Source organism: Ranitomeya variabilis, chromosome 1, assembly GCF_051348905.1.
Source record: "Ranitomeya variabilis isolate aRanVar5 chromosome 1, aRanVar5.hap1, whole genome shotgun sequence".
In the NCBI taxonomy this organism is placed as follows: Eukaryota; Metazoa; Chordata; class Amphibia; order Anura; family Dendrobatidae; genus Ranitomeya; species Ranitomeya variabilis.
Genome location: NC_135232.1, coordinates 205,851,210 through 205,923,298, shown reverse-complemented (window position 1 = coordinate 205,923,298; position 72,089 = coordinate 205,851,210).

Sequence of the window (72,089 nt, the reverse complement as noted above, 5' to 3'; positions counted from 1 at the left end):
CAGCGGTATTATGAGGCTTTGTAAGTTGTCCCGGTAGCGAGGATCTAGGAGGGTGTACACCCAATAATCAGCTGTGTTGAGAATGTGGGCGATGCGGTGGTTTCTCAGGCAGTGCAGCATGTAATCAACCATGTGCTGCAGACTGCCAACTGGCCATGAAACGCTGTCCCCTGCTTGAGGCGTGATCTCTGCCTGCTCTGCATCACCCCACCCTCGCTCTACACACTGACTATTGGAGAATTGTGTTACTCCCTCCTCTGAACCGATGTCTTCCTCCCCCATTGACTCCTCCTCATCCTCCTCACAAAGTGACCCCTGCCTAGGCCTTTGTGAGGAACCATGTAGCACTGACTGTCCAGAAGCTGATGGAATTGGTGACTCCTCATCCTCCACCTCTTCCACAACATCATCCCTTAGCATTTGCAGTGTTTGTTGAAGCAGGCAGATAAGGGGGACAGTCATGCTGACTAGTGCATCATCTGCACTCGCCATCCGCGTGGAATCATCGAAGGGACGCAAAACCTGGCAGACGTCCTTCATAGTGGCCCACTCAGTGGTTGTGAAGTCTGAACGGCGCAAACTGCGACTTCTTTGTGCCTGATGCAGCTGGTACTCCATTACTGCTTGCTGCTGCTCACACAACCGCTCCAACATATGTAACGTGGAATTCCACCTGGTGGGTAGGTCACATATGATGCGATGTTCTGGAAGGCGGAATCAGCGCTGCAGAGCTGCAATGCGCGATCTTGCCATGCTGGAACATGCTGGGCACATTGTATTGTGGGACTGCCAATGCCATCAAGTTACAGAAGCTGTCAGTCTCCACCAGCCTGAATGACAGCTTTTCAAGGGACAGTAGTTTTGCAATGCCAGCATTCAGAGCCTGTGCTCGGGGGTGGTTTGCCGAGAATGGCCACCTTTTCTCCCATGCCTGTGCTACCGATGGCTGTAGACTGGGCTGGGAGTGTGAGGATGACTGGGAACGTGGTGCTGTGGGTGGAATTACAGTGGGTCTCTGGACAACAGTGCCAGAGGTTCTTCCATGGCGATCCTGTGAGGAAGCCGAACCAGCTGTGTGTGAGCTGGAGGAAGAGGCAACAACACAAGCTGAAGAGGTGGTAGGTGCCGCTGTTGGTTGGCCTAGGTCTTCAGTGTGTTTTCGTAACTCCACAGCGTGCTTGGTCCGCACATGTTTCCACATATTTATGGTATTGAGGTTGCTGACATTTTTCCCTCTTTTGACTTTCTGATGACACACCTTGCATTTGACAAAGCAAATGTCATCTGCAATTGTGTCAAAAAAGGACCAGACACTGCAAGTCTTGGGAGCGCCCATTTTGGCTTTTGGAAGAGGCGTGCTCCTAATGGGTGCCGAAGTGGAGGCTACAGGAACCGCAGTCTTCCCCCTCCCTCTCCCTCTTTTGCCCGTTTGGGGAATCTCTTCCTCAAAGCTGCTCCCACCACCTTCCTGTCCCTCACGCCACGATGGGTCAAGGACCTTATCATCTACACTACCCTCTGCCACCAACTGCTTCTCCTGGGTAGTCTCGGCAGCACAGTACGCACCAGAAAGTGGCACCTGAGTCTCATCATCAGATGCATACTGCGGTGTGGTGACCGGAGGCACTGGCCCACCCGTCTCTTCAGAGTCAGAGAGACAAAGCTGTTGGGCATCACTGCATACTGCCTCTTCTTCCATTTCTCCAATGCTGCTTGGCTGGCCCCCTGTTTCCAAGCCAAGAGATTCAGAGAACAGAAGTAGAGATGGCTCCTGTCCTGGGCTCTCTGACTGCCTGGGCAATTTGGCAGGTGGTGAAGAGACAGATGGGTGCTCTCCAGTGCTCTGTGCCTGAGAGGATGTGGCACTAATTGAAGTCGATGCGTTAGCTGCCATCCATCCGACAACAGCTTCAATTTGTTCTTCACACAGCAGCAGTGTACGGCGATCTCCTACCAAGCTGCACATGAAGGACTGTTCCCTGCTGAAACTGGGTGATGATGAGTCACCGGTGCCCGCAGCAGGCACAGAATCCCCACGTCCTCTCCCTGCTCCACGCCCACGTGCCTTACTCCCTGACTTCGTCATCTTGGTTGACTGATAAAAATAAGCAGAAAAGTACTAAGGGCTTAGTGTGCTTATTTCTGAACAGCTCCTAACAGATATAAGAAACACTAATTTTCTAAAGTGTGGACTACACTTTAATATGAGCTAATGTGGCCTACACAACTGTAAAGTGGTGTTTGATGAACTTTATTAATTTTTTTTTTTTTTTGCAGAACTGACTGCAGAGTGAGCTGCACTCACACACAGACCGTGCAGACAGCCGTAAATGGTGCTGCAAGGCCAAAAAACCCTCCTCTATGTAATCCTATGTAGTGTTTTTCCACAATTTAGCTGGATACGGATGAATAACCACTAATAGGAAATATTTGAAAAAATGTGCAGCAGGCTGCACTAATTGCAAGAAAGGACAATGGATTGAACGGTATGAGGCAGTGACGCACCCTGAGCTGACTACAACCGGCTGTGGCTGCGGACAGATTACAGAGCGATGTGCACTCACACAGAGACCGTGCACACAGCCGTAAACGGCGCTGCAAGGCCAAAAAAAACTCCTCTATGTAATCCTATGTAGTGTTTTTCCACAATTTAGCTGGATACGGATGGAAAGCCACGAATGGGAAATATTTGAAAAAATGTGCAGCAGGCTGCACTAATTGCAAAAAAGGACAACGGATAGAACAGTATGAGGCAGTGACGCACTCTGAGCTGACTACAACTGGCTGTGGCTGCGGACAGACTACAGAGCAATTTTCACTCACACAGAGACCATGCAGACAGCCGTAAACGGCGCTGCAAGGCCAAAAAAACCTCCTCTATGTAATCCTATGTAGTGTTTTACCACAATTTAGCTGGATACGGATGGAAAGCCACTAATAGGAAATATTTGAAAAAATGTGCAGCAGGCTGCACTAATTGCAAAAAAGGACAACGGATAGAACAGTATGAGGCAGTGACGCACTCTGAGCTGACTACAACCGGCTGTGGCTGCGGACAGACTACAGAGCGATGTGCACTCACACACACAGACCTTGCAGACAGCTGTGAACAGCGCTGCAAGGCAAAAGCAAGGATCTCACGCAGCGGTTGCTAAATTAGCCTGGGTAAAGCACAATGAAGCAAATCGCTATCTCTAAACTGGCCCTCAGTCAGAACACAGCATCCTGTCCCTAACTGAATTCACAGCAGAGTGAGCCCTAAATGGCGGCAGCGACTTTTATAGTGCATCATGACATCATTTCAGCAGCCAATCACAGCCATGCCAGTAGTTACATGCCCACCATGCAGAACAGGATGTGCCCACACTTCTAATCATTCCCCATTGGCTGAATTCGGGCACTTTGAATTGTGGGAACTTCCGATTCCGGTATCCGATATACTGAAAATATCGGAACTCGGTATTGGAATTCCGATACCGCAAATATCGGCCGATACCCGATACTTGTGGTATCGGAATGCTCAACACTACTCCTGAGTATATAATATATATGAAATTTGATTAGCCAAGAAAGACAAGCAAAAATTCACATAAAACCAAGTAGAAACATACAAAAATTCTCAGACCTGAGATTTCAATATTATACATGATCAGAAACATGCTCTATAACAATGAAAAAAATGTATAAAGTAGAGAATATAAATCAAATATATGAGCTATATCCTTATTTGACTTGGTATCATATCACACATTGCTCCCTTACCACGAGCTGGGACACCTCTGGGCACATGCAATACCTGATCTATTTTCTCTACTTTATACACTTTTTTTGCATTGTTATAGAGCATATTTCTGATCATTTAAAATATTGGAATCTCAGGTCTGGGACTTTTTGTATCTTTTTACTTGGTTTTATGTGAAGTTTTGCTTGTCGTTCTTGCCTAATAAAATGCCATATTTATTACACTGGTCAACAGCATTTTTGGTGCCAAAGATATTTCATCGAATTTAGGGTATTTTTGGGGTGCTGATTCTGAATATGTCATCAGTTTTGCCAGATTGGCTCAAGTTTTTGAGATTTTTGGTATCTTATTTATAGCACTTGTTGGTAAATGCAACGCATCATCTCATTAATTTCTTTGGATTAGTACTTGAACTGAGCAGTTCTCAATATAGTTTTGTGTTAATTAGTGTTCTAAAAGTTTGTTCATAGCTTGATTTTTGCACTAACTTTATGTTGTTGTCTGTTTTCCAGTGAAAAGCATGAACTCATCAAGAAGAAGTTGTCTTAACGATCCAGACTCATTCTGTTACATTTGTGGTGAATACACACTGCCAAAACATAGAAGAAACATAACAGACTTCGTAAAAAAAAGTGTATTTTGCCTATTTTGGGGTTATGCTTGGGGACCAAGACAAGTTTTGGGCACCACACATAGTGTGCAAAGCATGTATCGAATTATTACGAAAATGGAGCAAAGGACAAAGAAAAAGCTTCAAATTTGGTGTTCCAATGGTGTGGAGAGAGCCAAAAAATCATCATGATGACTGTTATTTATGGTAAACACAGGTACAGGCACATCTTCACAATGAGGGACAGGCCTTCTTGCAGATTCCATGTTACTCCCATTTTCGTTTCTTATGCTTATTGAATCCTTGCACTTGCACTGCACAGAAATAACAGTCATCATGATGATTTTTTGGCTCTCTCCACACCATTGGAACACCAAATTTGAAGCTTTTTCTTTGTCCTTTGCTCCATTTTCGTAATAATTCGATACATGCTTTGCACACTATGTGTGGTGCCCAAAACTTGTCTTGGTCCCCAAGCATAACCCCAAAATAGGCAAAATACACTTTTTTTTTTACGAAGTCTGTTATGTTTCTTCTATGTTTTGGCAGTGTGTATTCACCACAAATGTAACAGAATGAGTCTGGATCGTTAAGACAACTTCTTTTTGATGAGTTCATGCTTTTCACTGGAAAACAGACAACAACATAAAGTTAGTGCAAAAATCAAGCTATGAACAAACTTTTAGAACACTAATTAACACAAAACTATATTGAGAACTGCTCAGTTCAAGTACTAATCCAAAGAAATTAATGAGATGATGCGTTGCATTTACCAACAAGTGCTATAAATAAGATACCAAAAATGTCAAAAACTTGAGCCAATCTGGCAAAACTGATAGCATATTCAGAATCAGCACCCCAAAAATACCCCAAATTCATTAAAATATTTTGGACACCAGAAAAAAAATTTTTTTTTGTTGACCTGTGTTATATACTCAGGAGTGTGAATGTCACTAGATAGTCCTTTTCTCCTCTTATTCCTCAATTTTACAATTTTACTACCTGATGTAGCACGTTTTGTATTATCATCTTTTTTCTATTAGTGGTGCTCCCTGCTTACACATTTTTTTTCTAGATATGGATGTTAAATTAATTGGTTGGTGGAGAGGGTGCTAAGTCAGACTTGTGAATCCTCACATAGTGCGCACTGAGCACTGTAAAGATTCTTCAGTGCCAGCGCTGGGGTGCAAGCAAGTGATGTGCATACATGTTCGGCCGGAAGTAGTCTAGTGGGGTTCTGGCCTGGGAGTATGTATATCGCATGCTTCTGGTCACATAACCACCGTTCCTGGTGCTGACAGTGTGTGCTGTGTGAGGATTCACAAATCTGCAGTCACATAGAGTGACTGCCGACTTACCATTTTAGACCAGACAACCTCTTTAAAATTTAAAAAACACTGATTTTTGTACATATATTTTGAAATACAAAGCTGCAAATATAAAGCCAATAAATAAAATAGCACTCTGTAGCGCGATGGCATGCAAACATGAAGTATATGAAATTTGAACTGCATTACTGCTCTAGAAAATTAGAAAAATTTAGAATACCTAGCGCATAAATTGGCCAATTCATGTGTACATGGCAGCTGCGATAAAGCTATTAAGCTCATTGCTCATTAGTAATCACCTGTTCACACCTGATTTCTGTTTGGAAGTGAGGGTCAGCCTTTTTATATTTGTATATATAGGCTGTCTTACCGAGCACTCCACCCCTCAGCCTCAGGCGTTTTTAATTACTGAAGGATCCTACCTTCCCATATAAATGTAGGTTTTAGTCCAAGAGAGGATTCACTTTAGGCAGATTCCCAGCAACAAGAATCACTTTATCCTGGCTGTTGGGTACAAATGAATTGGCCAGTTTATGTGCTAAGTTTTTTAAATTTTTCTAATTTTCTAGAGCAGTAATGCAATTCAAATTTCATATATTTCATGTTTGCATACTATAGCGCTACAGAGTGGTACTTTATTTGTTGGTTATATATGGAGATTTATACTCTTAGTAAGCACCTGTTCATACCTGATTTCTGTCTGGAAATTATGGTCAGCCTTTTGATATTTGCAAATATAAAGCTGCATGGAGTAATCAAAGCTTAAATGTGTAGTCAGTGTGACTAATGTATTCTCTGAGCACATAATAAAGGTATTGTCCTGTCTAAAATGAAAAGTCTGCAGTCACTCTGTAGGTACACTGGGAGGATTCACACGTCTGCAATCACATAGAATGAATGCAGACTTTTCATATTAGACCAGACAACAACTTTAAAGGGCTTGTGCAGCCTCAGACTTGTGAATCCTCACATCACTAGCACTGATCACTGTGAGGATTTTCAGTGGTGGGGGTGTGACTGTAAGTATATGATTTACATATATATAATCACGTTCCGATCAGGTGGGCATTGCCTTGCTGAATGTATGTGTATTGAGCGAGGCCAGAAACAATATAGTTACAATGTGGCTGGAAGTATGCAAATTGCATAATTGTAGTCACATGAATGCCAGCTCCGGATGATGGTGAATCCTCACAGCGTACTGTGTACGCGATGTGAGGATTCACAAGTCTGCAGCTACATAGAGTGAATGCAGACTTGTCGACTAAGGCCGGACAACCCTTTTAATACTGTTGTCATTTGAGACAAACTGTTGGGACAGACAAGTCATTTGAATTTTGTTTTGTTTGGGTTCAAATCTTTTCTCTTTGCAGAATGGATGTGTTTTAATGTGTTGTGCATTAGAGCATTGTTTTCCATCTGTAATCCATGCTCCAGACTCGTCTCTCTGCCAAAATAAAGCATAAGAATAAGAAATTGCTACAATAGCTCTGAGTTGATTTATTGTATTGATTATATGCAAATTGCATCATGTTTTTTCCTCTCTTGTGGACCAAAAGATTAATCCACTCCTCTCCAATAGTGTTGTAAGTTTCTGTAGCATGATAAAGGCCAGTGGTGTCTTTCCCTGTTGAGCCTCTTCAAGATGCAAAGATGTCATTCTGTCACCTACAGTAAAGTGTTTCTCTACTCCCTCCAGATAACGCACAGGCTTTTGCACAAAAACATCCACAGTTAATTAGCTCTTGCAGTCTGAAAAGAGGGATTTTATGTACAGTGCATCTGACAGAAGAGCAGCAGTTATTTGCTTTTACAGATGTAAAAACTTAACACCTTGTGGTCACTGATCGATTTGTAAGGTATTTTGGATTTTACATTACTGAAAACAGTGACGTAAGTCTGGTTTAACATTAGCGTATGTGTGCACAGCATATGATCTGCATAGATCCGCATCCATCATGCGTATATTTTTTACATAGTGTACACAGGGACATGCTTTTGCATGTGTTTGCATGCGGATGCATACGCATGCATCCTTTCACGGTGTGCGGTGGTGTCCGGCAAACGCAACATGTTACATTTTTTGAGGCGTCAAATAATGCGCAATCATGTGCATGCGGATGAGTGTGTCAAAACAACACATTACTGTCTATGGGAATGCATTGTTATGCCAGGACATGTGTAAGCATGAGTTCGATACGCATGCGTACTTCAGACTTAACTTGTCCAGGAACTGGCTTCAGCCACTCCTAAAACAAAGGGATATAAAAGGGGTGAGGACACAGCAATTTCATTACCCTCAATACTCTGGATGCAAGGACAAGACTTTGGATGTAAGCATAGAAGCTTTGAAAATGTCTGCCTGTCTTTTGCAGTCTGTACTTTGTACTAATTTTTTTTCTGTTCCTTGTAGACTGTTTGCTGCTCCGATCCTGGACTGCCGTCCTGGTGCTACCTTCCTGGTGCTGCTGTCCTGGTGCTGCCGTCCTGGTGCTGCCGTCCTGGTGCTGCCATCCTGGTGCTGCCATCCTGGTTCTGCCATCCTGGTGCTGCCATCCTGGTGCTGCCATCCTGGTGCTGCCATCCTGGTGCTGCCTTCTTTGTACTGCCCCCTGGTGCTGCCTCCGTGGTGCTGCCTTCCTGGTGCTGCCATCCTGGTGGTGCCTTCCTGGGGCTGCCGTCCTGGTGCTGTGCTGCAGTCCCTGTTCTGTGCTGCCTGACTGCTGTGCTGCTGGACTACTGCCTGCAATGTAAGTATTGGTGTCCATTGTTGTTGTTTTTTTCTTTTGGCTACATTGTGATTGGCTCTTAACAAGTTTACTTTTTCTTATCTTTTCTGTAGTGTTTCACTTGACTGCTGCCTGCTATTCCAACATGTCCTCCAGTGAAGCTTCTGAGAGGGAACATGACACCGATTATGTAATCACATTTGATATACTGACTCGTATGTATTGACTGGCAATACTATACATGTGGTAAATCATGTATTTTCTTTACAGATACCTTCCAGTGCAGAACAGCATGACGTAAGGGGTACATGTGACTCATGACCGCCTTTACTGACTTAAATTGCCTAACCTTAATTACTTACTGAATCCGATCTATTGTAAACTGCCTTATCATAAGGTCCCCTCCTGAATAATGACATTACACCAGATTTGGATTAAATGGCCACAGCAGCCTTTTATTAAACATACAACATGTAAACAATATCCCCCCCAGGGAGTGGTGGTCCTCGAAGCCTAAAAAATAACCTTGCATAAGCAAGCACCAGCTCGGAGGCAGGTAATGACCAACCCGGCCAAACCAACCGATTACCAAATCCTTTAATCAGCCCCTCCACGGGCTGATCTACCACAAACACTCGCAATCCACTCCGGGGGAGTCCAGGACCACTAGAGGTTCCCCCCCCTACAATCCACCATTCCCCTCTTTCCACCAACTTCGAGGACCTCCCTCCCCCGCCTAACTGCTATGACAAAAATTACTCCTTCCCCTTAAACAAAAACATAACCTTAAAAATAAACGCGATTAAACAAAATCGAAAAAGAGAAGGGAGGGTGGGTGGGGATTTCAGCCACCGCCGGACCAGTAGGTGAGCGTGGCAGTTGCTGAGGTGAAATTGGCAGTTTTTTTCTCCAGATCACCCCCTCAGAAAGCTCCCCCTGCTTGCTCCTCCCTGCCTCATCCAAACCCCGCCCCCCTTGTGTCCAATTCAAAAATACACAGTCCAAGGAAACTATTTAACCCCGACTTGCCCTTGCCTACCCTGAGGCTCTGCCATTCCCCGTGACCCTGTCATGCTGGCCTCCCTTGAGGGCCAGGGGCCCAGTGCGGCCTTTCCTGGAGCAGTCGAGTGGAAATGAATCTTCCCAGGGTCGTCAGCCTCAAGTTTCTGAGGAGGAAACACGAGGTGTGAGTAGTCTTTATCAGAGTTGTAATAGAATTTCTTTTCAGTTTTGCTTATTTTTTTAATTTTACTTCATCTATAGGTTCCACAACGTGAGGAAGGCAAACCAGACATTTGATAATGACCAACTAATTCAATCTGTGCAAGAGGGAGCAGCGTTGTGGGACCCCCGTGATCGTAATTATACCGACTCAGCATTGATTTGACGACTCTGGGAAGAAGTGGCAAGATCGCTGCTGGCTGATTGGGACTGTGCCACGTCACATGCCAGAAAGAAATTTCATAAGTATTGCAGTGTGGTCTGACGCGGCAGTGAGCCTGTTAATGTAGGTGCATTATTTTACAATTAATTTGTTCCTTTTTTTCCCCCTTCACAGTGAAGAGAATAAAAGTCAGTTGGCATTCGATGAAGGATCACTTCAATAAGGACATTAGAGAGGAGATTCGGATTCGGAGTTGTTCTGCTCCAACAATCCGAAAATATAACTACCATCGTATGCTGTTTTTTCTGAGGCCTGCGGTTGCTCAGCTAACCTGAGTATCTTTTGTGTTGTCTTACTATTATACTGTTATTTAAACTTTTAATTTTTTTTTACCAATGTTTTTCATTTATTTTCCACACAGAACCTGGAGCAGCATCACACTACCTGGATCGTTCTCTGTTAGAGCGACCCCTCATCGACCAGCCAACAAACAGGCCTAATCCCAATTATCCACCAGCGATGGATCAACCAGGCAGGCTTCACAGGCTGGGGAACAGGCAGCTGGTCCATCTTGTTTTCCCCTCTCCCAGCCCTCTGCCACTACTTTACTTGGGTCTGCTCGCCAGCGGCAGAGGGCCAGGGAGATGACAGTCATGCCCGAGTTTATTCACTTAAGCTCAGTCTTCCAGGATGGGATGAAGGCAGTTGTAGAAAGACTGGATAGTGTGTTCACTCAGGTGAACACACTTTTCCAGGAAGTCCACAGACGCCTTGACCACCTGGAAGCCGACCTTAATAGACTGGCGCAACATTATTTTTCCGATATAGAACGGGGTGTGATGGGAAACCTTAGTCCTGAACTCCAGCGGTATGTGATGAAGGCCTGTCAGGCAGCTTACACATGAGGCCCTGCAGCGGTCCCGATATCAGCAGCAGGCACAAACTTCTTTCCCTACAGGTCAACAAGCTCCAGCGCAGCATCAGTGGCAGAATCTGCCAGCACATTTCTGTAACAATTATAGTGGTACACTCAGGAATCTCTTGGCTTGAGACAAATAAGGAAGCTGAACCAAAGTGCAGTGTAAAGTCTGTATTATACAAAATAAACACAGGTGCAAGGCATGAGTAAAGGCCCCGTCTCACATAGCGAGATCGCTAGCGAGATCGCTGCTGAGTCACAAGTTTTGTGACGCAACAGCGACCTCCATAGCGATCTCGCTATGTGTGACACGTACCAGCGATCAGGCCCCTGCTGTGAGATCGCTGGTCGTGTCGGAATGGCCTGGACCTTTTTTTGGTCGTTGAGGCCCCGCTGACATCGCTGAATCGGTGTGTGTGACACCGATCCAGCGATGTCTTCACTGGTAACCAGGGTAAACATCGGGTTACTAAGCGCAGGGCCGCGCTTAGTAACCCGATGTTTACCCTGGTTACCAGCGTAAATGTAAAAAAAAACAAACAGTACATACTCGCCTTCTGATGTCCGTCAGGTCCCTTGCCGTCTGCTTCCTGCTCTCACTGAGTGCCGCCGTACAGTGAGAAGTGAGAGCACAGCAGTGACGTCACCGCTGCGCTCTGCTCTCACTGTACGGCGGCTCAGTCAGAGCAGGAAGCAGACGGCAAGGGACCTGACGGACACCGAAAGGCGAGTATGTAGTGTTTGTTTTTTTTGGTAACCAGGGTAAACATCGGGTTACTAAGCGCGGCCCTGCACTACACTACATCGAGGCGGTATCTCAAGAAAGGACAAGAAGCGAGGTCTATTGTGGAGAGTGAGAAACGAGATCAAAGCAAAAAAGGAGATAACACCAATAGGAGTCGTGCTGTAAGATCGAGGCAACATCCTATTGAGGCGCGTAGCCGGTGGCCAGAACGCCGAGGAAGTATTAGGCTCCAAGCAATACTTCAAACAGAGGCAGGACAGTTGATTTTAGGTTGGCTGTCTCACCAAAATCAGCTAAGAAGACATAGGGGGCAACTGTGGGAGAGGGGCGACACTAGGGTCCCGGAAGAACTCCAGGCCTTCCCGTCATACGGGTGCGTCCTATCCATATCATCTGGGGGACGGAGAAGAACATCAGAACAGACATAAGTTGTGGGAAATAACATCAGAAACAGACACAACAGTTGTGAGGACTATCCCGTGGTGCTCAGCAGGGAAGTACTACAACACACAGGCGCTAGAAGGTAGGCACAGATTTCCACCTGCAAAGGGAACTCTGGAGGTGCCATCGGACCGGCCGGTCTCTTACAGCCCTGTTATGGTTCTCAATGGCAAGAGAACATAGCCCAGCATACATATGAACTAGCTCTTGGAAGGATGGAAACTTAAACTGACCATGAACTAAACCTGCCGCACAACTAACAGTAGCCGGGTAGCGTGCCTACGTTTTATCCCTAGACGCTCAGCGCCAGCCGGAGGACTAACTAATCCTGGCAGAGGAAAATACAGTCCTGGCTCACCTCTAGAGAAATTTCCCCGAAAGGCAGACAGAGGCCCCCACATATATTGGCGGTGATCTTAGATGAAAATGACAAACGTAGTATGAAAATAGGTTTAGCAAAATCGAGGTCCGCTTACTAGATAGCAGGAAGACAGAAAGGGCACTTTCATGGTCAGCTGAAAACCCTATCAAAATACCATCCTGAAATTACTTTAAGACTCTAGTATTAACTCATAACATCAGAGTGGCAATTTCAGATCACAAGAGCTTTCCAGACACAGAAACGAAACTGCAGCTGTGAACTGGAACAAAATGCAAAAAACAAACAAGGACAAAAGTCCGACTTAGCTGGGAGTTGTCTAGAAGCAGGAACATGCACAGAAAGGCTTCTGATTACAATGTTGACCGGCATGGAAGTGACAGAGGAGCAAGGTTAAATAGCGACTCCCACATCCTGATGGGAACAGGTGAACAGAGGGGATGATGCACACAAGTTCAATTCCACCAGTGGCCACCGGGGGAGCCCAAAATCCAATTTCACAACACAGCCCTGTTAACCGTACTCTGGATTGAGGACCTTGAAGCCTTCAGTAAAGAGGTAAAGAAACTGCAACCCTGTGTCCTCGTTATTCACCGCAAACTGCACTACGCACCATCACCTACACCTTTCATTGGACGCCCCTTAGCAGGGTCACGGACCGGGTCTAGGCACCGTGACAACCCCAGAACCGAGACAGAGAGGCCCGATGCCGAGTACCCCGCGGCCCTGCGTCTGGGGGCGCTCCAGAAATATAGTCCAGATATAATTATGAATGTATTTACATTATATACATATAAGAGTACAGATATAAAATCTGTCTCTCTAAAAACTACCTTCCTGGTGGCCATAACAAAAGCCGGATGGATAGGTGAAACACAGGCGTTTTCTGTTGTGAATTCCGTTCTCGGACTCCCTCCTGTGGTCATGAATGGTACTTTGGTTAGTTCTGCTCTTGGACTCCCTCTGGTGGCTTTGAGCGGAACTGCTGGTCAGTGAGGTTGGCTTTGTCAGCTGCTCTCGTTTATTGCTGCTGGCTTCCCTATTTAACTCCACTCAGATCGTTACTTCATGCCAGCTCTCAATGGTTCAGTATTGGTTCAGATCTCTCTTGGACTTCTCTGAGGACCTGTCTACTCCAGCAGAAGCTAAGTCTTTGCTAGTTCATTTTTTGTTACTGCTTCCTGAATATATTTCTTCGTACTGCTATTTCTAGTCCAGCTTGCTATCATGATATTCCCTTGCTAGCTGGAAGCTCTGGGGTGCAGAGTGGCACCTCCACACCGTGAGTCGGTGTGGGGAGTCTTTTTGCTTACTCTGCGTGGTTTTTTGTAGTCTTTGTGCTGACCGCAAAGTTCCCTTTCCTATCCTCTGTCTAAATTAGTGAAGTCTGGCCTCCTTTGCTAAAACCTGTTTCATTCCTGTGTTTGTGACTTTCCTCTTAACTCACAGTCAATACATGTGGGGGGCTGCCTTTACCTTTGGGGAATTTCTCTGAGGCAAGGTTAGGCTTCTATTTCTATCTTTAGGGGTAGTTAGCTCTTAGGCTGTGAAGAGGCATCTAGGGAGAGTTAGGTACGCTCCACGGCAATTTCTAGTGTGTGTGACAGGAGTAGTGTTTGCGGTCAGCAGAGTTCCCACTTTCCCAGAGCTTGTTCCGATTTCTGGTTTACTCATCAGGTCATTCCGGGTGCTCCTAACCACCAGGTCCATAACAGTAGAGCTGGCCTACAAAGTGTTAATGCATCTCAAAAGAGGGATAAGAGAAGTTTTGAACCCATTTTTTTTTCTTTGCAGTGTGTTTTGTCTCTCTTTTCCCCTTAATCTCTGGGTGGTTCAGGACTCAGGTGTAGATATGGATATTCAAGGTCTGTCCTCTTGTGTGGATCATCTCACTGCAAGAGTACAAAGCATTCAAGATTATGTAGTTCAGAATTCGATGTTAGAGCCTAGAATTCCAATTCCTGATTTATTTTCTGGGGATAGATCTAAGTTTCTGAATTTCAAAAATAATTGTAAACTGTTTCTTGCTTTGAAACCCCGCTCCTCTGGTGACCCCATTCAGCAAGTAAAGATTATTATTTCTTTGTTGCGTGGTGACCCTCAAGACTGGGCATTCTCCCTTGCGTCAGGAGATCCTGCATTGCTTAATGTAGATGCGTTTTTTCTGGCGCTTGGATTGCTTTATGACGAACCGAATTCAGTGGATCAGGCAGAGAAAATCTTGCTAGCTTTGTGTCAGGGTCAGGATGAAGCGGAGATATATTGTCAGAAGTTTAGAAAATGGTCTGTGCTTACTCAATGGAATGAGTGTGCCCTGGCAGCAATTTTTTGAAAGGGTCTTTCTGAAGCCCTTAAGGATGTTATGGTGGGATTCCCCACGCCTGCTGGTCTGAATGAGTCAATGTCCTTGGCCATCCAGATTGATCGGCGTTTGCGTGAGCGCAAAATTGTGCACCATTTGGCGGTGTCCTCTGAGCAGAGGCCTGAGCTAATGCAATGTGATAGAACTTTGACCAGAACTGAACGGCAAGAACACAGACGTCAGAATAGGCTGTGTTTTTACTGTGGTGACCCCATTCATGCTATCTCTGATTGTCCTAAGCGCACTAAGCGGTTCGCTAGGTCTGTCACCATTGGTACTGTACAGCCTAAATTTCTTTTGTCTGTTACTCTGATTTGCTCTTTGTCATCCTACTCGGTTATGGCATTTGTGGATTCAGGCGCTGCCCTGAATTTGATGGACTTGGAGTTTGCCAGGCGCTGTGGTTTTTTCTTGGAGCCTTTGCAGTATCCTATTCCATTAAGGGGAATTGATGCCACGCCGTTGGCCAAGAATAAACCTCAGTACTGGACTCAGTTGACCATGTGCATGGCTCCTGCACATCAGGAAGATATTCGCTTTTTGGTGTTGCATAATTTGCATGATGTGGTCGTGTTGGGTTTGCCTTGGCTACAGGTTCATAATCCAGTATTGGATTGGAAATCAATGTCTGTGTCTAGTTGGGGTTGTCAAGGGGTACATGGCGATGTTCCGTTGGTGTCAATTTCTGCTTCCACTCCTTCTGAAGACCCTGAGTTTCTGTTGGATTACCAGGATGTATTTGATGAGCCCAATTCCAGTGTCCTACCCCCTCATAGGGATTGTGATTGTGCCATAAATTTGATTCCTGGTAGTAAGTTTCCTAAGGGCCGACTTTTCAATTTATCTGTGCCAGAGCACGCCGCTATGCGGAGTTATATAAAGGAGTCCTTGGAGAAAGGGCATATTCGCCCGTCTTCATCACCGTTGGGAGCAGGGTTCTTTTTTGTGGCCAAGAAGGATGGTTCTGTGAGACCCTGTATAGATTACCGCCTTCTCAATAAGATCACGGTCAAATTTCAGTACCCTTTGCCTCTGCTGTCTGATTTGTTTGCTCGGATTAAGGGGGCTAGTTGGTTCACCAAGATAGATCTTCGAGGGGCGTATAACCTTGTGCGTATTAAACAGGGCGATGAATGGAAAACAGCATTTAATACACCCGAGGGCCATTTTGAGTACCTGGTAATGCCATTCGGGCTTTCAAATGCTCCATCTGTGTTTCAGTCCTTTATGCATGACATCTTCCGAAAGTATCTGGATAGATTCATGATTGTATATTTGGATGATATTTTGGTCTTTTCGGATGATTGGGAGTCTCATGTGAAACAGGTCAGAATGGTATTCCAGGTCCTTCGTGCTAATTCCTTGTTTGTGAAGGGGTCTAAATGTCTCTTCGGAGTTCAGAAGGTTTCCTTTTTGGGCTTCATTTTTTCCCATTCTACTATCGAGATGGACCCTGTTAAAGTTCAGGCCATTTATGATTGGACTCAACCTACATCTGTGAAGAGCCTCCAGAAATCCCTGGGCTTTGCTAATTTTTACCGTCGCTTCATCTTTAATTTTTCTAGTGTAGTTAAACCTTTGACTGATTTGACAAAGAAAGGTGCTCATGTGGTGAATTGGTCCTCTGCGGCTGTTGAGGCTTTTCAGGAGCTGAAACGTCATTTTTCTTTGGCCCCTGTGTTGCGTCAGCCAGATGTTTCGCTCCCTTTTCAGGTCGAGGTTGATGCTTCTGAGATTGGAGCAGGGGCTGTTTTGTCTCAAAGAAGTTCTGATGGCTCTGTGATGAAGCCATGTGCCTTCTTTTCTAGAAAGTTTTCACCTGCTGAGCGTAATTATGATGTTGGCAATCAGGAGCTGCTAGCTATGAAGTGGGCATTTGAGGAGTGGCGACATTGGCTTGAGGGAGCCAAGCACCGCGTGGTGGTCTTGACGGATCACAAAAATCTGACTTATCTCGAGTCTGCCAAGCAGTTGAATCCCAGACAGGCTCAATAGTCGCTGTTTTTCTCCCGTTTCGATTTTGTGGTCTCATACCTTCCAGGTTCTAAGAATGTGAAGGCGGATGCCCTTTCTAGGAGTTTTGTGCCTGATTCTCCGGGAGTCCCTGAGCCGGCTGGTATTCTCAAAGAGGGGGTAATTCTGTCTGCCATCTCCCCTGATTTGCGGCGGGTGCTGCAGGAGTTTCAGGCTGATAGACCTGACCGTTGTCCAGCGGAGAAACTGTTTGTCCCTGATAGATGGACTAGCAGAGTTATTTCTGAGGTTCATTGCTCAGTGTTGGCTGGTCATCCTGGGATTTTTGGGACCAGAGATTTGGTGGCTAGGTCCTTTTGGTGGCCTTCCTTGTCTCGGGATGTGCGTTCTTTTGTGCAGTCCTGTGGGACTTGTGCTCGGGCTAAGCCCTGCTGTTCTCGTGCCAGTGGGTTGCTTTTGCCCTTGCCAGTCCCGAAAAAGGCCTTGGACGTATGTTTCCATGGATTTTATTTCAGATCTTCCTGTCTCTCAGAGGATGTCTGTCATCTGGGTGGTTTGTGATCGCTTTTCTAAGATGGTCCATTTGGTACCCTTGCCTAAATTACCTTCCTCCTCTGATTTGGTGCCATTGTTTTTTCAACATGTGGTTCGTTTGCATGGCATTCTGGAGAACATTGTGTCGGACAGAGGTTCCCAGTTTGTCTCTAGGTTTTGGCGGTCCTTTTGTGCTAAGATGGGCATTGATTTGTCTTTTTCTTCGGCTTTCCATCCTCAAACAAATGGCCAAACCGAACAAACCAACCAGACTTTGGAAACCTATCTGAGATGCTTTGTTTCTGCTGATCAGGATGATTGGGTGACCTTCTTGCCATTGGCTGAGTTCGCCCTTAATAATCGGGCTAGTTCGGCTACTTTGGTTTCGCCTTTTCTTCTGCAATTCTGATTTTCATCCTCGTTTTTCTTCGGGGTAGGTTGAGCCTTCTGACTGTCCTGGTGTGGATTCTGTGGTGGACAGGTTGCAGCAAATTTGGACGCACGTAGTGGACAATCTGACGTTGTCCCAGGAGAAGGCTCAACGTTTTGCTAACCGCCGTCGTTGTGTTGGTCCCTGACTTCGTGTTGGGGATTTGGTTTGGTTGTCTTCTCGTTATGTTCCTATGAAGGTTTCTTCTCCTAAGTTTAAGCCTCGTTTCATTGGTCCTTATAAGATTTCTGAAATTCTCAACCCTGTGTCATTTCGTTTGGTCCTTCCAGCTTCTTTTGCCATCCATAATGTGTTCCATAGGTCGTTGTTGCGGAGGTACGTGGCGCCTATGGTTCCCTCCGTTGATCCTCCTGCTCCGGTGTTGGTTGAGGGGGAGTTGGAGTATGTGGTGGAAAAAATTTTGGATTCTCGTATTTCGAGACGGAAGCTTCAGTACCTGGTTAAGTGGAAGGGCTATGGTCAGGAGGATAATTCCTGGGTTGTTGCCTCCGATGTCCATGCTGCCGATTTAGTTCGTGCCTTTCATTTGGCACGTCCTGATCGGCCTGGGGGCCCTGGTGAGGGTTCGGTGACCCTCAAGGGGGGGGGGGTACTGTTGTGAATTCCGTTCTCGGACTCCCTCCTGTGGTCATGAATGGTACTTTGGTTAGTTCTGCTCTTGGACTCCCTCTGGTGGCTTTGAGCGGAACTGCTGGTCAGTGAGGTTGGCTTTGTCAGCTGCTCTCGTTTATTGCTGCTGGCTTCCCTATTTAACTCCACTCAGATCGTTACTTCATGCCAGCTCTCAATGGTTCAGTATTGGTTCAGATCTCTCTTGGACTTCTCTGAGGACCTGTCTACTCCAGCAGAAGCTAAGTCTTTGCTAGTTCATTTTTTGTTACTGCTTCCTGAATATATTTCTTCGTACTGCTATTTCTAGTCCAGCTTGCTATCATGATATCCCCTTGCTAGCTGGAAGCTCTGGGGTGCAGAGTGGCACCTCCACACCGTGAGTCGGTGAGTGGTTTTTTGTAGTCTTTGTGCTGACCGCAAAGTTCCCTTTCCTATCCTCTGTCTAAATTAGTGAAGTCTGGCCTCCTTTGCTAAAACCTGTTTCATTCCTGTGTTTGTGACTTTCCTCTTAACTCACAGTCAATACATGTGGGGGGCTGCCTTTACCTTTGGGGAATTTCTCTGAGGCAAGGTTAGGCTTCTATTTCTATCTTTAGGGGTAGTTAGCTCTTAGGCTGTGAAGAGGCGTCTAGGGAGAGTTAGGTACGCTCCACGGCAATTTCTAGTGTGTGTGACAGGAGTAGTGTTTGCGGTCAGCAGAGTTCCCACTTTCCCAGAGCTTGTTCCGATTTCTGGTTTACTCATCAGGTCATTCCGGGTGCTCCTAGCCACCAGGTCCATAACAGTTTTCCATCAAAAATCCATACCTAAGACGAGTGCCTAATCCTCAGGCTAGATCCAGTGTTCCTACCAAAAGTACTGATGACTTTCCATATGAGCCAAGAGGTAGTCTTGGCCTCCTTCTGTCAGGACCATAAAAATAGTCAAGAGCAGACATTCCATTCCCTAGACGTCAGAAGAGTACTCTGTGTCTGTACTGCTACATACTTAGGCAGTTCACTGGTTCATGCAGCTTTACATGAACACCCGAGCCTTACACTATGGCTGGTCCAAATAACTAAAGCAATTGTTACCATCCACCTCTCATGTTTCCCCTTTTCCTCATAGTTTGTAAGCTTGCGAGCAGGGCCCTCACTCCTCCTGGTATCTATTTTGAACTGTGATTTCTGTTATGCTGTAATGTCTATTGTCTGTACAAGTCCCCTCTATAAGTTGTAAAGCACTGCGGAATATGTTGGCGCTATATAAATAAAAATTATTATTATAAAAGTAGTCCTCCAGTACCTGGAAACCACAAAAGACTGGCAAATAGATCCCAAACTGTTGGTGCAGTTTGGGGGAAAAAGTCAGGGGAAAAAAGACATCTAAGGCAATGCTAGCAAGATGGGTTAGGTCTGTGACCAGACTGACCTATACATCAGAAGGAAAGTCTCCTCTGGACCACATCAGAGCCCATTCAACTTGGACAGTAGCCAAATCATGGGCAGAGTGTGCACGGCCTCAGTGAACCAAATCTGCAAACCTGCAACATGGCTAAAACACTTTTTGCAGGCATTATATCTATATATGTATATATAGCTATACAATATATATTTTATTCAGCCAAAAAAGGCCTCCTAAAGAAAGGTCCTCCAAGTTGTAGTCTTGCTCTGAATTTATCCTCTGGTATTCTCCTGATTGTGCTGTCAGGAGGTACGTGCTGGAAAGTAGGCATTAGTCATACCGGTAAAAGGTTTTCCAGGAGTCCCTCATGACAGTACCCATTACATTCCTTCTCTTAAAATTCCTATCTGCTATGTGAATGTAACATATGCAGAAGGAAACTGAATAAAATAGAGTTGCATCCATTTTGGTGTGGTACTTGAAAAAAATCACTGAGGGTTGGTGGAGGGAAAGGCCTTTTAACCTCTCCTGTCCCTATCAAGGATATGAAGGACAACTTCCTGATGGTGCTGTCATGAGGGACTCCTGGAAAGCCTATTACCCATGGGCAGACATACCGCCGGTTCAACCGATGTGGCTGTACTGGGGCCCGGAGGCTCTGGGGGGCCCCAGCAGGGCACCTAACAATGAGGGAAATCTTGCCAGTTTATCTGGCCGTGAGGCTTTGGGGGGCCCCTGGCCAGATTGCTCTCATGTGCGGCAGGCAGGGAGCAATACCTGCAGCTTCGCTGCCTGCAGGAGAGAATGGCAGTGGAGCGAAGCAGCAGGGATCCATCCTGCCCGTGCATCATCATTCAGGGCCATGGCTGTGCAAGACAGGAAGCTGCCAGCGATGGTGCGGCTTCAGGATAACGTGCGCAGAGGTGAGGTGAGGTGTGTGTGTGTATGCAGAGAGGTGAATGGTGCTGTGTGTATGTGTGTATGCAGAGAGGTGAATGGTGCTGTTTGTGTGTGTGTGTGTGTGTATGTGTATGCAGAGAGGTGAATAGTGCTGTGTGTGTCTGTGTGTGTAGGTGGAGGAGAGGGCAATGATGGGGGTGATGGGGTGGAAGGCAATGATTGGGTTGACAGAGAGGAAAATGATGGGGTTGATGGGGCAGAAAGCAATGATTGGATTGACAGAGGACAATGATGGGGGTGACGGGGCAGAAGGCAATGTTTGGGTTGATGGAGAGGGCAATGATAGGGGAGGTGGGGGAGAAAGCAATGATGAGAGTGGTGGAAAGGGCAATAATGGGGGTGGCGGGGAGGAGGAAATGATGGAGGTGGTGAATGGGCAATAATGGGGGTGTTGGGGAGGAGGAAATGATGGAGGCAGTGTAATGGGCAATGATGGGAGTGGTGGGGGAATAGACAATGATGGTGGTGGAATGCGTAATGATGGGGGTGGTGGGGAGGAGGAAATGATGGAGGTCGTGGAATGGGTAATGATGGGGTGTTGGGGGAGAAAACAATGATGATGGCAGTGGAAAGGACAATGATGGGGAGGAGGAAATGATGGAGGTGGTGCAATGGGTAATGATGGGGTAGTGGGGGAAAGGCAATGATGGTGGCAGTGGAAAGGACAATAATGGGGGTGGGGGGGAGGAGGCAATGATGGAGGTGGTGGAATGGGCAATAATGGGGTGGTGGGGAGAAAGCAATGAAGAGGGCAATCATGGGGTGGGGGAGAGGGCAATAATGGGATGCTGGGGGAGCAGGAGAATGAGGGTGTGGGGGATTGGGATGTGAGGATGGGGGATTTATAATGGATTTAGGAACAGGGGAGGTGGAGGAAGACGCTATTATCGATTATGTCTAACACAATCCCTTAGTATAAAGTGTACTTACTTATTATGTATAGCACAGTCCCTTAGTGTATAGTGTACTCACTTATTATGTATAACACCATCCTTAGTTACATAGTTTCCTCTTTTGCTATGTATAACACCGTCCTGTTATGGTTACCCCAATGACCATGGGAAAAAAATACAAAACGGACTAGCTCTCGGGTGATGGAAACTAAGGTCGACCGTGACCTGAACCTGACCCAACACTTACAGTAGCCGGGGGATGTACCTACGATGCCCTAGACACCACGCGCCAGCCGGAGATCTAACTACCCCTATTAGAGGAATATACAGGCCTGCCTTACCTCCAGTGAGGAACCCCAAAAGATGATAGTAGGCCCCCACAGATATTGACGGTGAGTTCAGAGGAAATGACATACGTAGGATGAACAGCAGATTTAGCACAGTGAGGTCCGCTTACTAGATAGCAGAAGGACAGGAAAGAGTTACTTCACGGTCGACCTAAAAATCACTATTCAAAAACACCATCCAGAAATTACTTTAAACTCCAGTGACAACTCATGCCACTGGAGTAGTAATTTTCTGTCCACAAGAGCTTCCAGCACTGAAGAGTCACATTGCAGATAGCTGGACAAAAATAGCAAAACAAGAAACAAAATTCAACTTAGCTGAACTGGGACTTGAGGCAGGTGAATGCAACAGAATGCTACTAGCACATTGTTGGCCGGCATGTGACTAACAGCCAAGCAGCCTTAAATAGGAAACTCCCCTAGAGGGTGGCGACAGGTAATCAGAGATGGAGGAAGGCACATAAGAGACACTACCATAACAGACCACCGGGGGAGCCCACAAACCGAATTCACAACAGTACCCCCCCCTTAAGGAGGGGGCACCGAACCCTCACCAGAACCACCAGGGCGACCTGGATGAGCACTATGAAATGCACGAACCAAATCGGGAGCATGAACATCGGATGCTGTCACCCAAGAATTATCCTCCTGGCCATAACCTTTCCACTTAACCAGATACTGAAGTTTCCGTCTGGAAACACGGGAGTCCAAGATCTTTTCCACCACATACTCCAATTCACCCTCAACCAACACAGGAGCAGGTGGATCAGCAGAAGGAACAACCGGTACCTCATACCTCCGCAATAATGACCGATGGAAAACATTATGGATATTAAAAGATGCTGGGAGGTCCAAACGAAAGGACACAGGATTAAGAACCTCCAGAATCCTATAAGGGCCGATAAACCGAGGCTTAAACTTAGGAGACGAGACCTTCATAGGAACAAATCGAGAAGACAGCCACACCAGGTCCCCAACACAAAGACGAGGACCAATACGCCGATGACGATTAGTGAACTGTTGAGTCTTCTCCTGGGACAACTTCAGATTGTCCACAACCTGTCCCCAAATCCGATGCATCCTATCAACCACAGCATCCACTCCAGGACAATCCGAAGACTCCAATTGACCGGATGAAAACCGAGGGTGAAACCCTGAATTACAAAAAAATGGAGAAACCAAAGTGGCAGAACTAGCCCGATTGTTAAGGGCAAACTCTGCCAATGGCAAAAAGTCAAGCCAATCATCCTGATCAGCGGACACAAAACACCTCAAGTAAGTCTCCAAGGTCTGATTAGTACGCTCAGTCTGGCCATTAGTCTGAGGATGGAATGCAGACGAAAAAGACAAATCGATACCCATCCTGGCACAGAACGTCCGCCAAAATCTAGACACAAACTGAGTACCCCTGTCAGACACTATATTCTCAGGAATACCATGCAAACGCACCACATTCTGAAAAAATAGAGGAACCAACTCAGAGGAGGAGGGCAATTTGGGTAAAGGTACCAAATGAACCATCTTGGAAAAACGGTCACAAATCACCCAGATGACAGACATCCTACGAGAAACCGGAAGGTCAGAAATAAAGTCCATAGAGATGTGCGTCCAAGGCCTCTTAGGAATAGGCAAGGGCAACAACAACCCACTGGCCCTAGAACAGCAGGGCTTGGCCCGAGCACAAACATCACAAGACTGCACAAACATGCGCACATCTCGAGACAAAGAAGGCCACCAGAAGGACCTAGACACCAAATCCCTGGTGCCAAAAATTCCAGGATGACCTGTCAACGCGGAAGAATGAACCTCCGAGATAACTCTACTGGTCCAATCATCAGGGACAAACAGTCTACCAGGCGGACAGCGATCAGGCCTATCCACCTGAAACTCCTGCAAAGAACGCCGCAGGTCTGGGGAGACAGCTGACAATATCACCCCATCCTTCAGGATGCCGGTAGGTTCGGAATCACCAGGCGAGTCAGGCTCAAAACTCCTAGAGAGGGCATCCGCCTTCACATTCTTGGACCCAGGCAGATATGACACCACAAAGTTAAATCGGGAGAAAAACAACGACCAGCGCGCCTGTCTAGGATTCAGACGCCTGGCCGACTCAAGATAAATTAGATTCTTGTGGTCAGTGAGGACCACCACCTGGTGTCTAGCACCCTCAAGCCAATGACGCCACTCCTCAAACGCCCACTTCATGGCCAGAAGTTCCCGATTTCCCACATCATAATTTCGCTCAGCGGGCGAAAACTTTCGGGAGAAAAACGCACATGGTCTCATTACTGAGCAGTCAGGATCTTTCTGCGACAAAACTGCACCTGCTCCGATCTCCGAAGCATCCACCTCAACCTGGAACGGAAGTAACACATCAGGTTGGCGCAACACAGGAGCGGAAGAAAAGCGGCGCTTAAGCTCTTGAAAGGCCTCCACAGCCGCAGAGGACCAATTAGCAACATCAGCACCCTTTTTGGTCAAATCAGTCAAAGGTTTAGCAATGGCAGAAAAACCCGCTATAAATCGGCGATAGAAATTAGCAAAACCCAAGAACTTTTGCAGACTCTTCAAAGAAGTAGGTTGCATCCAATCACAAATAGCCTGGACCTTGACAGGGTCCATCTCCATAGATGAAGGGGAAAAAATATATCCCAAAAAGGAAATTCTCTGAACTCCAAAACTACACTTTGAGCCCTTTACAAAAAGAGAATTAGCTCGCAAAACCTGAAAAACTCTCCTGACCTGTTGAACGTGAGATTCCCAGTCCTCCGAAAAAACAAGAATATCATCCAAATACACAATCATAAACTTATCCAGATATTCACGGAAAATATCGTGCATAAAGGACTGAAAAACGGAAGGGGCATTTGCGAGACCGAAAGGCATTACCAAATACTCAAAATGGCCTTCAGGCGTATTAAATGCGGTCTTCCACTCATCCCCCTGCTTAATCCGCACCAAATTATACGCACCACGTAGATCGATCTTAGTGAACCACTTAGCCCCCTTTATACGAGCAAACAGATCAGTCAGTAAAGGTAACGGGTACTGGTATTTAACTGTAATCTTATTCAAAAGTCGATAGTCGATACAAGGTCTCAATGAACCATCCTTTTTACCTACAAAGAAAAATCCTGCCCCTAGTGGAGACAACGAGGGGCGAATATGACCCTTTTCCAAGGATTCTCTGATATACTCCCGCATAGCAGTATGTTCAGGTACAGACAAATTAAACAAGCGACCCTTAGGAAACTTACTACCGGGGATCAATTCAATAGCGCAGTCACACTCTCTGTGAGGAGGGAGAGAATCAACTTTAGGCTCTTGAAAGACATCATAAAAATCTGACAGAAATGCTGGGATCTCAGAGGGAGTAGATGAAGAAATAGGAACCAAAGGTGCATCCCCATGAATGCCCCGACATCCCCAGCTCAACACAGACATAGATTTCCAGTCCAAGACGGGATTATGAATCTGTAACCATGGCAATCCAAGCACTAAGACATCATGTAGGTTATATAATACAAGGAAACGAATAATCTCCTGATGGTCTGGGGTAAGACGCATAGTCACTTGTGTCCAATATTGTGGTTTATTGCTAGCCAAAGGTGTAGAATCAATACCCTTCAGGGGAATAGAAACTTCCAACGGCTCCAAATCAAACCCACAACGCTTGGCAAAGGACCAATCCATGAGACTCAGAGCGGCGCCAGAATCCACATAAGCATTCACAGTCACAGATGATAAGGTACAAATCAATGTCACGGACAAAAGAAATTTTGACTGCAAGGTACCTGTAGAAAAAGATTTATCAACCTTTTTATCAACCTTATTTATACGTTTAGAGCATGCTGATATAACATGAGCTGGATCTCCACAGTAGAAGCACAATCCATTTTTGCGCCTGTAATTTTGACGTTCGCCTCTAGACAAAACACGATCGCATTGCATATGCTCTAATGCCTTTTCAGAGGTCACCGCCATATGGTGCACAGGTTTTTGCTCAGAAGATACCGCCATATGGTGCACAGATTTTTCCTCAGAAGACCCCGCCATATGGTGCACAGATTTGCGCTCCCGCAAACGCCGATCAATCTGGATAGCCAATTTCATGGCATCATTCAGACCTGTAGGCACAGGGAACCCCACCATGACATCCTTCACGGCATCAGAGAGACCTTCTCTGAAATTAGCTGCTAAAGCGCACTTATTCCATTTAGTAAGCACCGACCATTTACGGAATTTCTGGCAGTATATCTCAGCTTCATCTTGCCCTTGGGAAAGAGCTATCAAGGCTTTCTCAGCCAAAATCTCCAAATTAGGTTCTTCATAAAGCAACCCCAAAGCCTGAAAAAACGCATCTACATTTAACAACGCAGGATCTCCTGGCGATAATGCAAATGCCCAACTTTGTGGGTCGCCGCGCAGTAGAGAGATAACAATTTTAACTTGTTGAGTCTGATCACCAGCAGAGTGAGATCTCAGAGACAAAAACAATTTGCAATTTTCTCTGAAACTCAAAAACCGGGATCTGTCTCCGGTAAAGTATTCAGGCAGAGGAATCTTAGGTTCAGACATTGGAGCACGTATAACAAAATCTTGTAGGTTCTGTACTTTTGTCGCAAGGTTATTCAAACCTGCAACTAAACTCTGTGGATCCATGTTTCAAATGGGTGTAACCCAAGGATTCAGAGGTTAAGAGGAGAGGAGAAAAAAAAAAGGCTGAAGACTGCAGTTTAAGCAAGGAATACAAATGATCAAACTAAGGTGCACTTTCAAACACAGAAAAAAAAAACCTTTTCTTCTCCTTCCTACTTTAGTGCATATTTTAACACATAGATTTTTTATTGGCCGGCCAAACTGTTATGGTTACCCCAATGACCATGGGAAAAAAATACAAAACGGACTAGCTCTCGGGTGATGGAAACTAAGGTCGACCGTGACCTGAACCTGACCCAACACTTACAGTAGCCGGGGGATGTACCTACGATGCCCTAGACACCACGCGCCAGCCGGAGATCTAACTACCCCTATTAGAGGAATATACAGGCCTGCCTTACCTCCAGTGAGGAACCCCAAAAGATGATAGTAGGCCCCCACAGATATTGACGGTGAGTTCAGAGGAAATGACATACGTAGGATGAACAGCAGATTTAGCACAGTGAGGTCCGCTTACTAGATAGCAGAAGGACAGGAAAGAGTTACTTCACGGTCGACCTAAAAATCACTATTCAAAAACACCATCCAGAAATTACTTTAAACTCCAGTGACAACTCATGCCACTGGAGTAGTAATTTTCTGTCCACAAGAGCTTCCAGCACTGAAGAGTCACATTGCAGATAGCTGGACAAAAATAGCAAAACAAGAAACAAAATTCAACTTAGCTGAACTGGGACTTGAGGCAGGTGAATGCAACAGAATGCTACTAGCACATTGTTGGCCGGCATGTGACTAACAGCCAAGCAGCCTTAAATAGGAAACTCCCCTAGAGGGTGGCGACAGGTAATCAGAGATGGAGGAAGGCACATAAGAGACACTACCATAACAGACCACCGGGGGAGCCCACAAACCGAATTCACAACACCGTCCCTTATTACGTAGCATCCTCTCTAGTTATATATGATGCCCTCACTTATTATATAGCTTCCTCTGCTGTTATGTACAGTGCTGTCTCTTACATCTTGTTATTCACAGTGCTCTCTTTCATTACATAGTCCCATCTCTTGATAGACATAAAATGACTATTAATGGAGGAGCTGGTGACCAGACTACCAGTCCATCAGCTCCTCCTTTAGAAAAGAAGCTTTCTCATGCACCATCAGCCATCATTGCATTATACAGCTAACAAGAAAGGACAGTATGTAATAAAAAACAGGGCTCTATAAAATCCAATATGTAAGGGATGGCAATATACATAATAAAGGAGACTATGTAATATATACACTGCTCAAAAAAATAAAGGGAACACTTAAACAACAGAATATAACTCCAAGTAAATCAAACTTCTGTGAAATCAAACTGTCCACTTAGGAAGCAACACTGCTTGACAATCAATTTCACATGCTGTTGTGCAAATGGAATAGACAACAGACGGACATTACTGCCAATTATCAAGACACACTCAACAAAGGAGTGGTTCTGCAGGTGGGGAACACAGACCACATCTCAGTACCAATGCTTTCTGACTGATGTTTTGGCCACTTTTGAATGTTGGTTGTGCTTTCACTGTTGTGAATTTGGTTTTTGGGCTCCCTCGGTGGTCGCTGGTGGTACTGGACTTGTGTGCTTCACTTTCTCTGTTCACCTGTTTCCATCAGGATGTGGGAGTATCCTATTTAGCCTTGCTGCTCAGTTATTCTAGTGCCGGCCATCAATGTAACCAGAGCCTTTCTGTTGCATGTTCCTGCTTCTAGACTACTATCAGCTAAGTTGGACTCTTAGTCCTAAGTTTGTTTGCATTTTTGTTCCAGTTCACAGTTATGTTATGTTTCTGTAGCTGGAAGCTCTTGTGGGCCGAAATTACCACTCCGGTGTCATGAGTTGACACATGAGTCTTAAAGTAATTTCTGGATGGTATTTTAATAGGGTTTTCAGCTGACCGTGAAGTTCCCTATTGTATCTTCTTACTATCTAGTAAGCGGACCTCGCTTTGCTGAACCTACCTTCATACTGCGTATGTCTTTTCCTCTGAACTCACCGTCAATATATGTGGGGGGCTTCTGTCTCCTTTTTGGGGGAATTTCCCTAGAGGTAAGCCAGGTCTGTTTTTTCCTCTATTAGGGTTAGTTAGTTCTCCGGCTGGCGCTGGGCGTCTAGGGATAAAACGTAGGTACGTCACCCGGCCACTGTTAGTTGTGTGGTAGGTTTAGCTCACGGTCAGCTCGAGATTCCATCACCCAAGAGCTAGTCTGTTATTTAAGTTCTCTGACGTTCCCTTGCCATTGGGAACCATGACAGTATGGCCGGCCCAGGGTTAAAACCGTTGGCAGAAGAAAGGAGAGAAAAAGAAGTCTGCAGATTTTTATTTTTTTTTTCTTCTGAGCTTGCTCTATAGTTGACTCAGTTGCATTTCTGCTCTAATTGCAGCATTTGCCTCTCTCTCTCCTTCTAATCCTTGAATGGCTCTGATCTCACCTGATTAAAATGGATCCTCAGAGTTTGGCTACAGGTTTGAATAATCTTGCTACGAAGGTTCAAAATTTACAGGATTTTGTTATTCATGCTCCTATATCTGAACCTAGAATTCCTATACCAGAATTTTTCTCCGGGGATAGATCTCGTTTCCTGAATTTCAAATATAATTGTAAATTATTTCTTTCCCTGAGATCTCGCTCCGCTGGAGATCCCGCACAGCAGGTTAGGATAGTAATTTCCTTGCTGCGGGGTGACCCTCAAGACTGGGCATTTGCATTGGCACCCGGGGATCCTGCGTTGCTCAATGTGGATGCGTTTTTTCTGGCTTTGGGGTTGCTTTATGAGGAACCTAATTTAGAGATTCAGGCTGAAAAAACCTTGATGGCCCTATCTCAAGGGCAAGATGAAGCTGAAATATACTGCCAAAAATTTCGTAAATGGTCTGTGCTTACTCAGTGGAATGAGTGCGCCCTGGCGGCGAATTTCAGAGAGGGTCTCTCTGATGCCATTAAAGATGTTATGGTGGGGTTCCCTGCACCTACAGGTCTGAATGAGTCCATGACACTGGCTATTCAGATTGATCGGCGTTTGCGGGAGCGCAAACCTGTGCACCATTTGGCGGTGTCTTCTGAGAAGGCTCCAGAAAATATGCAATGTGATAGAATTCTGTCCAGAAGCGAACGGCAGAATTTTAGGCGAAAAAATGGGTTGTGCTTCTATTGTGGTGATTCAACTCATGTTATATCAGCATGCTCTAAACGTACAAAAAAGGTTGATAAGTCTATTTCAATTGGCACTTTACAGTCTAAGTTTATTTTGTCTGTGACCTTGATTTGTTCATTATCGTCAATTACCGCGGATGCCTATGTCGACTCTGGCGCCGCTTTGAGTCTCATGGATTGGTCCTTTGCCAGGCGCTGTGGGTTTGATCTAGAGCCTCTGGAAGTTCCTATACCTCTGAAGGGTATTGACTCTACACCATTGGCTAGTAATAAACCACAATACTGGACACAAGTGACTATGCGTATGAATCCAGACCATCAGGAGACGATTCGCTTCCTTGTGTTGTACAATCTACATGATGTTTTGGTGCTCGGATTGCCATGGTTACAATCTCATAACCCAGTTCTTGACTGGAAAGCAATGTCTGTGTTAAGCTGGGGATGTCAGGGGGCTCATGGGGACGTACCTTTGGTTTCCATTTCGTCATCTATTCCCTCTGAGATTCCGGAATTTTTATCTGATTATCGTGATGTTTTTGAGGAGCCTAAGCTTGGTTCACTACCTCCGCACAGAGATTGCGATTGTACCATAGATCTGATTCCGGGCAGTAAATTTCCAAAGGGTCGTTTATTTAATCTATCTGTACCTGAACATGCTGCTATGCGAGAATATATTAAGGAGTCCCTGGAAAAGGGACATATTCGTCCTTCTTCATCTCCCTTAGGAGCCGGTTTTTTCTTTGTATCTAAAAAAGATGGCTCTTTGAGGCCGTGTATTGATTATCGACTCTTGAATAAAATTACAGTCAGATATCAGTATCCTCTGCCACTGCTGACTGATTTGTTTGCTCGAATAAAAGGGGCTAAGTGGTTCTCTAAGATTGATCTCCGTGGGGCGTATAATTTGGTGCGAATTAAGCAGGGGGATGAGTGGAAAACCGCATTTAATACGCCCGAGGGCCATTTTGAGTATTTAGTAATGTCTTTTGGTCTTTCAAATGCCCCTTCAGTCTTTCAGTCCTTTATGCATGACATTTTCCGGGAATATTTGGATAAATTCATGATCGTGTATCTGGATGATATTTTGATTTTTTCGGATGACTGGGATTCTCATGTCCAACAGGTCAGGAGGGTTTTTCAGGTTTTGCGGGCTAATTCCTTGTGTGTGAAGGGTTCTAAGTGTATTTTTGGGGTTCAAAAGATTTCTTTTTTGGGGTACATTTTTTCCCCCTCTTCCATTGAGATGGATCCTGTCAAGGTTCGGGCTATTTGTGATTGGACGCAACCTTCTTCGCTTAAGAGCCTTCAGAAATTTTTGGGCTTTGCTAATTTTTATCGTCGATTTATAACTGGTTTTTCTGATGTTGCTAAACCTTTGACTGATTTGACCAAAAAGGGTGCTGATGTTGCTGATTGGTCCCCTGCTGCTGTGGAGGCCTTTCGGGAGCTTAAGCGCCGCTTTTCTTCCGCCCCTGTGTTGCGTCAGCCTGATGTTACTCTTCCTTTTCAGGTTGAGGTCGATGCTTCCGAGATCGGAGCTGGGGCGGTCTTGTCGCAGAAAAGTTCCGATTGCTCCGTGATGAGACCTTGTGCGTTCTTTTCTCGAAAATTTTCGCCCGCCGAGCGAAATTATGATATTGGTAATCGGGAGCTTTTGGCTATGAAGTGGGCTTTTGAGGAGTGGCGTCATTGGCTTGAGGGGGCTAGACATCAGGTGGTGGTATTGACCGATCACAAGAATTTGATTTATCTTGAGTCTGCCAGGCGCCTGAATCCTAGACAGGCGCGCTGGTCGTTGTTTTTCTCTCGGTTTAATTTTGTGGTCTCATACTTACCAGGTTCTAAAAATGTGAAGGCGGATGCCCTTTCTAGGAGTTTTGAGCCTGATTTCCCTGGTGATTCTGAACCTACAGGTATCCTTAAGGATGGGGTGATATTATCTGCTGTTTCCCCAGACCTGCGACGGGCTTTGCAGGAGTTTCAGGCGGATAGACCTGATCGTTGCCCGCCTGGTAGACTGTTTGTTCCTGATGATTGGACCAGTAGAGTCATCTCGGAGGTTCATTCTTCTGCGTTGGCAGGTCATCCCGGGATCTTTGGTACCAGGGATTTGGTGGCTAGGTCCTTCTGGTGGCCTTCTCTGTCTCGAGATGTACGAGTTTTTGTGCAGTCTTGTGATGTTTGTGCTCGGGCCAAACCTTGTTGTTCTCGGGCTAGCGGATTGTTGTTATCTTTGCCTATTCCAAAGAGGCCTTGGACTCACATCTCTATGGATTTTATTTCTGATCTCCCTGTTTCTCAGAAAATGTCTGTCATCTGGGTGGTGTGTGACCGTTTTTCAAAGATGGTTCATTTGGTGCCCTTGCCTAAGTTGCCGTCCTCTTCCGAGTTGGTTCCTCTGTTTTTTCAAAATGTGGTTCGCTTGCATGGTATTCCGGAGAATATCGTTTCTGACAGGGGGACCCAGTTCGTGTCTAGATTTTGGCGGGCGTTCTGTGCTAGGATGGGCATTGATTTGTCTTTTTCGTCTGCGTTCCATCCTCAGACTAATGGCCAGACTGAGCGAACTAATCAGACCTTGGAGACTTATTTGAGGTGTTTTGTGTCTGCGGATCAGGATGACTGGGTTGCCTTTTTGCCGTTGGCGGAGTTTGCCCTCAATAATCGGGCTAGTTCTGCCACTTTGGTTTCTCCTTTCTTTTGCAATTCGGGGTTTCATCCTCGCTTTTCTTCTGGTCAGGTGGAGTCTTCGGATTGTCCTGGAGTGGATACTGTGGTGGATAGGTTGCATTGGATTTGGGGACAGGTGGTGGACAATTTGGAGTTGTCCCAGGAGAAGACTCGGCATTTTGCTAACCGCCGTCGTCGTGTTGGTCCTCGTCTTCGTGTTGGGGACTTGGTGTGGTTGTCTTCTCGTTTTGTCCCTATGAGGGTTTCTTCTCCTAAGTTTAAGCCTCGGTTCATCGGCCCATATAAGATTTTGGAGATTCTTAACCCTGTGTCCTTTCGATTGGACCTCCCGGCATCTTTTTCTATCCATAATGTCTTCCATCGGTCATTATTGCGCAGGTATGAGGTACCGGTTGTGCCTTCCGTTGAGCCTCCCGCTCCGGTGTTGGTTGAGGGTGAATTGGAGTACGTTGTGGAGAAGATCTTGGACTCCCGTGTTTCCAGACGGAAACTTCAGTATCTGGTCAAGTGGAAGGGCTACGGTCAGGAGGATAATTCTTGGGTGACAGCCTCTGATGTTCATGCCTCTGATTTGGTCCGTGCCTTTCATAGGGCTCATCCTGATCGCCCTGGTGGTTCTTGTGGGGGTTCGGTGCCCCCTCCTTGAGGGGGGGTACTGTTGTGAATTTGGTTTTTGGGCTCCCCCGGTGGTCGCTGGTGGTACTGGACTTGTGTGCTTCACTTTCTCTGTTCACCTGTTTCCATCAGGATGTGGGAGTATCCTATTTAGCCTTGCTGCTCAGTTATTCTAGTGCCGGCCATCAATGTAACCAGAGCCTTTCTGTTGCATGTTCCTGCTTCTAGACTACTATCAGCTAAGTTGGACTCTTAGTCCTAAGTTTGTTTGCATTTTTGTTCCAGTTCACAGTTATGTTATGTTTCTGTAGCTGGAAGCTCTTGTGGGCCGAAATTACCACTCCGGTGTCATGAGTTGACACATGAGTCTTAAAGTAATTTCTGGATGGTATTTTAATAGGGTTTTCAGCTGACCGTGAAGTTCCCTATTGTATCTTCTTACTATCTAGTAAGCGGACCTCGCTTTGCTGAACCTACCTTCATACTGCGTATGTCTTTTCCTCTGAACTCACCGTCAATATATGTGGGGGGCTTCTGTCTCCTTTTTGGGGGAATTTCCCTAGAGGTAAGCCAGGTCTGTTTTTTCCTCTATTAGGGTTAGTTAGTTCTCCGGCTGGCGCTGGGCGTCTAGGGATAAAACGTAGGTACGTCACCCGGCCACTGTTAGTTGTGTGGTAGGTTTAGCTCACGGTCAGCTCAAGATTCCATCACCCAAGAGCTAGTCTGTTATTTAAGTTCTCTGACGTTCCCTTGCCATTGGGAACCATGACATTTCACACTCGTGGCTCAGGTAGTGCAGCTCATCCAGGATGACACATCAATGTGAGCTGTGGCAAGAAAGTTTGCTGTGTCTGTCAGCGTAGTGTCCAGAGGCTGGAGGCACTACCAGGAGACAGGCCAGTACACCAAGAGATGTGGAGGGGGCTGCAGGAGGGCAACAACCCAGCAGCAGGGCCGCTACCTCAGCCTTTGTGCAAGGATGAACAGGAGGAGCACTGCCAGAGCCTTGCAAAATGACCTCCAGCAGGCCATAAATGTGCATGTGTCTGCACAAACGGTTAGAAACCAACTCCATGAGGATGGTCTGAGTGCCCGACGTCCACAGATGGGGGTTGTGCTCACAGCCCAACACCGTGCAGGATGCTTGGCATTTGCCACAGAACACCAGGATTGGCAAATTCGCCACTGGCGCCCTATGCTCTTCACAGATGAAAGCAGGTTCACACTGAGCACATGTGACAGACGTGACAGAGTCTGGAGATGCCATGGGGAGCTATCTGCTGCCTGCAACATCCTTCAGCATGACCGGTTTGGCAGTGGGTCAGTAATGGTGTGGGTGTTATTTCTTTGGAGGGCCACACAGCCATCCATGTGCTCGCCAGAGGAAGCCTGACTGCCATTAGGCACCGAGATGAGATCCTCAGCCTCCTTGTGAGACCATATGCTGGTGTGGTTGGCCCTGGCTTCCTCCTAATGCAGGACAATGCCAGACCTCATGTGGCTGGAGTGTGTCAGCAGTTCCTGCAAGATGAAGGCATTGAAGCTATGAACTGGCCCACCTGGTCCCCAGACCTGAATCCTATTGAACACATCTGGGACATCATGTCTCGCACCATCCACCAACGTCACTTGCACCACAGACTGTCCACGAGTTGGCAGATGCTTTATTCCAGGTCTAGGAGGAGATCCCTCATGAGACCATCCGCCGCCTCATCAGGAGCATGCCCAGGAGTTGTAGGGAGGTCATACAGGCACGTGGAGGCCACACACACTACTGAGCATCATTTCCTTGTCTTGAGGCATTGCCACTGAAGTTGGATCAGCCTGTAACTTCATTTTCCACTTTGATTTTGAGCATCATTCCAACTCCAGACCTCCGTGGGATATTAGTTTTGTTTTACATTGATAATTTTTAGGTTTTATTGTTCTCAACACATTCCACTATGTAATGAATAAAGATTTACAACTGGAATATTTCATTCCGTGATACCTAGGATGTGAGATTTTAGTGTTCTCTTTATTTTTTTGAGCAGTGTACATGTATGTGTAAGGAGGTGAAGCACAGGAAGAGTCTGGGGCGGTTACCTTCTCGGCTCTGTGCCTGGAACCATTGAGCTGTGCTGCACGTTCCCCAGGGGACAGACTTAGAGCCTGGGACAGGAAGGAAGCCGGGCAGAGAGCTGGAAAGGCGCGGTCGCAAGGGACAGAGCAGCGTGAGCAGTGGTCAGAGCAGGGCGCTGCTGCACACCGAGAGATAGAGAGCTCCCGGTCAGAGGACAAATACAGGGAGATTGCCCAGAAAGACTGCAGGTTGTGAGTACATGACTGCCGACTCTGCTGTGACTGGAGAGGGGCGCTTTGAGACCAGTGGAGAGACATTGGCCCTTGCAGAGACTTTGAACCCCTGGTACCCACGGTATCAGTACAGAGACTGTGACCCCTGGTACCCACGGTATCAGTGCAGAGCCCCTGATTCCGGGTGAGAGACTTAACAGTGCAGAGCCCCTGATTCCTGGTGAGAGACTTAATAATAGACTGACCATCATTTTCCCAGGATAGGCTGTGCTGTAAAAGCTAAAGACTCAGAGCCTTTGCATATCACATTAACTCCCGAAACCCCAGGCAGCGGGCTCCTAGAGACTACTCAGCCCACGGACAACAGAGGGACGACAAGTGCCACTGTTTCTCGGCGCCTACGTTGGAGAAGACGACCCTTCAAGCAAGTCCTCATCAGACTGATAAGTGTTCTTTTTCTTAAGAAACCCTGCTTAATTCTGTTACACTGTTTGACTCCCATATTTTTGCACTGTTTATTGCTAGTTATATACCACTGCTTCCTCCCTGCGAGGAGAACCTGATTCCTGTTATTAAACCCCTCAACTGTTGGTCTGTCTGTTCCGTGGTGACATACTCAGTACCTGCATACTATTACATATGTGTATGTGGAACCAAACAGAGCAAAGTGTATGCATACAAATTGGGATCACCACAGCAATTTAGAAATTATACAAAAAACATCTTTATTAAGGGAACACCACACAAAAAACATTTAAAAACCCCACAATAAGACCTGGGGTAACGGGTCCAAATAAAATCACAGGTAAATACCATAACACAGCATACAACATTGTACAGCCAATAAGCATAAATAAACAAATCAAAAAACCAATATCCCTCACATGTGGACGTGATATAGTGTAATGTGGTCCACAAACATCAACCCAGATTATATACCCTTAAGTTAAGCCAGGCACACAATACTATGCCCTATGTGGAAGGGTCCAAAAGAAAAAAATGATGAATGGTATGCTTAAAAGGTGCTAAGCACCATCCGGATCCCTAGACTCTAATATTCAGGTCCTATGTTCTTACCCTACCTAACGGATAGGCAATAATAGGGCTCCTGGCAGGGTGGTTTTAGTGGGATTCTGGCAGGCTGTGCGGTTGTTGAGACCCACGCGTATCGACGCCTGTAGCGTCTTCCTCAAGGTCAGGAACAGCTGGTAACGGTGCTTACACGAATTCAGGACAACTCTGAATGAACAGTATAAGGAAAAAAGTGTAGCACTCACCAGCATGAAGATAAATCCTATAGAAGTGAGTAATTGCAAAACGGCCGTCGTCCCCTCCTCCCCCCCGCATGTCTCACATGTCCTGTACATGAAACCTTTGTCCATAGCACATATGTGAATAAAGGACTATTGGATTTATCTTCATGCTGGTGAGTGCTACACTTTTTTCCTTATACTGTTCAAACAAAGCTCATAGATCTAGTACAGTTTTCAGCTAATTATCTCTCTTTGGTTACATGCATTTATTTGATAGAATCGACTTGTGCACCCCCTCCACTTTCTTTCAGAAGTTTCATCAGATTTCTGTTCAAACCTCAGTTCTGTTCTAAGAGATAAAGCTGTACATAGTGCAAAACCATTAAAAAGACACAGGTTCCATCAAGGTTTATTAAACATACCCACAATATTAAAATCCAAGTAGTGCATAAAACATTAACCCCTTTGTGACCTGCGCTGTACTAGTACTGCGCAGGTCCCTTCTCTCCCTTTGATGTGGGCTCAGGCGGTGAGCCCACATCTTCTCTGGCACATGTCAGCTGTTTTGAACAGCTGACATGTGCCCGGAACAGACGCGGCTGGAATCGCGATCCACCCGTGGCTATTAACCCGTTAAATGCCTCTGTCAAACTCTGACAGCGGCATTTAATGCGCGATTCTGGCCATCGTGAAGTGATCGCGGGTCATGGATGGGTTGGCATCACAACCAGAGGTCTCATGGAGAACTCTGTTTGTCACTGCCGGATTGCTATGAGCACCACCCGGTGGTCAGTGCTCATAGCAAGTGAGGTATTCTGCTACATACAGGTGATCTGATCATCACCTGTATGTAGCAGAGCCAATCGGGTTATGGCAGCTTCTAGTCTCCCATGGAGACTACTGAAGCATGCCAAAAATAAAAAAAATGTTTTTAAAAATATAAACAAAATAAAAAAAAATAAAAGTTTAAATCACCCCCTTTCGCCCCATTTAAAATAAAACAATAAAAAAATCAAACATACACTTATTTGGTATTGAAGCATTTAGAATCGCCCGGTCTGTCAATAAAAAAAAGGATTAAACTGAACGTTAAACAGTGTAGCGAGAAAAAAGTAAAAATGCCAGAATTACACTTTTTTGGTTGCCGTGACCTTGCATTAGAATGCAATAACGGGCGATCAAAAGATCGCAGGTCACTTTTAGCATTTGGTGAACATGGTGAAAAAAAAATAAAAAAAAAGTTGTGGAATTTCACTTTTTTTGGAATTTCACTGCACTTGGAATTTTTTCCCGTTTTCGGGTACACAATATGGTAAAACCAATGGTGTAGTTCAAAAGTACAACTTGTCCTGCAAAAAAACACGCCCTAACATGGCCATATTGATGGAAAAATAAAAAAAGTTATGGCTCTGGGAAGAAGTGGAGTGAAAAACAGAAATGCAAAAATGAAAAAGGCCAGGGTCTCAAAGGGGTTAAGAACAGCAGCATGCCTTGCGCAAGCCCAAACTAGGATTTTGACTCACAACCTTAGGCCAGTCTCACACGTCCAGATAATTCCGGTACCGGAAAAAAACGGTACCGGAATTATCCGTGTCCGTGTGCCCCTGGGTTTCTGTGGCACATCAGTGTGGCACACGTGTGCCTCCTGTGTGCCCACTGGGTACCACACGCACCGTGCAGGAGACATCGCTAAAGTTTAGCGCTGTCCCCTGCATCGTGCTGAAGCCACGATTCATATCTTCTGTGCAGCAGCGTTTGCTGTAAAGAAGATATGAATAATCCATTTTTTTGTGGTATTTCGTGTTTAAAATAAAGCTCCATGTCCCCACCCCCTGTGCGCCCCCCCGCTGTTCTGAAAATACTCACCCGCCTCCCTCGCAGTGTCCTGTCCTGGCCGCACCTTCTACTGTATGCGGTCACGTGGGGCTGCTCATTTACAGTAATGAATATGCGGCTCCACCCCTATGGGAGGTGGAGCCGCATATTCATTACTGTAATCGGCGGCCCCAAATGACAGCATACAGTAGAAGGTGCGGCCAGGACAGGAAGCAGCGACAGCCAACGAGGGAGCCGGGTGAGTATTTTCAGAACAGCGGGGGGGGGGGCGCACAGGGGGTGGGGACATGGAGCTTTATTTTAAACACAAAATACCACTAAAAAAATGGATTATTCATATCTTCTTTACAGCAAACGCTGCTGCACAGAAGATATGAATCGCAGCTTCAGCACCATGTGGGGGGGACAGCGCTTACTGGAGCGCTGTCTCCTGCACGGCACACGGAGAACGTCCGTGTGCGGTACGTGTTTTACACGGACCCATTGACTTTAATGGGTCCGTGTAATACGTGCGCTCTCACGAACACTGACATGTCTCCGTGTTTGGCACACGGAGACACGGTCCGCAAAAAATCAATGACATCTGCACAGATGCATTGATTTTAATGTGTCTACGTGTGTCAGTGGCTCCGGTACGTGAGGAAACTGTCACCTTACCAGAGCCACTGACGTGTGAAACCGGCCTTATTGGGAGTATGAAAGCAAAGTGTGTAGCAGTTGGAAGAAAGTGAAAACTTACTGACTGAAATGGGTTGTCCGGTCAAAACTGATAAGTCTGCAGTCACTCTGTGTGACACCACAGTCACGGCCTTGCTATCCATACACTTGCATGGAGCGAGGCTACACCTTCTAGTCAGACACACCAACTGGCTGGCTGCATCACTAGACGGGGTGTGGACTCAGCTCGATACAAGTGTACGAAGTGAGGCCATGCGCACTGGCCAGGGATATGTATAACTCATACATACTCTCCGTTCCTGAGTCTGAAACTGGCGAATCCTCGCAGTGCAGTATGAACGCCGGGCAATTCCTAAGTCTGCAGTCACACAGAGTTACTGCAGACTTCTAGGTTTTGACTAAATAAGCAAACTATATATATAAAGTTGAGTGTATGTATGTGTGTGTATGTATCAAGCCACACCCACTCCATTCTCCATTGTCATAACAGGAAGTTCCTGTGTGGTGCTTCAGAAGAAGTAGGCTGTGGCTGACACGTTCAGTTTTGTTTTTCATCTTTTAGAAACCTAGAGTGTTCAGGTTATGCAGTGATGAGTGACACTAATGCACTGAGACTAAATGTTCCTCTACCATTATTTTTGTCTGCTGGGACATCCTGGAGCATAAAATGCTGTACAACTTATTAAAAAATTAACCTAGTCATTACAATCAGTACAAAATATGTTAGTAAAGAAATAAAAAGTGTAAAACTACACCTAAAGCATTTGTTCACTGGTGTCAGAAGCATGTATCTGCCATCTATTTCTGTCTGATTACTAGCAGTGTCTTATGCATTCTGCACTCTCGAAGGTGATAAAAACATATGTGTATGCAATGTTTTCCATATGTCACATTAAGATGTTTGGAATTTATAAAAAGTAGACCACACTTGGAACCCCTTTAATAGCCAGAGCATTAACTCTTTATTTGATATCCAATAATGTTCTTAGTTATATTGAATAGTTGTGATAGCTTGCACCTGTTCACACTTGTCTTATTCTGCTTTGAGGTGCTCGTCAGTTTTTTGATATTTGAGCATCCTAAGGAAAATTGGTGCTGATCTCCAACCCATATTCCATAGAGATCACAAATTGAAAGACATATTCCCAGAACTACCACTTCTCTCCTACAAACAGCCCCCTAACTTAAGGAATCTGCTTGTCAGAAGTGTCCTCTCATCACCATCAGTGACAGGCACATTCCCCTGTAACAATAAAAAAATGCAAACCGTGTACCCACATATTACCAACAGATATAGTCCGTGTACCAAACACAAATCAGGACTATAAGGTCACGGGTTCCTTTTCTTGTACATCCTCCAACGTGGTGTACATGATATAATGTACGAGATGCCCTGGAAGTATCTATATTGGGGAAACTATGCAAAGACTACAAACTAGGATGAATCTACACAGACACACAATCAACTATGCAAAGACTACAAACTAGGATGAATCTACACAGACACACAATCAGGAATGAAGTGGACACACCGGTGGGAAAACATTTCTCTGGACCTGGACACAGTATGACTTAGTCTTAATACTAAAAGGTAATTTTAAGGACCAAGGGAAAGAAAATTTTGGGAATACAAACTAATCAATATGTTTAATTTGTTGACACTGGGACTCAATTTAACACCTGGATTTATGAGTCACTACATGGATACACCTCCACCAGATGGACTCCAGATAACTAAAGGTACCTTCACACTAAGCGACTTTGCAGCGAGAACTACGACGATCCGTGACGTTGCAGCGTCCTGGATAGCGATCTCGTTGTGTTTGACACGCAGCAGCAATCTGGATCCCGCTGTGATATCGCTGGTCGGAGCTAGAAGTCCAGAACTTTATTTCGTCGCTGATCACCCGCTGTCCATCGCTGGATCGGTGTGTGTGTGACACCGATCCAGCGATGTGTTCACTTGTAACCAGGGTAAATATCGGGCCGCGCTTAGTAACCCGATATTTACCCTGGTTACCATTGTAAAAGTTAAAAAAACACTACATACTCACATTCTGATGTCTGTCACGTCCCCCGGCGTCCACAGGGTTACGCGCTGCTGCTCAGAGCTTCCTGCACTGACTGTGATGTCACCGCTGTGCTCTGCTTTACTGCCGGTGCTGACACATTCATGTCCTCCTGTAGTATTCTTTAAATGTTGTGCTTGTTTCTTATTAATCTACTAGATGTTTCCAGCCAGCTAACGCTCGGCACACTCATTGCTATCTAATTAACGCTGCTGGTGATTAAACTAAAGTAAATAATGGCAACATTCAATAGCGCTTACGCAGGTGGTAAATTAACTTAAAATAAAGTTACTAACAACAGTGTGGTGATGTGTTGGGGCGGGATTATGTGTGGTAATGTGGTGGGGGGCGGTATTATGTGTGGTGATGTAGTGGGGGGCGGGATTATGAGTGGTGATGTGGTGGGGGGCGGGATTATGTGTGGTGATGTGGTGGGGGGCGGGATTATGTGTGGTGATGTGTTGGGGGCGCAGGATTATGTGTGGTAATGTGGTGGAGGTGGGATTATGTGTGGTGATGTGGTGGGGGGCCTGGATTATGTGTGGTAATGTGGTGGAGGGCGGGATTATGTGTGGTGATGTGGTGGGGGGCCTGGATTGTGTTGATGTGGTGGGGGGGCGGGATTATCTGTAGTAATGTGGTGGGGGGGCTGGATTGTGTGGTAATGAGGTAGGGGGGCAGAATTATGTGTGATAATGTGGGGGTGGGATTATGTGTGGTAATGTGGTGGGGGCGGGATTATCTGTGGTAATGTGGTGGGGGCGAGATTATGTGTGGTAATGGGGTGGGGGGGCGGGATTATGTGTGGTAATGGGGTGGGGGGGCGGGATTGTGTGGTAATGGGGTGGGGGGGCGGGATTATGTGTGGTAATGGGGTGGGGGGCAGGATTATGTGTGGTAATGTGGTGGGGGGTGGGATTATGTGTTGTAATGTAGTGAGGGGCGGGATTATGTGTGGTAATGTGGTGGGTGGCGGGATTATGTGTGGTAATGTGGTGGGGGGCGGGATTATGTGTGGTAATGTGGTGGGGGGGTGGTATTATGTGTGGAAATGTGGTGGGGGAAGGGATTATCTGTGGTAATGTGGTGGGGGGCGGGATTATGTGTGGTAATGTGGTAAGGGGCGGGATTATGTGTGGTAATGTGATGGGGGTGGGATTATATGTGGTAATGGGGTGGGGTGGTGGGATTATGTGTGGTGATGTGGTGGGGGCGGGATTTTGTGTGGTAATGTGGTAGGAGGCAGGATTATGTGTGGTAATGTAGTGGAGGGCAGGATTCTGTGTGGTGATGTGGTGAGGGGCGGGATTTTGTGTGGTAATGTGGTGGGGGGCGGGATTATGTGTGGTAATGTGGTGGGGGGGCGGGATTATGTGTGGTAATGTGGTGGGGGGTGGGATTATGTGTGGTAATGTGGTGGGGGGCGGGATTATGTGTGGTAATGTGGTGGGGGCGGGATTATCTGTGGTAATGTGGAGGGGGGCGGGATTATGTGTGGTAATGTGGTGGGGGGGCGGGATTATGTGTGGTAATGTGGTGGGGGGCGGGATTATCTGTGGTAATGTGGTGGGGGGGCGGGATTATGTGTGGTAATGTGGTGGGGGGCGGGATTATGTGTGGTGATGTGGTGGGGGCGGGATTATGTGTGGTAATGTGGTGGGGGGGCGGGATTATGTGTGGTAATGTGGTGGGGAGGTGGGATTATGGGTGGTAATGTGGTGGGGGGCGGGATTATGTGTGGTAATGTGGTGGGGGGGCGGGATTATGTGGTAATGTGGTGGGGGGGCGGGATTATCTGTGGTAATGTGGTAGGGGGATTATGTGTGGTAATGTGGTGGGGGGCGGGATTATGTGTGGTGATGTGGTGGGGGGGCGGGATTGTGTGTGGTAATGTGGTGGGGGTGGGATTATGTGTGGTAATGTGGTGGGGGGGCGGGATTATCTGTGGTAATGTGGTAGGGGGTATTATGTGTGGTAATGTGGTGGGGGGGCGGGATTATGTGTGGTGATGTGGTGGGGGGGCGGGATTGTGTGTGGTAATGTGTTGGGGGTGGAATTATGTGTGGTGATGTGGTGGGGGATGGGATTGTGTGTGGTAATGTGGTGGGGGCGGGATTATGTGTGGTAAAGGGGTGGGGTGGCGGGATTATGTGTGGTAATGTGGTGGGGGCGAGATTATGTGTGGTAACGTGGTGGGGGGCGGGATTGTGTGTGGTAATGTGGTGGGGGTGGGATTATGTGTGGTAATGTGGTGGGGGGCGGGATTATCAGTGGTAATGTGGTGGGGGCGGGATTATGTGTGGTAATGGGTTGGGGTGGCGGGATTATGTGTGGTGATGTGGTGGGGGGCGGTATTGTGTGGTGATGTGTTGGGGCAGGATTATGTGTGGTAATGTGGTGGAGGCGGGATTATGTGTGGTGATGTGGTGGGGGGCGGGATTGTGTGGTGATGTGTTGGGGGGTGGGATTATGTGTGGTGATGTGGTGGGTGGGCAGGATTATGTGTGGTAATGTGGTGGAGGCGGGATTATGTGTGGTGATGTGGTGGGGGGCGGGATTGTGTGGTGATGTGTTGGGGGGTGGCATTATGTGTGGTGATGTGGTGGGGGGATGGGATTGTGTGTGGTAATGTAGTGGGGGGCGGGATTATCTGTGGTAATGTGGTGGAGGCGGGATTATGTGTGGTGATGTGGTGGGGGGCCTGGATTGTGTTGATGTGGTGGGGGGGCGGGATTATCTGTAGTAATGTGGTGGGGGGGCGGGATTGTGTGGTAATGAGGTAGGGGGCGGAATTATGTGTGATAATGTGGGGGGTGGGATTATTTGTGGTAATGTGGTGGGGGCGGGATTATCTGTGGTAATGTGGTGGGGGCGAGATTATGTGTGGTAATGGGGTGGGGGGGCGGGATTATGTGTGGTAATGGGGTGGGGGGGCGGGATTATGCGTGGTAATGGGGTGGGGGGGCGGGATTATGTGTGGTAATGGGGTGGGGGGCGGGATTATGTGTGGTAATGTGGTGGGGGGTGGGATTATGTGTTGTAATGTAGTGAGGGGCGGGATTATGTGTGGTAATGTGGTGGGTGGCGGGATTATGTGTGGTAATGTGGTGGGGGCGGGATTATGTGTGGTAATGTGGTGGGGGGGTGGTATTATGTGTGGAAATGTGGTGGGGGAAGGGATTATCTGTGGTAATGTGGTGGGGGGCGGGATTATGTGTGGTAATGTGGTAAGGGGCGGGATTATGTGTGGTGATGTGGTGGGGGGGCGGGATTGTGTGTGGTAATGTGGTGGGAGGCAGGATTATGTGTGGTAATGTAGTGGAGGGCAGGATTCCGTGTGGTGATGTGGTGGGTGGGTGGGATTATGTGTGGTAATGTGGTGGGGGGCGGGATTATCAGTGGTAATGTGGTGGGGGGCGGGATTATGTGTGGTAATGGGGTGGGGGGGCGGGATTATGTGTGGTAATGGGGTGGGGGGGCGGGATTATGTGTGGTGATGTGGTGGGGGGCGGTATTGTGTGGTGATGTGTTGGGGCAGGATTATGTGTGGTAATGGGGTGGGGTGACGGGATTATGTGTGTTGATGTGGTGGGGGGCGGGATTGTGTGGTGATGTATTGGGGGGTGGGATTATGTGTGGTGATGTGGGTGGGGGGATGGGATTGTGTGTGGTAATGTAGTGGGGGGCGGGATTATCTGTGGTAATGTGGTGGGGGGCGGCATTATGTGTGGTAATGTGGTGGGGGGCGGGATTATGTGTGGTAATGTGGTGGGGGGTGGGATTATGTGTGGTAATGTGGTGGGGGGTGGGATTATCTGTGGTAATGTGGTGGGGGGGCGGGATTATGTGTGGTAATGTGGTGGGGGGCGGGATTATGTGTGGTGATGTGGTGGGGGCGGGATTATGTGTGGTAATGTGGTGGGGGGGCGGGATTATGTGTGGTAATGTGGTGGTGGGTGGGATTATGTGTGGCAATGTGGTGGGGGGCAGGATTATCTGTGGTAATGTGGTGGGGAGGTGGGATTATGGGTGGTAATGTGGTGGGGGGTGGGATTATGTGTGGTAATGTGGTGGGGGGGCGGTATTATGTGGTAATGTGGTGGGGGGGCGGGATTATCTGTGGTAATGTGGTAGGGGGATTATGTGTGGTAATGTGGTGGGGGGCTGGATTATGTGTGGTGATGTGGTGGGGGGCGGGATTGTGTGTGGTAATGTGGTGGGGGTGGGATTATGTGTGGTAATGTGGTGGGGGGGCGGGATTATCTGTGGTAATGTGGTAGAGGGTATTATGTGTGGTAATGTGGTGGGGGGGGCGGGATTATGTGTGGTGATGTGGTGGGGGGGCGGGATTGTGTGTGGTAATGTGTTGGGGGTGGGATTATGTGTGGTGATGTGGTGGGGGATGGGATTGTGTGTGGTAATGTGGTGGGGGGCGGGATTATGTGTGGTAATGTGGTGGGGGGTGGGATTATGTGTGGTAAAGGGGTGGGGTGGCGGGATTATGTGTGGTAATGTGGTGGGGGCGAGATTATGTGTGGTAATGTGGTGGGGGGCGGGATTTTGTGTGGTAATGTGGTGGGGGTGGGATTATGTGTGGTAATGTGGTGGGGGGCGGGATTATCAGTGGTAATGTGGTGGGGGGCGGGATTATGTGTGGTAATGGGGTGGGGGGCGGGATTATGTGTGGTGATGTGGTGGGGGGCGGTATTGTGTGGTGATGTGTTGGGGCAGGATTATGTGTGGTAATGGGGTGGGGTGGCGGGATTATGTGTGTTGATGTGGTGGGGGGCGGGATTGTGTGGTGATGTATTGGGGGGTGGGATTATGTGTGGTGATGTGGTGGGGGGATGGGATTGTGTGTGGTAATGTAGTGGGGGGCGGGATTATCTGTGGTAATGTGGTGGGGGGCGGCATTATGTGTGGTAATGTGGTGGGGGGCGGGATTATGTGTGGTAATGTGGTGGGGGGTGGGATTATGTGTGGTAATGTGGTGGGGGAGGGATTATGTGTGGTGATGTGGTGGGGGGCGGGATTATCTGTGGTAATGTGGTGGGGGGCGGGATTATGTGTTGTGCTGTGGTGGGGGGGCGGGATTGTGTGGTGATGTGTTGGGGGCGGGATTATGTGTGGTAATGTGGTGGGGGCGGGAATATGTGTGGTGATGTTTTGGGGGTGGGATTATGTGTGGTATTGTCGTGGGGGGCGGGATTGTGTGTGGTAATGTGGTGGGGGGCGGGATTGTGTGTGGTAATGTGGTGGGGGCGGGATTGTGTGTGGTAATGTTGTGGGGGGCGGGATTATGTGTGGTAATGGGGTGGGGTGGGGTGGCGGGATTATGTGTGGTGATGTGGTGGGGGGCTTTATTGTGTGGTGATGTATTGGGGTTAGAATTGTGTGTGGTAATGTGGTGGGGGGTGGGATTGTGTGTAGTAATGTGGTGGGGGGGCAGGATTGTGTGTGGTAATGTGGTGGGGGCGGGATTATGTGTGGTAATGTGGTGGGGGGCGGGATTATGTGTGGTAATGTGGTGGGGGGTGGGATTATGTGTGGTAATGTGGTGGGGGTGGGATTATGTGTGGTGATGTGGTGGGGGGCGGGATTATCTGTGGTAATGTGGTGGGGGGCGGGATTATGTGTGGTGATGTGGTGGGGGGCGGGATTGTGTGGTGATGTGTTGGGGGCGGGATTATGTGTGGTAATGTGGTGGAGGGCGTGAATATGTGTGGTGATGTTTTGGGGGTGGGATTATGTGTGGTATTGTGGTGGGGGGCGGGATTATGTGTGGTAATGTGGTGGGGGGCGGGATTATGTGTGGTAATGTGGTGGGGGGCGGGATTATCTGTGGTAATGTGGAGGGGGGCGGGATTATGTGTGGTAATGTGGGGGGGCGGGATTATGTGTGGTAATGTGGTGGGGGGCGGGATTATGTGTGGTATTGTGTTGGGGGGCGGGATTATGTGTGGTAATGTGGTGGGGGGCGGGATTATCTGTGGTAATGTGGAGGGGGGCGGGATTATGTGTGGTAATGTGGTGGGGGGCGGGATTATGTGTGGTAATGTGGTGGGGGGCGGGATTATGTGTGGTAATGTGGTGGGGGGCGGGATTATCTGTGGTAATGTGGAGGGGGGCGGGATTATGTGTGGTAATGTGGGGGGGCGGGATTATGTGTGGTAATGTGGTGGGGGGCGGGATTATGTGTGGTAATGTGGTGGGGGGCGGGATTATCTGTGGTAATGTGGTGGGGGGGCGGGATTATGTGTGGTAATGTGGTGGGGGGCTGGATTATGTGTGGTGATGTGGTGGGTGCGGGATTATGTGTGGTAATGTGGTGGGGGGGGCGGGATTATGTGTTGTAATGTGGTGGTGGGCGGGATTATGTGTGTCAATGTGGTGGGGGGCAGGATTATCTGTGGTAATGTGGTGGGGAGGTGGGAATGTGGTGGTGGGTGGGATTATGTGTGGCAATGTGGTGGGGGGCAGGATTATCTGTGGTAATGTGGTGGGGAGGTGGGATTATGGGTGGTAATGTGGTGGGGGGGGCGGTATTATGTGGTAATGTGGTGGGGGGGCGGGATTATCTGTGGTAATGTGGTAGGGGGATTATGTGTGGTAATGTGGTGGGGGGCTGGATTATGTGTGGTGATGTGGTGGGGGGCGGGATTGTGTGTGGTAATGTGGTGGGGGTGGGATTATGTGTGGTAATGTGGTGGGGGGGCGGGATTATCTGTGGTAATGTGGTAGGGGGTATTATGTGTGGTAATGTGGTGGGGGGGCGGGATTATGTGTGGTGATGTGGTGGGGGGGCGGGATTGTGTGTGGTAATGTGTTGGGGGTGGGATTATGTGTGGTGATGTGGTGGGGGATGGGATTGTGTGTGGTAATGTGGTGGGGGGCGGGATTATGTGTGGTAATGTGGTGGGGGGTGGGATTATGTGTGGTAAAGGTGTGGGGTGGCGGGATTATGTGTGGTAATGTGGTGGGGGCGAGATTATGTGTGGTAATGTGGTGGGGGGCGGGATTGTGTGTGGTAATGTGGTGGGGGTGGGATTATGTGTGGTAATGTGGTGGGGGGCAGGATTATCAGTGGTAATGTGGTGGGGGGCGGGATTATGTGTGGTAATGGGGTGGGGGGGCGGGATTATGTGTGGTGATGTGGTGGGGGGCGGTATTGTGTGGTGATGTATTGGGGGGTGGGATTATGTGTGGTGATGTGGTGGGGGGATGGGATTGTGTGTGATAATGTAGTGGGGGCGGGATTATCTGTGGTAATGTGGTGGGGGGCGGCATTATGTGTGGTAATGTGGTGGGGGGCGGGATTATGTGTGGTAATGTGGTGGGGGGTGGGATTATGTGTGGTAATGTGGTGGGGGTGGGATTATGTGTGGTGATGTGGTGGGGGGCGGGATTATCTGTGGTAATGTGGTGGGGGGCGGGATTATGTGTGGTGATGTGGTGGGGGGGCGGGATTGTGTGGTGATGTGTTTGGGGCGGGATTATGTGTGGTAATGTGGTGGGGGCGGGAATATGGGTGGTGATGTTTTGGGGGTGGGATTATGTGTGGTATTGTCGTGGGGGGCGGGATTGTGTGTGGTAATGTGGTGGGGGGCGGGATTGTGTGTGGTAATGTGGTGGGGGCGGGATTGTGTGTGGTAATGTTGTGGGGGGCGGGATTATGTGTGGTAATGGGGTGGGGTGGCGGGATTATGTGTGGTGATGTGGTGGGGGGCTTTATTGTGTGGTGATGTATTGGGGGTAGAATTGTGTGTGGTAATGTGGTGGGGGGCGGGATTGTGTGTGGTAATGTGGTGGGGGGGCAGGATTGTGTGTGGTAATGTGGTGGGGGGCGGGATTTTGTGTGGTAATGTGGTGGGGGGCGGGATTATGTGTGGTAATGTGGTGGGGGTGGGATTATGTGTGGTAATGTGGTGGGGGTGGGATTATGTGTGGTGATGTGGTGGGGGGCGGGATTATCTGTGGTAATGTGGTGGGGGGCGGGATTATGTGTGGTGATGTGGTGGGGGGGCGGGATTGTGTGGTGATGTGTTGGGGGCGGGATTATGTGTGGTAATGTGGTGGAGGGCGGGAATATGTGTGGTGATGTTTTGGGGGTGGGATTATGTGTGGTATTGTGGTGGGGGGCGGGATTATGTGTGGTAATGTGGTGGGGGGCGGGATTATGTGTGGTAATGTGGTGGGGGGCGGGATTATCTGTGGTAATGTGGAGGGGGGCGGGATTATGTGTGGTAATATGGGGGGGCGGGATTATGTGTGGTAATGTGGTGGGGGGCGGGATTATGTGTGGTAATGTGGTGGGGGGCGGGATTATGTGTGGTAATGTGGTGGGGGGCGGGATTATCTGTGGTAATGTGGAGGGGGGCGGGATTATGTGTGGTAATGTGGTGGGGGGCGGGATTATGTGTGGTAATGTGGTGGGGGGCGGGATTATGTGTGGTAATGTGGTGGGGGGCAGGATTATCTGTGGTAATGTGGAGGGGGGCGGGATTATGTGTGGTAATGTGGGGGGGCGGGATTATGTGTGGTAATGTGGTGGGGGGCGGGATTATGTGTGGTAATGTGGTGGGGGCGGGATTATCTGTGGTAATGTGGTGGGGGGGCGGGATTATGTGTGGTAATGTGGTGGGGGGCGGGATTATGTGTGGTGATGTGGTGGGTGCGGGAATATGTGTGGTAATGTGGTGGGGGGGCAGGATTATGTGTTGTAATGTGGTGGTGGGCGGGATTATGTGTGGCAATGTGGTGGGGGGCAGGATTATCTGTGGTAATGTGGTGGGGAGGTGGGATTATGGGTGGTAATGTGGTGGGGGGCGGGATTATGTGTGGTAATGTGGTGGGGGGGCGGTATGTGGTAATGTGGTGGGGGGGCGGGATTATCTGTGGTAATGTGGTAGGGGGATTATGTGTGGTAATGTGGTGGGGGGCGGGATTATGTGTGGTGATGTGGTGGGGGGGCGGGATTGTGTGTGGTAATGTGGTGGGGGTGGGATTATGTGTGGTAATCTGGTGGGGGGGCGGGATTATCTGTGGTAATGTGGTAGGGGGTATTATGTGTGGTAATGTGGTGGGGGGGCGGGATTATGTGTGGTGATGTGGTGGGGGGGCGGGATTGTGTGTGGTAATGTGTTGGGGGTGGGATTATGTGTGGTGATGTGGTGGGGGATGGGATTGTGTGTGGTAATGTGGTGGGGGGCGGGATTATGTGTGGTAATGTGGTGGGGGGCGGGATTATGTGTGGTAAAGGGGTGGGGTGGCGGGATTATGTGTGGTAATGTGGTGGGGGGCGGGATTATGTGTGGTAATGTGGTGGGGGGCGGGATTGTGTGTGGTAATGTTGTGGGGGGCGGGATTATGTGTGGTAATGGGGTGGGGTGGCGGGATTATGTGTGGTGATGTGGTGGGGGGCTTTATTGTGTGGTGATGTATTGGGGGTAGAATTGTGTGTGGTAATGTGGTGGGGGGCGGGATTGTGTGTGGTAATGTGGTGGGGGGGCAGGATTGTGTGTGGTAATGTGGTGGGGGGCGGGATTGTGTGTGGTGATGTGGTGGGGGTGGAGCTACTGTGCAGGGGGCGGGATTAGCGAGTAATCACAATGCCTCTTATATATATAGATTTGTAATCTTGCCTGAAGAAGCAGCCACTGTGCTCTGAAAGCTTGCAAACATATTATTTTCTGGTTAGCCAATAAAGGTATCACTCCTAGAATACTTCTGTCATCATTGGTCAGAAAAGTATTCACATCGATTTTTCTGGCTAACACGGTACCACAATACAATTTGTTAATGTACATCTTGATATTTGTAGTACACTCATTCTGACTGAGCACCCCACCCATCATATTTTGGCATTTATAAGTAGTGCTAGATCTTTCCTGCCCTTAAAATTGTAGGCTTTTAGCCTGGGAGAGGCTTAAAAGGTTAGGGTCCCAACAAAGGGGTACGCCTTACTGTGGCTATTGGGCTCTCATGAATTTGCCAAGTTGTGCGCTGAGTACCTTCACTTTTTAACATATTTTCTATACCAGAAATGTAGTTCCAATTTCATATATTCATTGCATATTATAGCATTTCAGAATTCCGCTGTATTTTCTCGGTTATATTTCATGGTTGCGATTGCGATGGCTTGCACCTGTTCGCACTTGGCTTATTTTGTTTGGAGGCTTTTTTTATATCCATTAATGTCCCTAGATTATGTCAATACTGTTTGACCTTCATACCAAGAGCCATTCTCCTTGATGTTTGGGGTATTTGTAGTGGGATTCATTGGAAGAAGCGATGTTTAAAGGTAACATACATAGTTTTTAAGGATGAAGGAAGACTTTAAGTTCATCTAGTTCAACCCATAGGGATAGGGTTTGTGAAAATTGTGCTGCTTGTTGATGTTTTAGGAAATAGTCTAATCTTAGCCTGTCATTAAAAAAGCACTCACATCAATGTTATTATCTTATTAACATACCTCCCAACCATCCCGGATCCAGCGGGACTGTCCCGATTTTGACAGTCAGCCCCGCGATCCCAGGCGGGACATTAGTTGTCCCGCACTGGTTGGGAGGTGTGCAGGGCCGGCGTTCAAATCCCTCTCCCAGCCAGGTCTCGGAGCCTGGCGGAGCACATCCATCATCCCCGCCGCGCCGGCGCCCTGGCAGCAGGCGGCACAGAGCTCTCTGAAGGTTTCGCAGGCGCTGCGCAGCTGCAATACTCACCTCCGCCATCACCATGGATACGAAGAGAGTCACTTCCGGGCCGGCGGTCATCTGTCCTGTGTCACTTCCGGTCGGTGAGAGTGTCTAGAGCTCAGAGAAGAATTCCACGTCCACCGTCCAGGACAGGTCTAGCGGCAGCGCCAAGCAGAAGATGAGCTGCAGTCAGGTGCGGACGGTGCACGGTCGGTGCATGCACCCTGTCCCTGTGTCCACAACGGGGGCAGCAGCGCCGCGTGAAGCAGTGAGTGAGTCTTCGGTCCCAACACATTGCAGGGGCAGGGGGGATGCAGCCTGCTATGGTATTGGTATGTTAGCAATGCTGAGAGTGGGACTTGTAGTTATAGTCATAGACTACTCACTACTGTATATATATGGCTGGCTGTATTATATACAACGTCACGGGGCTGTGCTATACTACGTGCGCTGCGCTGTATACTACGTGGGCTGTGTTATATACTACTGTGCTGTGCTGTATACTGCATGGGGCCATGGGCTGTGCTATATACTGCGCGGGCTGTGCTATATACTGCGCGGGCTGTGCTATATACTGCGCGGGCTGTGCTATATACTGCGCGGGCTGTGCTATATACTGCGCGGGCTGTGCTATATACTGCGCGGGCTGTGCTATATACTGCACGGGCTGTGCTATATACTGCTCGAGCTGTGCTATATACTGCACGGGCTGTGCTATATACTGCGCGGGCTGTGCTAAAGGGGGGGCACTGAGACTCTTTCGTCCGGGGCCCTCAAAAACCTGGAGCCGGCCCTGGAGGTGTGTATATCACCCGGTCAGCTCCCTGAGCCCCTGCACCCGCAGGGCAGCATATTGGCTGCTCTGTGCGCACAGGACCTGTGATGAAGTCACAGGATGGGAGGAGTCAGGCGGTCACATGATCGGGAGGACCTCCTTGTACAGGACTCGGCTGGTTGTCATGGCGCTGGAGGAAGGTAAGCGTATGTATGAGGTTAGGAGGTGTTTACAGTGTGGATGTAGCAGAGCCATGTGTGTACGAGGTGTATGGATCGGAGCAGCGTGTGAAAGGTGTATGGAGCAGAGTCGTGTGTGTAAGACGTGTATGGAGCGGAGCCACATGTGTACGAGGTGTACAGAGCAGAGCCACGTGTGTACGAGGTATACGGAGTGGAGCATCATGTGCAATGTGTATGGAGCAGAGCCGTGTGTGTATGAGGTGTATGGAGCGGAGCCGTGTGTGTACGAGGTGTATGGAGCGGAGCCGTGTGTGTACGAGGTGTATGGAGCGGAGTCGTGTGTGTACGAGGTGTATGGAGCGGAGCCGTGTGTGTACAAAGTGTACAGAGTGGAGCCGTGTGTGTACAAGATGTATGGGGAGGAGCCGTGTGTGTATGAGGTGTACGGAGTGGAGCCGTGTGTGTATAAGGTGTATGGAGCGGAGCCGTGTGTGTATGGAGTGGAGCCGTGTGTGTACGAGGTGTATGGGGAGGAGCCGTGTGTGTATGAGGTGTACGGAGTGGAGCCGTGTGTGTGCAAGGTATACGGAGTGGAGCAGCGTCTGCAATGTGTATGGAGCGGAGCTGTGTGTGTACGAGGTGTATGGAGTGGAGCCCTGTGTGTATGAGGTGTATGGAGTGGAGCCGCATGTGCAAGGTGTATGGAGTTGAGATGTGTGTGTACGAGGTGTATGGAGCAGAGTTGCATGTGTATGAGGTGTACGGAGCAGACGCTGGCTGTGTCGGATCGGAGCAGATATTGCTCCTCGCTCTGACACTGACTGGCACAGGAGACACGGAGGTCTTTATCAGTGGCGTATCACAGCTGCAGTGACGTGAGCAGTCAGCGGCGCAGCTGGATGACACCATTCAGCGCCGTGGGAGTGGAAGCTGCCGGCTGCTGCGAGGGAGCGCGGTGAAAGGTGTGTGTGTGTAGTGATGGAGAAGGCAATGATGGGGGTGGGGTAACCATTTGTGGCCATTATACTGCACCCAGCATTGTGTGGGGCCATTATACTGTATGGAGCATCATGAGGGGCCATTATACTATTCCCAGCATTATGTGTGGCCATTATACTGTACCCAGCATCGTGTGGGGCCATTATACTGTACAAAGCATCATGTGGGGCCATTATACTGTATGGACCATCAGGTGGGGCAAGTATACTGTACGCAGCATCATGTGGGGCCATTATACAGTATGGAGCACAATGTGGCCATTATGCAGTATGGAGCATTATGTGTGGCCATTATACAGTATGGGGCACTGTGTGGCCATTATACAGTATGGAGCATCATGTGTGGCCATTATACAGTGTGGAGCACTGTGTGGCCAATATACAGTATGGAGCATCATGTGGAGCCATTATACAGTATGGAGCATCATGTGTGGCCATTATACAGTATGCAGCATCATGTTGGCCCATTATACTGTATGGAGCATCACGTGGGGCCAGTACACTGCTGTACGCAGCATCATGTGTGGCCATTATACAGTATGGAGCGTCATGTGTGGCCATTATACAGTATGGAGCGTCATGTGTGGCCATTATACAGTATGGAGCGTCATGTGTGGCCATATTTTTTTGGTTTATAATTATTGTTTACGAAACATTGTGATCAGAAGTGCTAAATGGGTGTGGTTGGGGCGTGACTAGTTGTGAAATGGGTGTGGTCAGAGGTGTGGCCTAAAATTTGCCGCGGCGCGCTATCCTCCTCAAAAGTTGGGAGGTATGTATTAATATATTGCAGTCATCATATTATACAGCACTGTGTACTTACAATTTTGACTTTCTACCCAGTTCATTCTTCTGTTTTCTCTGCTGCATGTAGAAACAGGAAGTCTCTTGTCCTCCTGACCCAGATGCCTCCTCCCACCTGCCAGGGACTTTTTCAGTGAGTCATGACTCCTGCAGACAAAAAGGACCTCCTTTTTCTATATAGAGCTAACAATTAACTGGGTAGAAAGGCAAAATGAGCAATTGTAAGTACACAGCGCTATATAATATGACTGCAATATATCAGGAGGAGTCAAATTTTGATGGGAGTGCGACTTTAAAAAATAAATGAATGCTGCTCAAAGCTTGCTAATTTAAATAGTCTATAAAGGGAACCTGTCACCACTGTCCAACCAGCTAAAAATATAATTTTATTCAGTGTGAGCTAAGCATTCCCTAAATACTTACTGTATATACTCGTGTATAAGCTGAGATTTTCAGCACAATTTTTTGCACACTTTTTCCCTTTGAGAAAGCAATCCGTGAAACGTGCGTCGGGGCATCTGAGGTACCGTGGACGGGCACTCCACTTATATATGGATATGTTCTGAATCTTTCACACTACATCCTGTGTGATTTATATTTACCTTGCACTCCTTTGCACCTTATAATCTGATATACTAAGTACTTGCTCAGTGGCTGCTATATCCCAGGACAGGTATATGTGATACTTTTTTTGCACTAACCCATAGCCTGTTACTACTTCCACGTCACCACGTGTGTTTTACTTGAGTAAACTCTTTTCCTTGTATATAATTGTTTGTTGATGTCAATCTTAAAAATCTTTTTGACATTTTATTAATTTTTGTACTATAAAAATTGTTCTCAATAAATTTACTACTTTTTAATATACTTTCTTGTGAGTGGTGTGTTTGGATATGGGGTATCCAACTTTTTAGGCTATATCCTAAATACTTATGTATCCCCCTGACTCCCCATGTATCACCCATAAAAACGTTTTATATTTCTCCCACAATTTATGCTAATAGTGTCTGTCCGGTCCGATGGTCATGGCTTCGATTCACTCACTCCACCTCTCTCCTAAGTTGCTGCACGCAGCCCTTCATGTGGATTGTAAGGGGTGTACTGGGGGCTAACTTATGCCTTGCATACCTTTGCATGCTTTCCTAGTAAAGCGGGTACATTTTACCTTTTTATGCCATGAGTAGTGTTGAGCATTCCGATGCTGCAAGTATCGGGTATCGGCCGATACTTGCTGTATCGGAATTCCGATACCGGGATTCCGATACTCTTGTGGTATCGGATATCGGGTATCGCAACAACATTAATGTTAAAATGTGTAAAAGAGAGAATTAAAATAAAAAATATCGCTATACTCACCTCTCCGACGCAGCCGGGACTTCAGCGAGGGAACCGGCAGCGTTGTTTGTTTAAAATTCGCGCTATTACTTGGTTACGTGAATTCCCGGCTTGTGATTGGTCAGGTCGGCCATGTTGCCGGGACGCGGACCAATCACAGCAAGCCGTGACGAAATTACGTCACGGCTTGCTGTGATTGGTCCGCGTCCCGGCAATATGGCCGCCCTGACCAATCACAAGCCGTGACGTCACGGGAGGCTGGACACGCGCCCATTTTAAAATGAGCGCGTCCAGCCTCCCGGCTTGTGATTGGTTGACCGCGGCGCAACCAATCACAAGCCGTGACGTCACGGGAGGCTGGACACGCGCCCATTTTAAAATGAGCGCGTCCAGCCTCCCGGCTTGTGATTGGTTGACCGCGGCGCAACCAATCACAAGCCGTGACGTCACGGGAGGCTGGACACGCGCCCATTTTAAAATGAGCGCGTGTCCAGCCTCCCGTGACGTCACGGCTTGTGATTGGTCAGGGCGGCCATATTGCCGGGACGCGGACCAATCACAGCAAGCCGTGACGTAATTTCGTCACGGCTTGCTGTGATTGGTCCGTGTCCCGGCAACATGGCCGACCTGACCAATCACAAGCCGGGAATTCACGTAACCAAGTAATAGCGCGAATTTTAAACAAACAACGCTGCCGGTTCCCTCGCTGAAGTCCCGGCTGCGTCGGACAGGTGAGTATAGCGATATTTTTTATTTTAATTCTTTCTTTTACACATTTATATGGTTCCCAGGGCCTGAAGGAGAGTTTCCTCTCCTTCAGACCCTGGGAACCATCAGGAATACCGTCCGATACATGAGTCCCATTGACTTGTATTGGTATCGGGTATCGGTATCGGATTGGATCCGATATTTTGCCGGTATCGGCCGATACTTTCCGATACCGATACTTTCAAGTATCGGACGGTATCGCTCAACACTAGCCATGAGTCTTGTGGTATTGTTCTATTGTGCATTAACATGTACTGAGTAAGTTATATGTATCTTTATGGGTTAGGGATAAAGATAGGAAGATATAGTGATAGAGTAAGGCTTATTATTAATAAGGTGTCATTTAGGAGTTAGAACACTGGGGGCACTGTAGAGTAGGAGATAAGATTGTGTTAAAGGGAACCTGTCACCCCCAAAATCGAAGGTGAGCTAAGCCCACCAGCATCAGGGGCTTATCTACAGCATTCTGTAATGCTGTAGATAAAGTCCCCTTTACCAGATGGAGATGAAAGCCTTCCTCATAGCGTGGTGGTGTTGTAGTCCCTTACTGCCTATGGCTTCTGGCAAGGTCCTCACAGTTCTCTCTGCGCTCCATAAAGGTAGGACACAAACTCGTATGACAGGTGGCTCGAGCCTTTTTACAGGGTCTCTATCACGACTCGGGCTCTATGTGCCACTGTGCCTCCTGGGTATTAAGGCAGGCAGGTGATTTCTAATCCAGCTGTCCTGCCGGTTTCTGCTGTAAGTCTTAGAGTCCCTCACAACCTCGGTCTTCCGGCTACCAGTATCTGCGCTTCGCAGGGAGATAGCTCAATCGCAGCTGTCCTCCTCTGGTGTGACACGCTTGTGCTTCGCTCTCCTGCATGCTCATTAACACTGTTCTTCCTTTGGTATCTCTCAATCCTGGAGCTGCAGCAACTCTGGCTGCACAGCCCCAAACACGTCTCTCTGCTTCAGACTGCTGCAGTCTGCTGTCTGGCACTAACTGTCTGAAAACTCTCTTTCCCTCCAGACCAGAATGTATTTATAGTGGAGTTCCCCCTAAACCAGGTTTAGAGCTCCCCCTTCTGGCCTGGAGTGTGAACATGTTGTGTGCATTGTGTTTACCTTATAAAAGGAGTCCTGCATTGCTTCCAAGTGTGACATCACTCTCCCCGTGAGGAAAGCAATGCCACTGTGACAAAGCAAAGGGACCGGGGTTAAAGTGGATCCATAGTGCTAACTGGACAACCCGAGGATTGTGCTGGGTTATAAAGGACTGTGCCCGTATGTCTGCAGGCTAATGTGTATTGTTGGCTAAAATGCCATGTTAAAGAGACTTGAACTGTGTGATTCAGGGTCCCAACCAAGTGGGACCGGTATCAGTCCTGACTAGCAACTGGGTCAAAGGTGGAAGAGAAAGGAAAAATGGACTATTAGGTTGAGCATAACAGTTTTTGTGGTTAATCATGTTTTAAGAGAGAGTTTTATATTGATGTTATATTCTACTGCTACCGTATGGTCAGGGACAACCATGTTTTAGGAGGGAGGCATGTAAGGGGTATACTGGGGGCTAACTTATCCCTTGCATACCTTCGCCTGCTTTCCTAGTAAAGCGGGTACGTTTTACTTTTTTATGTCATGAGTCTTGTGGTATTGTTCTATTGTGCATTAACATGTCAAACAGCGTGCTTATGTACATGAGTAAGTTATATGTATCTTTATGGGTTAGGGATAGAGATAGGAAGATATAGTGATAGAATAAGGGTTATTATTATTAATAATAATAAATTATTTATTATTAAAAATTAATAAGGTGTCATTTATGAGTTAGAACACTGGGGGACACTGTAGAGTGGGAGATTAGATTGTGTTAAGAACTGGTTTCAGTCAGAGTAGTGACAGTTGAGAAAGGGGGTGGGGCCAGTGTAGTGACAGGAAGAGTGCCTTCCTGAGGTAATTTCAGTTAGAAGAGTTGAGCAGAGCCGTCAGGTTGTGAGAGGAATGAGTCTGTGAGGAGAAACTCAAAAGTCCAGGCCCTATGGGTGGAAAGACACACGAGCACGAGTGAATCTGAGCAGCATGAGGGAGATAACGACTAGGCTTGATGGAAAGTTCTGGAACATCCAGGACTTACAGTCCGAGAAGGGTAGGCAGCGGCATCCTTTAGTTTCACCCATGATGGGGAAAATGGAGGAGGAACACCAGGAAGAAGCTAGTTTGGCTACTCAGGGAGCTGCGTTACTGGAACAAGTGGTGACAAGATGAACCAGGGACAGTTCAGGGAAAGGAATGCCCGTAACGTGTGAAGATTGCTGTGTGGTGACTGTGACTAAACTGGATGAGCAAAGTAAAGTTATGTTAAAAATGAAATTGGACTCTGAGAGTCATTGTGTGATGCTGAAGGAAGCTGGGACTTTGCAACCTGTGAGTGAAACGCACTGCACACACAGCACACACCAGAATGGACATGATGTTTATTTAGCGGAGTGCCAGGGTATGGAAGCGTTATGCCATGTTCAGCGTTATATGGGGCAAATATCTGTATTAAGCATCTTATGGGGCCATAATCAGCATTTGTGCAGCATTATATGGGGCAATAATCTGTATGGAGCATCTTATGGGGCCATAATCAGCATTTGTGCAGCATTATATGGGGCAAATATCTGTATGGAGCATCTAATATGGCTATGTGCAGCATTATATGGGGCAAATATCTGTATGGGGCCATGTGCAGCATTATATGGGGCAAATATCTCTGGAGCATCTTATGGGGCCATAATCCACATTTGTGGAGCATTATATGGGGCAAATGTGTCTATGATGCATCTTATGGGGCCATAATCAGCATTTGTGCAGCATTATATGGTGCATATTTTAATATGGAGCATCTTATGGAGCCCATGATAAACTGAATGGAGCATTATATGGGGCGTATTTTGTATGGAGCATCTTATGGGGCCCATCATGAACTGTATGGAGCATTATATGGGGCTCCTGATTCAATATGGATATTCAAAAACACTTAAACTACTGATGTCTCAATTAATTTTACTTTTATTGGTATCTTTTTATTTTTGAAATTTACCAGTAGCTGCTGCATTTTCCACCCTAGGCTTATACTCGAGTCATTAAGTTTTCCCCAATTTTTTTGTGGCAAAATTAGGGGGGTCAGCTTATACTTGGGTCGGCTTATACTCGAGTATATACGGTACTCGAGTATAAGCTGACCCGAGTATAAGCCAAGGTACCTACTTTTGCCATGGAAAACTGGGTAAGCTTATTGACTCGAGTATAAGCTGGATATGCATTGTCTCCCTCATTCCTGTCCTGCTATGTGTGGCTCCTCCTATTCTGTCCTGGTATGTGGCTCCCCCGTCCTGTCCTGCTATGCATGGCTCTCCTGTCCTGGTATGTGGCTCCCGTCATCATGTCCTGGTATGTGGCTCCTCCGTCCTGTCCTGGTACAGTATGTGGCTCCCCTTGTCTTGTCCTGGTATGTGGCTCCCCTCGTCCCGTCCTGGTAAGTGGCTCCCCCTGTTTTGTCCTGGTATGTGTGGCTCCCTCTGTTGTATGCATGGCTCCCCCGATCCCGCATTGTTCAGCTCCCTCGGTCCCGCATTGCTTAGCTCCCCCAATCCCACATTGCTCAGCTCCCCCGGTCCCACATTGCTCAGCTCCCCCAATCCCGCATTGCTTAGTTCCCCCAGTCCCACATTGCTGAGCTCCTCTGGTCCGCATGGCTTGGCTCCCCTGTCCCCCATGGCTTGGCTGCTCCCTTCCCCTGGTTGTATGCATGGCTCACATTACCCCCCCCCTCCCAGTCATACTCACCCTCCTCGCGCCTGCATCTCTGTCCCTGCATCTCCATTGTCCGGTGCCGGCAGCTCTCCTCTCCTCTGCTCAGTGCTCATTACGGTAATGAATATGCACTCCATGCCTATGGGAGTGGAGACGCGTCCATATTCATTACCTTAATGAGCGGTGCCACGTGACCGCTCAACACAGGAGAGGAGAGCTGCCGGCTCCGTGACAACGGAGATGCAGGGACTGAGATGCAGCAACAGAGGGTGAGTATGATGTCAGCTCCCCCACCAGCGTTATGGACAATTGACTCGTGTATAAGCTGAAAATCTCGGCTTATACACGAGCATATATGGTAAGTATTTAGGGAATGCATAGCTGACACTGAGTAAAATGATATTTTGAATAAAATTATATTTTTAGCTGGTAGGACAGAAAAGTGGTGACAGGTTCCCTTTAAGAGTCTATTTACACAGATGGAAGGCAGGACTAAATGACCGCCAATCAGTAAACATTGACCGATCAGCTGTCATTTAATAGCATGTTTACACAGGCAAAATGCAGTAAGTGAAGTGTACTAAACTATGTGAAATAGATGGCTCAGTGGGCATAGACTGTTATTGTTCTCAGCAGCACATGTCCTTTTTACATAGAACTGCCAAAAATGACCATCTTTTGGACTGCACAAAAGATCATTTCACCGGATGATTGGCAGCCTGTTTACAATGCAATATAATTGTGGAATGATAATTCTTAAGGAAGCTCATTCATCATAACCTACCAGTGTATACAGCGTCGGACTGGAGCACCTTGGGCCCTTCAGAGAAAATCATTCTTGGGGCCCACTATGTAGCTACATATAAATAAATACAAGACCACCACTTGTGCCGTAAAACACTCTAATATCAGGGTATAACATAAGGAAGTACACTTCTTAATTATGTAGAAGGCGTTGGGATAGCCCCCTCATGGAATATAATGTAGCACCATCATAGAATATAATGGAACCCTCATATAGTATAATGTAGCCCCCTCATAGAATATAATGTAGCCACCCTCATAGAAGATAATATAGCCCCCTCATTACCCACTTCACCACCTCCATCGTTGTCTTCATCACCACTTCCATCATTGCCTTCTCACCCACCACCCCATCATTGTCCTTTCTACCGCTTCCATCGCATCATTGCCTTCTCCCCCACTACCCCATCATTGCCTTCTCCCCACCACCCCATCATTGTCCTTTCCACCACCTCAATCATTGCTTTCTCCCCCATCACACCCATCATTGCCCACTCTACCACCTCCATCATAGCCTCCTTCCCACCATCACCATCTTTGTCCTTTCCACCACCTCCATCATTGCCTTCTCTCCCACCACCCCATCACTGCTCTTTCCACCACCTCTATGATTGTTTTCTTCCCACCACCCACATCATTGCCCATTCTACCACCTCCATCATTGCCTCCTGCCTCACCACCCCCATTGTCCTTTCCACACCACCATTGCCTTCTTCCCCACCACCCCATCTTTGCTTTCTCCCCCACCACCCCATCATCCTTTCCAACACCCCTATCACACACACGCACACGCACACACACACACACACACACACACTCACACATTTACACACCACTCACCTCTACGCACATTCCCCAGCAGCATCTTTATCATCGGCAGCTTCCTCTCCGGTACAGCCACCCGCTGAATGATGATATCATCCAGCACTGCTGCATCACACAGGAAGCGCCAGGTATGAAGCAGGATGGATACCTGCAGGCATCATTTCCTACCCGCTGCACATGAGGGCAATCTGGCCAGGGGCCTCCCGGAGCCTCGGGGCTGGATAAACAGGCCAGATTGCCCAGTGTTAGCCGCCTGCAGGGGCCCCCTTTCACCTCTGCGGCTAACACTGCCAGATATTACAGTGAAATGAATATTCACCCATCTCCACTCCCATGGGGAAGAGTGAATATTCATTTCTCTTTAGCAGTGGGGACAGGCTTCTGCCTCCTGTCTCCCGCTGCTGCTCTGCTAGCAGCAGGCAGGGCAGGCCCCCCTGACTCAGGGGCCCCATAGCCGCTGCATGGTGTGTCACTATTAGCGACACACCACTTGCTGGGGGCCCCTAGAGCAGCGGGGACCCTAGGCAGCTGCCGGCCCTGTATGCCAGCAAGTGTCAGTGCCTGGGTCCGCCGGAGAATCCTCTGGTTCTCCGGTGGGCCAGTCTGACCCTGTGTGTATATGCAGATTACTCTTGTTTAGCTCTTTTCTTATCCATGCAGTTTTGCCCTGATATCCCAAAAACCAGCAGAACAATGTGAGCAAAGCAAAAAAGAAAAAACAAAGAAAAAACTGCAACAAAGTATGTGCTGAAAGTCTGACTTTTTTAAATATAAACATGTAACTGCAAAGAAGACTACAGATAAGAGTAATTTCATACAATGATTTTATCAATAACCTGAAGCAATCTAATTACCTTACTGTCTATAGCTACTTTTACTGTAGTTGTACAAAAATATATTTTTGCAGGTTACAGTTTTGCAAATGTAGAAAACATTTTAAAGCGTATAGTCATTTCAAGATTTGATAATGTAAGGGTTAAAATCTGCTTTGGCTTATGCTTTTAGGCTGAAACTATGCGCAATTATATTTCAGGGAGTGGAAAAATACAGTATGTGGGGAGAGAGGTGTTTCTTTTGTTAGAAGGTGGCGGGGTGCCTTTCAAAATGGAAAACTGAAAGTTAAAGGCGCTGGATGGCATGTTTATGTGAGCAGATTTGTCCATTTTATACACATTTGACTAACCTCTTTTTTTGGAGGTTATATACAGTTTCATGCTGTTTACAGTAATGCTCAAGTCATTTGCAGAATTTCAAACCAATGGTTCCCTGCTGATGGCTGGTACATAAAAATACCCCTTATTTGTGTGCTGCAATAGCCAAATCAGCCTGTAACCTGACATTACAAAGGAAAGTGATTTCTAATATGTTCATATGCTACACTGAGTGCACCAATACATAGAAGTAAAGCTTTATCTTGAGATTGAGAACATCACATAGTTCAAATGAAATAAAGTGTGGGAAGACAAATGTGAAGCAAATAAATTCCATATGTGACCTAACCTATGTCATTTCTTCCTGCATAACAGAATTCGACCATTTCCATATATTGAAACGAGAGATGGATTGCTGTTTAAATACAAAGGTTTGCTTTCCTTTTTTGTGAGAGCAGTTAAACCCCTTTGTGGAGAAATATGCCTTTTGCAACCGCCTCTCCATCATTAAGCACTAATTATTTTGTGTCTTATCTTCAGGTACAGATAAGATTTCCATTAACAAAATGCTAAAAAAGGTCCTAAATCAACAATGAGTAATAATTGAAGAAATGGAATCACAGCATTGGCAAAGATGAGATACCGTAGATAACACATTTAAATAAGACGAATGGTGACTCGTCAGAGATGCCAGCCTGCATCATCATATAGCATCTAATGAGGCTACGTGCACACGTTGCGGAAAGTCTTGCGGATTTTTCCAGACTGATTTTGGTAAATCCGCAGTAAATCCGCAGTCACTGCGGAATTACCGTGGATTTACAACGTTTTTTTTTTTTGCAGTTTTTGTGCGGATTTCACCTGCGGTTTTACACCTGCGGATTCCTATTATGGAGCAGGTGTAAACCGCTGCGGAATCCGCACAAAGAATTGACATGCTGAGGAATAAACAACGCAGCGTTTCCGCTCATTTTTTTCTGCAGCATGTGCTTTTTGTTTTCCATAGCTTTACATGGTACTGTAAACGCATGGAAAACTGCTGAGAATCTGCAGTGGCCAATCCGCTGCGGACCCGCAGCAAAATCCGCAGCATGTGCACATACCCTAAATGTTTCTGGCTCATATAGTTCAGCCAGAACTGAGAACTATTGACATTACATGATTACGTATTTTTTTAGCTGAAAGTTCCTATGTCCACTAAAACAACGCTAAACCTAGAGATAAAGCATACGTAGAAATCAGCTAGTCTCATTTCTTAAAATTTGCAGTTTCATGCAAATTCAAACACTTTGAGGTTCGATTTGGGGTTTACAAAAAAAGCAACAACTTGTCAGACACTATTTCCCACATTTCTGGAGCATTATTGAGTGGACTATTGTCATTTTATGTGGCTGCACGGACTTCCATTTAATGCCTTGCAGTTTTTGACATCTTATTGATTATCACTAGTGTTGAGCATTCCGATACCGCAAGTATCGGGTATCGGCCGATATTTGCTGTATCGGAATTCCGATACCGAGATCCGATACTTTTGTGGTATCGGGTATCGGTATCGAAACAACATTAATGTGTAAAATAAAGAATTAAAATTAAAAATATTGCTATACTCACCTCTCCGACGCAGCCTGCACCTTACCGAGGGAACCGGCAGCGTTGTTTGCTTAAAATTCGCGCTTTAACATCCTTACGCGAAGTCCCGGCTTGTGATTGGTCGCGCGCCGCCCATGTGGCCGGGACGCAACCAATCACAGCAAGCCGTGACGTAATTTCAGGTCCTTCAGGATTTTAAAATTACGATCCGGCGTTGTGATTGGTTGCGTCGCGGTCACATGGGCGACGCAGCCAATCACAAGCCGGGACGTCACGGGAGGCAGGAGACGCGTGCATTTTAAAATGCGCGCGTCTCCTGCCTCCCGTGACGTCACGGCTTGTGATTGGTTGCGTCGCCCATGTGGCCGGGACGCAACCAATCACAGCAAGCCGTGACGTAATTTCAGGTCCTTCAGGATTTTAAAATTACGTTCCGGCGTTGTGATTGGTTGCGTCGCGGTCACATGGGCGACGCAACCAATCACAAGCCGTGACGTCACGGGAGGCAGGAGACGCGCGCATTTTAAAATGCGCGCGTCTCCTGCCTCCCGTGACGTCACGGCTTGTGATTGGTTGCGTCGCCCATGTGACCGCGACGCAACCAATCACAACGCCGGAACGTAATTTTAAAATCCTGAAGGACCTGAAATTACGTCACGGCTTGCTGTGATTGGTTGCGTCCCGGCCACATGGGCGACGCAACCAATCACAAGCCGTGACGTCACGGGAGGCAGGAGACGCGCGCATTTTAAAATGCGCGCGTCTCCTGCCTCCCGTGACGTCACGGCTTGTGATTGGCTGCGTCGCCCATGTGACCGCGACGCAACCAATCACAACGCCGGAACGTAATTTTAAAATCCTGAAGGACCTGAAATTACGTCACGGCTTGCTGTGATTGGTTGCGTCCCAGCCACATGGGCGGCGCGCGACCAAACACAAGCCGGGACTTCGCGTAAGAATGTTAAAGCGCGAATTTTAAGCAAACAACGCTGCTGGTTCCCTCGGTAAGGTGCAGGCTGCGTCGGAGAGGTGAGTATAGCAATATTTTTTATTTTAATTCTTTATTTTACACATTAATATGGTTCCCAGGGCCTGAAGGAGAGTTTCCTCTCCTTCAGACCCTGGGAACCATCAGGGATACCGTCCGATACATGAGTCCCATTGACTTGTATTGGTATCGGGTATCGGTATCGGATTAGATCCGATACTTTGCCGGTATCGGCCGATACTTTCCGATACCGATACTTTCAAGTATCGGACGGTATCGCTCAACACTAATTATCACACCTTGTACACTGGTGGAAGGACCTTGGCCATCACGGGTCAGCAGTTCCAAGTGGAGCACAGTTTGTACGGCAGAGTCATTTTAAATATCTAGAGTCATTGGTAGAGTTAAGCGACTTTTACTTTTTTGGGATTGAGTCGGGTTTCGCGAAACCCGACTTTGTCAAAAGTCGGGTCGGGTGAAATCGGCTGATTATTGCGAAAAGTCGGGGGCCAACTGAAACACGAAACCCAATGCAACTCAATGGGGAATCAAAGTCGGCAGTGAGTGGAGGACAGGAAAACACCTACAGTGCCCATTTTAATGCCAAAAACATCAATTCTTATTACTGAAGCTTGTCAATCTTAATTTACTTTATAATAATAGTTAGGCATTGAAAACTGGGGGTCATTTGGCTAAAGTTGTGGGGGGGTAGGGCTGGCTCAAGATTTTCGTGGGCCCAGGAAACGCGGAATACGTCACGGCGGTGGAGCAGGGAGAGATAAGTATTTCAACTTTGCAAGTGCTGTGATACATGTAGTGGTCTGGGTCAATGTACCAGCAGACTCATCTAGCAGTGGCTGGGTAATGGGCAGGATGAGGAGGAAACACAGATATAGGCCCAAATAATAAAGTGGGGTAAATGCAGTTCAAAATTGGTAACAGGACTAAACAGGCGGCATTGCTTTGTTCATTGGAGGACAACTGTAATGAGCGGCAGACACAGTTAGTAGGCCCAAATAATAAAGTTGCTTAAATGCAGTTCAAAAGTGGTAACAGGACTAAACAGGCGGCATTGCTTTGTTCATTGGAGGACAACTGTAATGAGCGGCAGACACAGTTAGGAGGCCCAAATAATAAAGTGGGCAAAATGTCTGCCAAAAAATTGTTTATAAATAAACAGGTGGCATTGCTAGGTACAGGGGTGGGCTCCTCTGCTGAGTAGCAGACAGTGGTAGTAGGCATAAAGTATTAACTGGTCTAAATGGAGGCCAGGGCCCCTGTATATTTTAACTATCATCTATCATTTCAACAAATTTGTATTGGCAGTGCCATTGAAGGATTTAACAGCACAGACTACACAGTGTTGGAGCAGGGAGAGGTAAGTATTGCAAGTGGTAGAGCACTGTTCGAGCTGGGGGGGAACACTCTCTCGTGGGCGGCGGTACTGGCACAGGGCCCCTCATATTATGACGGTGTGTTTGACGTTGGTTGTACACCACCGTCAGAGACACTTCATTGTACTATGAGGGACCCTGTGCCAGTGCCGTCGCCCAAGAGTGGGCACACCCACCTGTCCAGGCAAACGGCACTCGCACGGGTGCTTGCGCCAGGTGGTAACCACGGCCCTGTGGGGGGAGTCAGCCCATTTAGGGAGGTATAAAAATGGCCTATGGTGGACATTCAGCAGCTGCAAATGGAGGAATTGGAGAAGTCAGTAAGAGGAGGCCAAAAGCAAGACCTTTTTCAGGCATGCTACGTGTCAGCAGGGGAAGGTGGGGCCAAGTAATTTGAAATCCATGATTGGTTCATTTTAATGAAGGTTGGATCATCAACATTTCGGATAGCCAGACGTGTCCTTTTTTTGGTCAGTATTGAACCAGCAGCACTGAAGACTCTTTCTGATAGCACACTACCAGCAGGGCAAGCGAGCTCCTGTAATGCATATTCTGCCAATTCAGGCCAGGTGTCTATTTTAGATGCCTAGTAATCAAAGGGGAATGACCTGTGAGGGAGAACATCGATAAGGGAGGAAAAGTAGTTCGTAACCATACTGGACAAATGCTGTCTCCTGTCATTTGGAATCGATGCAGCAGTACCTGTCGTGTCAGCGGTCATTGCGAAATCACTCCACAACCTGGTCATAAAACCCCTCTGTCCAACGCCACTTCGGATTTGTGCATCTCTAACACCTCTGCCATGTTGCCCCCTACGGCTCGTGTGAGAACCATCACCGCCGCTGTGTGCTGGGAATGCCTGAATCAAACGGTCTACAAGAGTTGCTTATTTGGCAGCCAATATTTGCCCAAGGTTCTCATGTGGCATGATATTTTGTAATTTTCCTTTATATCGTGGATCCAGGAGGCAGGCCAACCAGTAATCGTCATCGGTCATCATTTTGATAATGCGGGGGTCCCTTTTTGGGATACGCAAGGCATACTCAGCCATGTGGGCCAATGTTCCAGGTGTCAATTCACTGCTTGTGCTGGGTTGAGGAGCACTTTCTTGCAAATCAACATCACTTGTGTCCCGCAAAAACCCTGTACCTGACCTTGCAACGCCACCAGTTTCTATTGCCCCCTGAGAAGCATCCTACTCCCATAAATATTCATCCCCATCATCCTCCTCCTCCTCCTCTTCGTCCGCCACCTCGTCCAGGAGAGTTCCCTGAGCTGACAATGGCTGACTGTCATCAAGGCTTCCCTCCTCCTTGGCTGCAGACGCCTGCGCCTTAATGTGCGTCAAACTTTGCATCAGCAGATGCATTAGTGGGATGCTCATGCTTATGATGGTGTCATCTGTACTTACCAGCCATGTGCATTCCTCAAAACACTGAAGGACTTGACAGAGGTCTTGTAGCTTCAACCACTGCACACCAGACAACTCCATGTCTGCCATCCAACTGCCTGCCCGTGTATATGTATCCTCCCACAAATTAATTGCAGCACTCCTCTGTTCGCACAGCCTCTGAACCATGTGCAGTGTGGAGTTCCACCTTGTTGCAACGTCGATTATTAGGCGGTGCTGGGGAAGATTCAGCGATCGCTGATGGTTCTGCATACGGCTGGAGTGTACTGGCGACCGGCGGAAGTGCGAGCAAAGTCTTCGCACCTTCAGGAGCAGGGCTGGTAACTCCGGATAATTTTTGAGGAAGCACTGCACCACCAGGTTCAAGGTGTGAGCCAGGCAAGGTATGTGTTTCAGTTGTGAAAGGGCTATGGCAGCCATAAAATTCCTTCCGTTATCATTGACTACCTTGCCTGCCTCAAGATGTACACTGCCCAGCCATGACTGCGTTTGTTGCTGCAAGTACTCGGCCAGTACTTCCGCGGTGTGTCTGTTGTCACCCAAACACTTAATTTGTAACACAGCCTGCTGACGCTTACCAATAGCTGTTCGATAATGGGACACCTCGTGTGCAACACTGTCAGCTGTGGATGGAGTGGTCGTGCGACTGTGCTCTGTGGACGAGCTTTCGCTACTGAAGGAGGAGGAGGAGGAGGGGGGGTGGCGAATGCCTACAGCCAACTGTTTCCTAGACCGGCTGTCCCCTGTGGACCCTGCATCCACCACATTAACCCAGTGCGCCGTGATGGACACGTAACGTCCCTGGCCATGCCTACTGGTCCATGCATCTGTTGTGAGGTGCACCTATCCACTGACTGATTGCCTCAGTGCATGGACAATGCGGTCTTTGACATGCTGGTGGAGGGCTGGGATGGATTTTCTCACAAAGAAGTGCCGACTGGGTAGGTCATAGCATGGTACTGCGTAGGCCATCAGGTCAGGCTTCGCTTTCAACCAACCGGTAGGGCATCATCTCTAACGAGATTAGTCTAGCAATGTGGGCATTCAAACCCTGTGTATGCGGATGAGAGGATGAGTACTTTCTTTTCCTAATGAGAGTCTCTTTTAGGGTGAGCTGGACTGGAGAGCTGCATATGGTGGAACTAGCGGTGGGGGTGGTGGATATGGCAGATTGGGAGAGGGTTGGTGATGGTATTCTTGATGTTGGCCTACATACAGCGTTTCCTGCCAATAACTTTGTGATTCCCTGACTGCTTTGGCCTTGCGACGATACCTCCACATTTGCTGCTGGTGGTGTCCTAACCGGTTGGCTTACAGTGAGGGAAGCAATGTAGCGTTGCTGACTACGCCCCCTGAGGAAGGATTATACCGAAACGCGCGTTGGGGTGGGCTGGAATTGGCGTGGTCCCCTCTTGTATTTTTGTACACGTCTGGTATATATATCTGTACCTGTCTATGGACATTTACTTATATATTTATATAAACATCTTGTACTTTTTGTATGTCTTTGACAGTGAACCATTACTATTTACGTGTGCGTATCTTATTACCCCACACTTGTAGTGGGTCTTTTGATGTGATTATTCTTTGGGGATCATTGTCTATTTCTAGGTTTCATGAGGTTATGTTTACGTCTCCTACCTTGCAGCCTTTATCCATGTTTTGATATTTGTTTAAATAAATTTTGGACTTGTACACTATTTTTCTCTTGAGTGGTTTCGCTTTTTATAGCAGTAGTGTGTCCTACACATTATCCATATAGAGGTTGGTTGTACTATATAATTATGATAATATGAATGTACAGTTGTGTACCAGCCGTCTGTGTTTGCCTATTTCTACATGTTTATATGGTGGAACTAGCGGTGGGGGTGGTGGACATGGCAGATTGAGAGAGGCTTGGTGATGGTATTCTTGATGTTGGCCTATATACAGCGTTTCCTACCAATAACCTTGTGATTCCCTGACTGCTTTGGCCTTGCGACGATACCTCCACATTTGCTGCTGGTGGTGTCCTAACCGGTGGGCTTACAGTGAGATAAGCAATGTAGCATTGCTGACTACCTTCATTCTGAGCAGGTGCACTGTTGTGAAATTGGATTCTGGGCTCCCCCGGTGGCCACTTGTGGAATTGAACTTGTGTGCATCATCCCCTCTGTTCACCTGCTCCTATCAGGATGTGGGAGTCGCTATATAACCTTGCTCCTCTGTCAGTTTCTTGCCGGTCAACAATGTAATCAGAAGCCTTCTGTGCTTGTTCCTGCTACTAGACAACTCCCAGCTAAGTTGGACTTTTGTCCTTGTGTGTTTTTGCATTTTGTTCCTGTTCACAGCTGCTGTTTCGTTACTGTGTCTGGAAAGCTCTTGTGATCGGAAATTGCCACTCTGGTGTTATGAGTTAATGCTAGAGTCTTAAAGGAATTTCTGGATGGTGTTTTGATAGGGTTTTCTGCTGACCATGAAAGTGTCCTTTCTGTCTTCCTGCTATCTAGAAAGCGGACCTCGATTTTGCTAAACCTATTTTCATACTACGTTTGTCATTTCATCTAAAATCACCGCCAATATATGTGGGGGCCTCTGTCTGCCTTTTGGGAAAATTTCTCTAGAGGTGAGCCAGGACTGTCTTTTCCTCTGCTAGGATTAGGTAGTTCTCCGGCTGGCGCTGGGCATCTAGGGTTAAAAAACGTAGGCATGCTACCCGGCCACTTCTAGTTGTGCGGCAGGTTTAGTTCATGGTCAGTATAGTTTCCATCTTCCAAGAGCTAGTTCTCATACATGCTGGGCTATGTTCTCTCGCCATTGAGAATCATGACAGTTTGACCGGCCCAAAAAAGGGTTAAATTACTGGCTGAGAAAGGAGAGAAAAAAGAAGTCTGCTACAAATTTTTTTTTTTTTTTCCCCTCTAGTTCTGAGTGTGCTCTTAATTGAATCACTTGCTAGTCTGCCTATACTGCAGCCTTCCTCTCTTTCTCTCCTTCTAATCCTTGAATGGCTCTGTGTTCACCTGTTTCAAATGGATCTTCAGAGTGTAGCTACAGGCTTGAATAATCTCGCCACAAAGGTACAAAATTTGCAAGATTTTGTTGTTCATGCACCTATGTCTGAGCCTAGAATTCCTTTGCCTGAATTCTTCTCGGGGAATAGATCTCACTTTCAAAATTTTAAAAATAATTGCAAATTGTTTTTGTCCCTGAAGTCTCGCTCTGCCGGAGACCCTGCACAGCAGGTCAGGATTGTAATTTCCTTGCTCCGGGGCGACCCTCAAGACTGGGCTTTTGCATTGGCACCAGGGGATCCTGCGTTGCTCAATGTGGATGCGTTTTTTCTGGCCTTGGGGTTGCTTTATGAGGAACCTCATTTAGAGCTTCAGGCGGAAAAGGCCTTGATGTCCTTGTCTCAGGGGCAAGATGAAGCTGAAATATACTGCCAAAAATTCCGCAAATGGTCTGTGCTTACTCAGTGGAATGAGTGCGCCCTGGCGGCGATTTTCAGAGAAGGTCTCTCTGATG